Source organism: Oncorhynchus gorbuscha, linkage group LG23 (assembly GCF_021184085.1).
Source record: "Oncorhynchus gorbuscha isolate QuinsamMale2020 ecotype Even-year linkage group LG23, OgorEven_v1.0, whole genome shotgun sequence".
Lineage (NCBI taxonomy): Eukaryota > Metazoa > Chordata > Actinopteri > Salmoniformes > Salmonidae > Oncorhynchus > Oncorhynchus gorbuscha.
Window position 1 is genome coordinate 40,689,725 of NC_060195.1, and position 52,864 is coordinate 40,742,588.

At 43.5% G+C, this 52,864-nt stretch overlaps 1 protein-coding gene and 1 long non-coding RNA gene across 3 annotated transcripts; one reads left to right on the forward strand and one right to left on the reverse strand.

Annotated features, from left to right (window-relative positions):
• The first annotated feature begins 15,300 nt into the window (after positions 1-15,300).
• LOC124010994 lies at positions 15,301-16,117 on the forward strand. Its single transcript, XR_006834532.1, has 3 exons — positions 15,301-15,392; positions 15,624-15,841; positions 15,930-16,117. It is a non-coding gene; the product is annotated as an uncharacterized LOC124010994 (long non-coding RNA).
• A 4,812-nt stretch (positions 16,118-20,929) lies between these two features.
• pcdh12 (protocadherin 12) lies at positions 20,930-41,260 on the reverse strand. 2 transcript variants are annotated; one of them, XM_046324777.1, is made up of 5 exons: positions 37,854-41,260; positions 36,294-36,385; positions 31,512-31,660; positions 23,094-23,144; positions 20,930-22,817 (listed from the first exon to the last, which is right to left on the reverse strand). In XM_046324777.1, exons 1-5 carry the CDS (start codon positions 40,755-40,757, stop codon positions 22,408-22,410), a joined length of 3,606 nt encoding a protein of 1,201 aa, XP_046180733.1. In that variant the 5' UTR covers positions 40,758-41,260; the 3' UTR covers positions 20,930-22,407. The 2 variants fall into 2 exon arrangements, with proteins under 2 accessions (XP_046180733.1, XP_046180734.1); XM_046324778.1 differs by lacking the exon at positions 23,094-23,144.
• Positions 41,261-52,864: the final 11,604 nt, after the last annotated feature.

Consider the following 52,864-nt stretch of genomic DNA (forward strand, 5'->3'; position numbering starts at 1 on the left):
CACTCAACAGAGCCAGATCTAATCCACAGCTGTGTTGACGCCGGTAACAGGAACCTGTAATCAAGACTATTATTTTTCTTCCAATAAATGTGATTATACAGAGCCTATCCATTCCAGAAATTGGAGGAGAGAGATTACTTCATGGTCTACTTGGCAGAAATCAAATAGTAGCTGTGTGCGCATTGCCCTTTTAGTAAGCTGAAGAGGAAATGAACATCTTGATCTCTAGCCTGAGTTTGAAGTTTTTACCAACTGTAGGCTAAATCCCATGTGTGCTCAGAATACCACAGTCGACCTATAGATAGATAAAACACACACTGTCATCTGATGAAATATAACACTTTCCAGTTGTCTTCTATACTTCTATTCACATACCTTATATTACTTTATTTCCTCTGCAGATCTCTTATCCACAGTTTATTAGATAGAGTCCGGATTAGAAATGGCGATATAGCTCAAAATTAGATATAATGGAATGGGGGTGCTGTAATCTTGACAAAGATCTGTCTCCTGATAGCTGTGTTGGTTGTCCACTGTCAGCCGCAACCATCAGTATTCATTACAGCTTAATTAAAATGTCATTACAGAGCACTGTCACAGCTCGCCATGCCAATGTATGATTACTGTGGACACGCAGCTTTCCATCCACAGCATTGTGTTAATGACATGCATTTGCCTCAACACGACACACATCAAATTCTGTTAGATGTAAAAAGCTCAAATTTGGAAAGAAGCACACCGCTATGGCATAATTGCTACCATTTCATGCCAGACAGGCAACTACACAAGTCTTTCAGTGATTTAGCATCTTTTTGTAACGTTCCAGTTCTCCCATTCAAAGGCAAAGACTTTATAGCCAAGAAAATTACATGTTTTCTAGCCAAAATCATCATGGCTTTGATTATCCTTCCAAATGAGGCAACTACTGTATCTCCTGAGCTAAAAATAGAACCCTCGTTGTAAAACTGAAGTATGCATCATGAATTCTTCATGTAATGCTCAACTAGCAATACAGATTAGATAGAATATTGTCTTCTGGCTATAATTAGAATGAACCTATGACTATCAACATCTGCTTGTGGTAAACTGATATGATGAGATCAGATGATGACTGAATCACCACATCGTGTGAAACTAGGTGCTACAGTGGGATCTAATGCTTAAGTTACATAACTGTAAAATAACATGTAACACAAATATCAGTATGGCTAAGACAATTGATTGCTGGAAATGATCAATAGTAGTACACTGCTGTTCAACAAGGCAATCATCAAAGGCTCAAATAGCGATGGAACCAGGGATTTAATTTAAGATTTTAGGCACTGGCCAGCCGGGTTCAAATGTCAGGAGCAAATGTCTCCGAGCATTGTACTGGTTGGAATACTTACTTAGAAAAATACAAATAAAACAGCTTTCACCTCTCAGAAACATAGAGGGCTTTAAATATAAAATATTTGGGGAATACAAATAGTTTTGGCTGACTTTAGCCATACAAAAATAAAAAGTATATAAACTCAACAAAAAAAGAAACGTCCTCTCACTGTCAACTGCGTTTATTTTCAGTTTATGAGACATAAACTGAACAAGTTGCACAGACGTGACTAACAGAAATTGAATAATGTGTTCATGAACAATCTGGTGTGGCCACCAGCTGCATTAAGTACTGCAGTGCATCTCCTCCCCATGGACTGCACCAGATTTGCCAGTTCTTGCTGGGAGATGTTACCTCACTCTTTCACCAAGGCACCTGCAAGTTCCCGGATATTTCTGGGGGGAATGGCCCTAGCCCCTCACCCTCCGAGCCCAGTGCGCCTCCACAGCCCAGTACGTCCTGTGCCAGCTCCTCGCACTCACCGTGCGAAGTGTGTCATAGTCCCGGTACAATTGATGCCGGCTATATACGCCCTAGGTCTCCAGTGTGCCTTCATAGCCCAGTACGTCCTGTGCCAGCTCCTTGCACTTGCCGTGCGAAGTGTGTCATCGAACCGGTACCATTGATGCCGGTTATACGCACCCGGTCTCCAGTACGCCTCCAGAGCCCAGTACGTCCTGTACCAGCTCCTCACACCCACCCTGAAGTGCATGTCACCAGTCCGGTGCCACCTGTGCCGGCTCCACGCACTAGGCCTCCAGTGCGCCTCCCCAGTCCAGAGCTTCCCGGCGACGGTCCCCGGTCCGGAGATTCCGGCGAGGGTCCACGGTCCGGAGATTCCCGGCGAGGGTCCACGGTCCGGAACCTCCTGAGACGGTCCACGGTCCGGAACCTCCTGAGACGGTCCACGGTCCGGAACCTCCTGAGACGGTCCACGGTCCGGAACCTCCTGAGACGGTCCACGGTCCGGAACCTCCTGAGACGGTCCACGGTCCGGAACCTCCAGCTCCAGGGCAGGAGCCTCCCTCTGAGCTGGTGCCTAGTCCAGGCACGGCGTCCAGTCCAGCTCCAAGGCCGGAGACTTCCTCTGCACCGATGTCCAGGCCAGCGCCGGTGTCCAGTCCCGCTCCATGGCAGGAGCCTTCCTCGGCATCTAGGTCCAGTCCAGGCACAGTATTCAGCCTGGGTCCATGGCTGGAGCCACGAGATGAGCGGGTCCTTCGGCCCGCACCAGAGCCACCACCGACACTAATCACCCCCCATACCCTCCCCATTTGGTTTCAGGTTTTGTGGCCGGAGTCCGCACCTTGGGGGGGGGGGTACTGTCACGCCCTGACCATAGAAAGCCTTTGTTTCTCTATGGTATAGTAGGTCAGGGCGTGACTGGGGAGAATTCTAGTTTATATTTTCTATGTGGGGATCAAGTTTATTATTTTCTCTGTTGGTGATTTTGTATGATTCCCAATCAGAGGCATCTGGTAATCGTTATTTAAGTAGCATTTCTCTCACTTGTGTTTGTGGGATATTGTTTATGTGTAGTTGCATGTTAGCCCTCCATTGTCGTCACGTTTTTTTTTTTATTGTTCTGTTATATGGTTCACTTACTTTATATAAATAAAGATGTGGAACCCAGATCACGCTGCACATTGGTCCGAGTATGCTTCAAACGATCGTGACACGTTGTCTCCCTTTTTGTTACGGACTTTGAACCGGTTCGTGACACGTCTAAGGGCATTGCGTCGAGCCTAGGAACAGCCCTTAGCTGTGGTATAGGGACCATATACCACATCCCTCAGACATGATTGCTTAATAAATATAGCAGTAGTTTTGCAGAATACGAGAGGGTACTAAAAGAGCAAGCTTCACAACCTGCTAGTCTAGTGCATTCAGCATAATAAAAAAAGGGTGAGCCTTGTTCATTCATTAGACTACATTTTGAAGTCTGATGTAATGTTTGCTTGGTTTGTTTTTTACTTTGATTCAATCAAAGTTCCACCCTTCATCTCTACTTATCGACTGAAAGGCTGTCCCTATGTCAAATCAGATTTCATTTGTTACACACACATGGTTAGCAGATGATTAATGAAATGTTTGAATTTAAAAGGTATGTACTGTATGTAGCCTTGAAAGATGGTACAACTGCCTGACGAACAAGTAGGCTTTTAGCACAGTCTGTACAATACTGGAGCCTTTGCTAAAAGGAACAGATTGTTCGAAGGCGAATATAAGAACACAACTTCATGGTTGTGTTGGTTTGTAGTGCAACATATACAAAATATGACTTTGGGTTCATAGATTTTGAGATTTATACAGGCCAGATTTGTGCAATATACGACTGATTGTTGTCCTATGGACAGAGTCTCCCACCTCAGCTGTAGATCTCTGCAGTTCATCCAGAGTGATCATGGGCCTCTTGGCTGCATCTCTGATCAGTCTTCTCCTTGTATGAGCTGAAAGTTTAGAGGGACGGCCAGGTCTTGGTAGATTTGCAGTGGTCTGATACTCCTTCCATTTCAATATTATCGCTTGCACAGTGCTCCTTGGGATGTTTAAAGCTTGGGAAATCTTTTTGTATCCAAATCCGGCTTTAAAATTCTTCACAACAGTATCTCGAACCTGCCTGGTGTGTTCCTTGTTCTTCATGATGCTCTCTGCGCTTTTAACGGACCTCTGAGACTATCACAGGGCAGGTGCATTTATACGGAGACTTGATTACACACAGGTGGATTGTATTTATCATCATTAGTCATTTAGGTCAACTTTGGATCATTCAGAGATCCTCACTGAACTTCTGGAGAGAGTTTGCTGCACTGAAAGTAAAGGGGCTGAATAATTTTGCACGCCCAATGTTTCAGTTTTTGATTTGTTAAAAAAGTTTGAAATATCCAATAAATGTCGTTCCACTTCATGATTGTGTCCCACTTGTTGTTGATTCTTCACAAATAAATACAATTTTATATCTTTATGTTTAAGCCTGAAATGTGGCAAAAGGTCGCAAAGTTCAAGGGGGCCGAATAATTTCGCAAGGCACTGTATATATATTGATTGCAATTGTTCCCGAATGAGTGAGCGTTCATGTGTATAGGATTAGCATTTCAATTGTTATAATTATTAACTCTGTAGTGACTTCTTAGTCGACCCCCACTTCTCCTTTGTAAAACAAGCCGCCATGCCGTTTTAGCCCACTAGGGTACATCCTCCTATCATTACATTTACCTTTGTTTGTTTGTTTATGCATTTCTGTGAATTACTTAGTAATAAATAAATGATTTAAGACAATTGATGTATGGATGACTCATAGTGAAGACTGGGTTCGTGCAGATAACCAACAATTTACGACGTTTGGAATGAGACTAACGTGAGGTAGAGTAAATCATTCATTAATTCTAAGACTAATTGATCAGATAAAATATCTGAAAAGTTATTTTAGGAAATTATAACTTTGTAATCTGAATATTTTTCCTTGGTGCCCCGACTTCCTAGTTAATTAGTTACGTGATTAATCAGTTGATCGCATAGCAACTAATTACAGAGAATCTTTGATAAAAACTATCAGTCTTCAGTTAATGATAGTAAAGACACGACAGTACCGTCCATAAAACTCTCATTCGCCCCAAAGTCAATGAGCACCCTGAGAGACTTAAACTGGTCTCCCCACAGCAGTATCACTAAAAAAAAGGAGTACGGTTGATGGGAATTATAGGATTCCCAGTCTGGCTCACCAGAGTGCTTGTACCTACTAACGAAATAGGTCTTAACTTCTCTGGGATATGTGGGACGGTGGCGTCCTACCTCGCCAACAGCCAGTGAAATTGCAGGGCGCCAAATTCAAAACAACAGAAATTCCATAATTAAAATTCCTCGAACATACACGTATTTTACACCATTTTAAAGATAAACTTCTTGTAAATCCAGCCACAGTGTCCGATTTCAAATAGACTTTATGGCCAAAGCACACCAAACGATTACGTTAGGTCAGCATCTCGTCACAGAAAACCATACAACCATTTTCCAGCCAAGGAGAGGGCTCACAAAAATCAAAAATAGCGATTAAATGAATCACTAACCTTTGATGATCTTCATCAGATGGCACTCACAGGACTTCATGTTACACAATAAATGTGTGTTTTGTTCGATAAAGTGAATCTTTATGTCCAAAAACCTCATTTGAAATTGGTGTGTTATGATCAGAAATGCATTGTCTCAAACAAACATCCGGTGAAAGTGCAGAGAGCCACATCAAATTACAGAAATGCTCATAATAAACATTGATACAAGTGTTATGCATGGAAATATAGATACATTTCTCCTTAATGCAACCACTGTGTCAGATTTCAAAATGGCTTTACGGCGAAAGCACACCTTGTGATTATGTTAGGTCAGCGCTAGTCACAGAAAAACATCCAAACATTTTCAGAAGAAGGAGAGGTGTCAGAAAAGTCAGAAATAGCATTATAAATATTCACTTACATTTGATGATCTTGATCGGAATGCACGCTCAGGAATCCCAGTTCCACAATAAATGTTTGTTTTGTTTGATAAAGTCCATGATTTATGTCCAAATACCTCTTTTTTGTTCACGTGTTTAGCCCAGTAATCCAAATGCATAATGCGCGATCACTTGTTCAGATGAAATGTCAAAAAGGTTCTATTACAGTTCGTAGAAACATGTCAAACGATGTATAGAATCAATCTTTAGGATGTTTTTAACATGAATCTTTAATAATGTTCCAAACGCAGCTACCTCTCACGGGCTAAACGCGTGATTAATTCATGGCACTCTGCCAGACCTCTGGTTCAAACAGCTCTCTTTCTCTCCCTCTTCACAGTAGAAGCCTCAAATAAGGTTCTAAAGACTGTTGACATCTATTGGAAGCCTTGGGAAGTGCAATATGACCCCATAGACACTGTATATTTGATAGGCAATGACTTGAAAAACTGCAAACCTCAGATTTCCCACTTCCTGGTTGGATTTTTTCTCAGGTTTTTGCCTGCCATATGAGTTCTGTTATAGTCACAGACATCATTCAAACAGTTTTAGAAATATCAGAGTGTTTTCCATCCAAAGTATATGCATATTCTATATTTTGGGCCTGAGTAGCAGGCAGTTTACTCTGGGCACCTTTTTATCCAAGCTACTCAATACTGCCCCCCAGTCCCAAAGATGTTAACAGGGTAGGTGGCTATATAATGTCCCACAATCCCAAATGTTGAAACTTTGTCTATGTGAACACGTACCCTAGGCGATAATCTAGCTCTGCCCAGTTTCATAGGTTCTGGTGTATCTGACTCACCCGTCGCAGATGATTCTCGAGGGAACTCGGGTGGCTTTGGTTCTTCTCAGAAATACAGCCTTCGGGGACTTCCGGATTCTGCAGCGGATGAACGAGTGTGCCCAAGACCAGACCTCCTCTCACTCCTGCTTTCCCGTAGATGCCCATCAATCCTAAGAGTAAGGGCGATAATGGAATCGAGGTCAGCTGTAACTCCCGAGCTGCTAACTCGTCTTTTATTTCCTCTGAGAGTCCATGAAGGAAGGTATCAAATATGGACTACGGATTCCAGGCACTCTTGGTGGCCTACGTGTGAAAATCTACTGCGTAGTCTGCCACACTACAGGAGCCTTGACGTAACTCAAGTAGTTTTTGGGCCACCTCTCTCCCGGATACTAGAGAATCGAACACCTTCCTCACCTATGCCATGAAATCTTCCAGATTACGACAAATGGCAGATTGTTGCTCCCAAACTACCGTAGCCCAGGAGAGTGCCCTGTGCGACATTAGCGTAATAATATACGCTATCGTCGACCGGTCAGAATGGAATGAAGATTGCTGTAGCTCAAAAATAAGGGAGCATTGAGAATGAAAATCCCAGCAGGTTCCAGGATCCCCATAATATCTCTCTGGAGGAGGTATGCGGGATCTCGGGAGCCGGGGTAAGCTGTACAAACCCACCACTGATAGTAGACAGGTTACTGGGTGTTTGGGAGGCTGCCTATGAGCTAACTCACTGATTCGCTCCATGATAGCCTTGAACCCTTCCAAAATGTCCAGCAGTAGCTCCTCATGCCTCCCAATGGTGGCTTCCTGCAGGGAGACAACATGGCGGAGCTGGTCCAAGTCTGCTGGGTCTGTCATGGCCAGTTCGTACTATAAGGGCACAAGGCGAGACCCAGATGCAGATGGTTTGAGTCTTTGATATTTATTATTAATCCAAAAGGGGTAGGCAAGAGAATGGTCGTGGACAGGCAAAAGGTCAAAACCAGTTCAGAGTCCAGGAGGTATAGTGGGGCAGGCAGGCTCGAGGTACAGAGTCCAGAAAACAGGCAAGGGTCAAAACCGGGAGGACTAGCAGAAGAGAATAGAAAAGGCAGGATTATGGGGAAAACCACACTGGTTGACTTGGAACATACAAGATGAACTGGCACAGACAGAAAACACAGGTTTAAATACCCAGGGGATAATAGGGAAGATGGGTGACACCAGGAGGGGGGTGGAGACAAGCACAAGGACAGGTGAAACAAATCAGGGTGTGACAGTTTCAACTGTTCTGCTTTCAGCAAGGGAACCCGAACCTGTTCACCGGGCATGCTACCTTGTCCCGGACCTGCTGTTTTCGACTCTCTCTCTATCACACTTGTTGTCGCAACCTCTGAATGCTCGGCTATGAAAAGCCAACTGACATTTACTCCTGAGGTACTGACTTGTTGCACCCTCTACAACCAATGTGATTATTATTTGACCCTGCTGGTCATCTATGGAACTTTTAAACATCTTGAAGAACAATCTGGCCTTAAATGGCCATGTACTCTTATAATCTCCACTTGGCACAACCAGAAGAGGACTGGACAACCCTCAGAGCCTGGTTCCTCTCTAGGTTTCTTCCTAGGTTCCTGCCTTTCTAGGGAGTTTTTCCTAGCCACCGTGCTTCGACATCTGCATTGCTTGCTGTTTGTGGTTTTAGGCTGCGTTTCTGTATAGCACTTTGTGACATCTGTTGATGTAAAAAGGCTTTTATAAATACATTTGATTGATTAATTGATCAATGAATAGATTGACAACTCTTAAATGGAATGAAATAAACCAAAACTGGTTCCTCACAAGTGTAGCTTAGATTGGACACGTTGTTTGCAGACTGCACACTCCAACAATGAGAACAGTAAAATACTGTAAAAATACTATATTGAATGCAATAACACAAATTACCATAACCAAACAAACATTGTAGATGACAAATTATGGGAATTAATGGTAAATGTACCACTGGTGATACTGGTGTGCGATCCCAGCAGCCACCACTGAGGCAGGCATGAATAAGACAGGTGTCTCGTGCCATGAAAAAAAAATATCTGCCTTCCACACTCTTGGCGTTCTCTCAACCAGCTTCATGAGGTAGTCACTTGAAATGTATTTCAATTAACAGGTGTGCCTTGTTAAAAGTTCATTTGTTGAATTTCTTTCCTTCTTAATGCGTTTGAGCCAATCAGTTGTGTTGTGACAAGGTAGGGGTGGTATACAGAAGATTGCCCTATTTGGTAAAATACCAAGTCCATATTATGGCAAGAACAGCTCAAAGGTGTTGATTTTGTCATTGTCTTGGATGCTAAAAAGAGCTGTGCTGCCATGTTTATTGACCTGTCAAAAGGTGTTGATTATCAAGTTATCAAGAATAGGCCTGGGATATACAGCCTGTTTATAGTTTCAGAATTATCTTCTCGACAGAACTTAGGCCATCTTGACAGATGGGGTTAAATCTGAATTTCTTGAGATTCAAAAAGGTGTTCCTCAGGGTTCGATTATGGGTCCATTATTGTTCACCTTGTATATTAATGACATAGGAAACACTGTTAATACTTGTAACATTCATCTCAACGCAAATGACACAGTTTTGTTTTCCTGTGCCACCTCAGTGCAGCAGGCCATTCGTGAACTTAAGCATGACTTTTATTTCAATACAGAAATCACTTACAGATTTGAGTTGGAGTTGGAAAAACCAAGAATAAAAATGGAGCTGTGCTAAAGGCTTCAAAAGAAAACAATAACGGTAAATGGCTAGCTACCGTTTTAATCGGGAGCTCAATGGTAAAGCAAGTGTCAATCCAAGATACACGCACACTTTGTTTTCCAGGTGCTAAAGTCACCGACTTAATTGGAATTTGACCAGTAGTCAAAAAGCAGATTCCCGACCTGTTAACAGTTGTGTTGCACGTTGGTTCAAATTACATTATGGGAGTTAAATCTGTGAGACTCAAAAACAACTTCTTATTGCTTGGAAACAGCTCACAGCCCTGCGGGAATTCTCTTTTATTTTTTACATTTCACTAGGTAAGTCAGTTAAGAACAAATTCTCATTTACTATGACAGCCTACTGGGGAACAGTGGGTTAAGGGGCAGAATGACACATTTTTACCTTGTCAGCTTGGGAATTTGATCCAGCAGCCTTTTGGTTACTGGCTCACCACTCTAACCACTAGGCTACCTGCCAATATCTTAGGACCAATCCCATCTCCTCGCTGTTGTCATATGTGGTCTTTTCATCTATGGCTAATGCATCTTTCTAAAGACATGGGCACGTCATTTGTAGACAATAAAATGTAAGATAATATAGAAAATAGCCCTATTTGGTAAAAGACCAAGTTCATATTATGGCAAGAACAGCTCAAATAAGTAAAGAGAAACAACAGTCCATCATTACTGTAAGGCCTGAAGGTCAGTCAATACGGAACATTTCAAGAACTTTGAATGTTTCTTCAAGTGCAGTCGCCAAAACCATCAATCGCTATGATGAAACTGCCTCTCATGAGGACCGCCACAGGAAAGAAAAACCCAGAGTTACCATTGCTGCAGAGGACCAGTTCAGAGTTAACTGCACCTCAGATTGCAGGCCAAATAAATGCTTCACAGAGTTTAAGTAACAGACACATCTCAACATCAACTGTTCCAAGGCGTGAATCTGGCCTTCATGGTCGAATTGCTGCAAGCAAACCACTACTAAAGGGCTTTTTGGTTCCAACCTCTGTCTTTGTGAGACGCAGAGTAGGTGAACGGATGATCTCCGCATGTGTGGTTCCCATCATGAAGGTGTGATGGTGTGAGGGTGCTTTGCTTGTGACAATGTCAGTGATTTATTTAGAATTCAAGGCACCCTTAATCAGCATGGCTATCACAGCATTCTGCAGTGATACACCATCCCATCTGGTTTGCGCTTAGTTAGAATATTTGTTTTTCAATAGGACAATGACCCAAAAACACCTCCAGGCTGTGTAAGGGCTATTTGACCAAGAAGGAGAGTGATGGAGTGCTGCATCAGATGACCTGGCCTCTACAAACACCTGACCTCAACCCAATTGAGATGGTTGGGAATGAGTTGAACCGCAGAGTGAAAGAAAAGCAGCGAACAGGTGCTCAGCATATGTGGGAACTCCTTCAAGACTGTTGGAAAAGTATTCCTCGTGAAGTTGGATGAGAGAATGCCAAGTGTGTGCAAAGCTGTCATCAAGGCAAAGGGTGGCTACTTTGAAGACCCTAAAAAAATATTTTGATTTGTTTCACACTTTTTTGGTTACTGCATGATTCCATATGTGTTGTTTTGTAGTGTTGATGACTTCACTGTTATTCTACAATGTAGAAAATAGTAAAAATAAAGAAAACCCTTGAATGAGAAGGTGAGTCAAAACTTTTGACTGGTACTGTAAATCAACCACCTCCCCCCCCCCCCCAGTCCTGTCTGATCGGTGGTGCTGCATTAGAGATCAGAACCTTTGTTTGAATCCAACTTTGTAAAATAAGATTGTTACCTCAGTGTCTTGCCTGAGTCATTGGGCAGTTGGCCAACAAATTAAAACGAGTCCACTCATATTGCATGGAGAATTAATACATGTAGAATAATTCACTTGTGACAGGTAGTCTAAATCATAATTTTGTTATTTTATCAAATTAATCTAAATCTTAATGAGTGTGCTGGCACTGAAAAACCTGGATCCATCTGCAACCCATTGAGCTAATTGATTATTACAATTAACGAGTTGGATATGAACTGGCTATGAAAAAGCTTAGCATTTTCATATTGGAAGAATACCAAGAAAAACACAGTACAACTGGCCTTAATATATCCACACTTGACAAGGAAGGAGACTCGTAATAGAGTTGTCATCGTGAGAAAGAGGCACACGCACATATTCACATGCACACACTCGCTGCCTTCAAGTGGTTTCATTGGATGTTGGTCAGAGATGAAGGCGGTGGAAAGATATTTTATTTGATTTCTTATCTGAACATTATTCTGGGGACCTACTCAGTATGCGTGGGCTGCTGTCTTATGTTGCCATGGCAATGATTTTTCCACCCTCCTATTCTTGTCATCTGTGCAGGGGGCCACCATGTGGGAAATAATGGAATAGCCTAGAAACAGCACCATTCATAGTATCGGCTGCTACACAATACTATATGGTATATGACCATATTTGAACATCTGTCATCACCCTGCAACTCAATAATAGACTGCTCCTACCAAGGTTCACTACTGGTTACAAAAATGAACAACAAATACCCCATTTTCTGTTGACAAATCAGCCAACTCCCCTTTTCTGGGTTGCATTTCAATGTTTTTCTAAGGCTTTGATTAGGTGTCAAACTCATCCCAGAGGATAATTGGAACTGTCAGATGTGTGGGCCCTACACAAGAAAGGTACACTGTCAGTTTTCACAAGACGTGCCAGTCTCCTATCTGGCTTTATGGCCATGTTAGAAATAGTCCTGTGGAAATTTAGGCTGGGGGCTTTATCCAGGTCAGTGGAGACATAACTCTAACCTGAAAGAGTCGGAAAAGCCACAAGGCATTCTTGCTCTTCAACAAGGATGAAGCGATCTTCCTGAAATGGGGGCACATTTTATTCTGACCCTGGCTCAGTTGGTATAACATAAAACAATCTAAGTTATCTAGTGTGTTAGTGAGTGTAACTAAATAGTTCCTATTCCTGTGCTATCCAACTCAAGCAGTTTCTACTCTTTATAATTTTGTCTTAGTAAAAGCACAAATCATTTTTTTGCAATATTGAAAATCACTTCTGGAACCATCATAGGGCCCCTTTAAGAGCAACAGGTGCCAAACTACATTTCCCATGATACACTGTTCGTAACCTTAAACCCCAAATTTGTTGTGCCCTGACTGTCTACTGTGCATGTTTTTTTTTGTTAGGTGGAAATCACCTTTAGGCAGTTATTTATATCGGATGTTTCATGACACCGCTTAGAGTTCCCACATTGTGATTGAAATTTAAAGAAATGTAGCTAAGTTTGACACGATTTAACCAGGTCTGCGGCGTTAAATTGGCTAGTTAAATGTCAACGCACTGAAGCTTTGTAACGAATTTATTAGCTAGCAGTATCTAACATGCAACTAACTGTCTTTAATACATCCCGAAGGGTGTAGAACGCATATTTTGGGACTTTAATCAAACAAGATGAAGGAGCCAGAACTGTAACACAGTTTGCACTGGCATTAGACACCGATGTATGTTGCCTAGAAACCCGGCGTTAGGGGCAGAAGCTAGAGTTTGAATCAGGAAAGTTTACTCTCACGACCTCTACACGCCAGAATGTTGAATACGATTATATTTTGATGTACTTCACTGTGTGTGCGTGCTGTTGGTTCTTTTGGCTTTAGAAATGTGAGACAATATATCCACAAGAAATGATAATTACATAAAGTTGTCAATGCACTGTTAATGCAGTTAGATTTATATCCCCTGAAGCATACGCAGATCCATGTAATCACGAACTGGGCAAGTATGCATGTCTCCTGCAAGTCACTTTTAACTTGTGCGCAGAGGAATGCACAAACATTGCTTTGAAAATGTGATGTAATTATACTTTCCTGTGGATATATATTGTCTTACATTCCTACCGCCAAAAGGACCAACCACACTGACAACCGGTAAAGCGCATTCAAATATTATTTTATTCAACCTTCTGGCTTTTAGAGGTGGTGAGAGGAAACGTTCCTGATTCAAACACTAATTTCTGCCCAAAGTAGAATTCTCTGCAATTCAACGTTGTGTTCAGGCAACCTGTTCAGGCACCTGTTTTCTGCACACACACCACCACCACCAATATGCTCAGTACACTGACAAAGTAAGGAACACCACATTGCAAACGGACAGCATGCATGCAGTGTCCATTCTTTTATAAAGTATTGTCCTTTATTGTAACTACACTAACTTTGTTATGTCATAGATATGTCAAAGTTCCCAGTGGAGAGGATCATTAATGTCGGCATCATTGCTCACATTGACCATAGGAAGAGCACCTTGGCTGACAGGCTTCTCGAAATTACAGGTCTCGTGTGCATTACCATATCCATACTCATGGATCACACAGATACTCATGCATTTAGTTGTATTGTATGATATGGCTCACCTCATCGCTTGGTTTTGATAGGTGCCATAACCACCAGGAATACCCCCCATAGCTGCGGCAAATAGGGGTGCTGAAGCAACCTTGAAAAATCGACATAATAATAATTGAAACAAAACATTTACACAGCGTCAATAGGCGGTGTTTTATAAACAAACATGTACAGTAGTAGAAGGTGTCTGCATTCTGATGCGAATGTGCTTGTGGGTCTCTCTCTCCAGGGATGTATCCTATTGACCAGTCGGACTACAGCGCCCTCCGCAGTGCTGTGGAGAAACTGCAGTTTGATGTGCAGGACAGCAGTCTGGGCACCGGGAGCAGTACCAATTAAATTATCATCTAATCTCTCATCCACTACTCAAAGCTATGCAAGTGGTGAAGGGTTGACCTTGACAGGATACTTGTGTTCTTCATTCGTTTTTCTTTTTGAGGGACACCAATTTCAGCCGTGATCATGCACTCCTAAATCGTACTCGCTCTCTCCTCACTTTCTTTCCCTTGGTCTTTCTTTCCTTCCTTCCTTCCGCAGGCCTAGGCTTCCTGGGCCTGCTTCACAGAGTTGTTTCACCAGTGCTTGGAGAAGGAGTACAACTCCTCTGTCAAAGTGACAGCCTCCACCATGCCTACGAGGCAGTCCTGTCCTGTGCCAAGCTCATTGAGGTAATACACAGCACCACCCTCTACAGGGGGCTTCAAATTACATCTATTGCTGGGAAAAGTTTACGTGATGATTTCCCAGTAAAGTAAATGCACATATATACAGTGGGCTCCAAAATTACTGGCACCCCTGACTGGCAATCCACAAACAATACTTCAAAAAATATTCTAAATATAATTATAGAGATAACCTCAAAATACCAACACGTGAGAAGCACTGTACTTTATTAATGTTTCAATGGAACCAACCAAAATCATTTAATTATTTAATACAAAATAAATGTAACCAAAATCAAGGTTTTGTAATTATTGGCACTCCTCATTTAGTACTTAGTGCAACCACCTCTGGCGAGTATAATAGCATGGCATCTTTTCCTGTAATGTTTGACAAGGTTCAAAACCTTTTCCCTTTGTCATTATGGTGTATTGTGTGTAGATTGTAAAGGACATTTTTTATTTAATCCGTTTTAGAATAAGGCTAAAACGTAACAACATTTGGAGAAAGTCAGATCTGAATACTGTCATGTGAACCTAAAATATGGTAGCCCTTGTTTGGTAACAGTGATCAAAGTTTATAACTCTCCTATTGTGTTGTAGGAGCATGGGAAAGAGAAGATCTGCATAGTGAACCCAGTTCTCAGACAGGGCTGTAGTGACAGAGTACCTGGATCCCATGGTGATGGGGACCATCTTCGCCCCTGACAACTACACTGGGAAAATCATGAGTATCTGCTTGGTTGAATGATCACTGTGTAATCAAGACATTTAAGAAAAGGGGTTTGGATTTGTCACTTTGCAAAACCAGTTTAACAAATTGAGACATTGTATATTGTTAATTTTCTCAACAGTTGTGAGTATGAGGATACAGGGTACCGGGCAGCCAATGTGATCAAGATGGATATTCTGCTGAACAGGAAACCTGTGGAGGAACTCGCCCCTGTTGTTCACAAGTAAGACTTTGATAATTAGTACTCAGACAATGACTGAATCCTAACTCAAACTTTTTTTGCATATCTCCCATTTACATTATGGTATGATTCAACTCTTGAATTAGTGTCTGCTTCTCAAATTACTATTTGGCTCAATAGCTGAATATTTCAAGGGCCATTAATACTACAATCTATGATGAGTACCGTAATGATGTGACCCTTGGGTGTCTTCTGTTGTGTTTTCCTACATAGAGAGATTGGGCGTACAGTGCAGGCAATGCCATGTCCGAGCACCTGCATGACGCCAGAACCGGACTAATGTTTGAGATCACAGTACAAACAGCCATCGGTAGCAAAGGGAGACGAAAGTGAACATTTTCTTAATGACCCTGAAATAAGACTCATACGACCAAGTTGGTAGCTTTCGCTCTCTCTCGCAGGATTACGAGAAAAATGTGCATGCAAAATGTGTAAGGAAACTTTTGTTAATTCATTTAGAACGTGGGTGTGTACGATGTCTAGTATGGTAGCTGATCCTAGTCTCTTACCCTCTTTTAGCACAGAGATGATAACCAGAAAGATGACGCGCCTGAAGAACCAGGCAGAGTGTAAAAAGAAGATGCGGTATGTTGGCACGCGCAAGTCCCCAAAAGATGTCTTCCTCAGTGTTCTGAAGAGGAAAGACAAGTAGAATATCAGTATCCTTATTTATTGAAGCAAGTTTTTCTTCAACAAATAGACTTTAAAACAGCAAAATAACTTTTAAAATGTCCCATACATAACTTTAACCCCCAAAAAGTTATAATGTAGATCTCATTGCCAAGAAAAATATTTGACGACATGCACAGATTACTCCCTCAAACAGACTTTAAGTGCAAGGTGCAATACATCAATGAACGCTTGTAAATAATAAAACAAGATGTGTTATGTCATTTGTTCTGTTTCTCTCTCTCCCAGTGGATCCAGTGTGTCGGTTGAAGCAATTTGGCTGAATCTTAATTATACTTGTATTTCTTTGATTCCTCTCTCCTTCCCATCTCCTCAAAACGCATTGGTGGGAAATATCTTCTGCTCCATTGTGCTTTGAGAATGAGACGAGGGAGGGAGGGTTTGAGGAATCAAGGAAATACAATAGAGATGAACTCTTTGTGTACTGTTCTGTGCAGTTAGAGTTCTACTCCACTAGAGGGCCGGGCACCCATGGTTACACTTACAATCCCCTTCTCAAATCAAATTTCATTGGTAACATATATGGTTAGCAGATGTTAATGTGAGTGTAGCGAAATGCTTGTGCTTCTAGTTCTGACCGTGCAGTAATATCTAACAATTTCACAACTACCTCATACACAAGTGTAAAGGAATTAATAAGAATATGTACATAAATATATGGATGAGGGATGGCCGTGCGGCATAGGCAAGTTGCAATAGATGGTATAGAGTACAGTATATACATATGAGAAGAGTAATGTAGGGTATGTAAACATTATATAAAGTGCCATTGTTTAAAGTGACTAGTGATACATTTATTACATCCAATTTGTTATTATTAAATTTGCTAGAGATTTGAGTCACTATGTTGGCAGCAGCCACTCAATGTTAGTGATGGCTGTTTAACAGTCTGATGGCCTTGAGATTGAAAAACAGATTCGGTCTCTCGGTCCCAGCTTTGATGCACCTGTACTGACCTCGCCTTCTGGATGATAGCGGGGTGAACAGGCAGTGGCTCGGGTGGTTGTTGTCCTTGATGATCTTTTTGGCCTTCCTGTGACATCAGGTGGTGTCTGTGTCCTGGAGGGCAGGTAGTTTTCCCCCGGTGATGCGTTGTGCAGACCTCACTACCCTCTAGAGAGCCTTACGGTTGTGGGCGGAGCAGTTGCCGTACCAGGCGGTGATACAGCCCGACAGGATGCTCTCGATTGGGCATCTGTAAAAGTTTGTGAGTGTTTTTGCTGTCTGTGTGGGTGGACCATTTCAGTTTGTCCCCGATGTGTACGCCGAGGAACTTAAAACCTTCTCCACTATTGTCCCATCGATGTGGATAGGGGGGTGCTCCCTCTGCGGTTTCCTGAAGTCCACGATCATCTCCTTTGTTTTGTTGACATTGAGTGAGGTTATTTTCCTGACACCACACTCCGAGGGCCCTCACCTCCTCCCTGTAGGTAATCAAGCCTACCACTGTAGTGTCATCTGCAAACTTGATGATTGAGTTGGAGGCGTGCATAGCAGCGCAGTCATGGGTGAACAGGGAGTACAGGAGAGGGCTGAGAACACACCCTTGTGGGGCCCCAGTGTTGAGGATCAGCGGGGTGGAGATGTTGTTTCCTACCCTCACCACCTGGGAGCAGCCTGTCAGAAAGTCCAGGACCCACTTGCACAGGGTGGGGTCGAGACCCAGGGTCTCAAGCTTAATGACAAGTTTGGAGGGTACTATGGTGTTAAATGCAGCTTTGGTTTGAGGAGTGTTTGCTGCTTCTCATTAAGCATGCTATCATTTGCATGTTTTTAGACCAATAAAACGAACTCTACATGGCAAGTAGTAGATACATTTTCTTATTTGATCTTCTTCTGCAGGGAGGGTTATGTTACAAAAATAAAACCACTGAGATGTGAACTAGGGATCTTGTGCACAGTAACCCAAGAGTCAAGCACTCTGCCATCAAGTGGATCTGTAAGATGATTCGTGTTGCTTTTATTGTCACTGGTCACTGTAATTAATAACTTTAGTTATATATTTTTTTGTATATTACTAGTACCTGCTAAAGTTCTTAATATATATATAAATAAATAAATGCAACAAGTGTTGGTCCCATGATCTGAAATGAGATCCCAGAAATGTTCCATATGCACAAAAAGCTTATTTCTCTTCAATTTTGGGCACAAATTTGTTTACATCCCTGTTTGTGAACATCTCTCATTTGCCAAGATAATTAATCCACCTGACAGGTGTGGCATGTCAAGAAGCTGATGAAACAGCATGATCGTTACAAAGGTGCACCTTGTGCTGGGGACAAAAAGCCACACAAATGTGCAGTTTTGTCACACCACAGATGCCTCAAGTTTTGAAGGAGCGTGCAATTGGCATTCTGACTGCAGGAATATCCACCAGAGCTGTTGTCAGAATGTAATGTTAATTTCTCTACCATAAACTGCCTCTGTTGTCTTTAGAGAATTTGGCAGCATGTCCAACCGGCCTCACAACCGCATTTATAGCGTTGTGTGGGCAAGCGGTTGACTAATGTCAACAGAGTGCCCCATGGTGGCGGTGGGGTTATAGTTTGGGCAGGCATAAGCTACGGACAACAAACACACATACATTTTATCAATGGCAATTTGAACTTAGAGAAACCGTGACAATATCCTGAGGCCCATTGTCGTGCCATTCATCCACTGCCATCACCTCCTGTTTCAGCATGATAATGCACAGCACTAGCTCATACCAGATTCTGACTGGTTTTAAGTATCTCTGACCAACAGATGCATTATCTGTATTCACAGTAGTGAAATCCATAGATTAGGGCCTAATGAATTTATTTCAATGTACCGATTTCCTTTAAATGAACTGTAACTCAGTAAAATCTTTGAAATTGTTGCATGTTGAGTTTATATTTTGGATAGAAAAGAAAGTGGTGAGATTTGAACCAGGAATGTTGTGGGTCACAACACATTTTTAACACTCCAACCTACCACCCTGATAGTTTGTTTTATTTGACACCCACCTGTCAATGGACACTCTGCCCACTAAGTTTTCAAATCAACCAATCACATTTTGTCCTGTCCTCAAAACAGCTGGGTCCCGTTCGACTGATTCAACTTATTTAGACAGGTAAATGCAAGGGCTCCACTATTTGGGCCTCAGCTGAATTATTTGAGTGCATCATTTCCTTTAAGAAAATCACAGATTATTTATCCCTGGACAAGCAAGAAGAATCATCTGGTACTGGAGCACTTTGTCCAATTATGTCTAGTCAAGATTTGTTTCCAAGGAAGAGAGGAAGGAAGGATGCACTTTGAAGGAATTCCAACAAACCCTTGGTACCTGAAGAATGAATAAGGAAAGCTCCACTGAGCTACTGGCTAATCACAAGTCAATATAAAACATTTACATAGAAGTGGCGGCAGAGGGCGTGTTCTCACATTTCTCCTAGACGTGTTCTTGCGCTGTAGTCGCTCATTTTGCAACATTCAAAACAAAAGTCCAAATCCTTAACATAGTGTAATTTGTAGGAATAAATGACAATGGTGCCGTTTTAAAATGATAGTATTTTCCAAGACATTTTAATACAATGTACAAAGTGCTGCTGGTTTGATTTATGGCAACAACAAAAACTCCCTCTTCTGAGCAAGATTACAAATGACACCTTTTGTCAGAAAAATTCTAATTTATAACACTTTTACAGCCATTCAAATACCTGGAAGCCAAATCCTGGGTGTATAATGCCTTGTTCACACTGCAGGCCTATAATGCTCAAATCAGTTTTGGAATACTGACTGTCCAAATAGCAAGTTATAAGTGACCAAATAGGATGTATATGTGTTCAGATGGCATGCTGACATGACTAAGCTAGTTGTCATAGTAAAGACAGGTGTGTGCGTGCTGGTGTAGGCCGATTGGTGCAAGTGCTTCCTATCACTCAGAAGTTATGTAGCAAGCTAAGGTGACAATGCCTGCCAAGGATGTTTCCCAGGTGCTTTGAATGGTCAAAATCAGTGTGAGACCACTTAAGGCCTCAAAGGATAAGATGATCCAACTTTCAAAACGAGTCCTTTTTGTCCAGCCACAGCAGTCAACTTGCTAGCTAGGTAGCAGTTTAGCTTTCTAGCACATTCACTCATTTGTTTGTAAACATTTAACAAGCTAGTTAGCTACCACATTTTTCTTGACAAACTGTCAACAGAGTAGCTAGCAAGCAACAAGATATGCCAAATAACAGTCTAAAAACCACTTGAGGGCAAATAAATCAGATTTGACCGCATGGCCAGGAATACGTTTTGTATCGGACTTCTAACCACCTGAGAAAGTGGTTTGAAATGTGGCTTGAAATATCAGATTCCATGTGCTTTTTTAGCTGTTCAGACTGCAGGAAAAAGAACAGATGCGAATCGGTTATGCAAAAATATTGGATTTGAGTCACTTCAAGCTGCAAATGAGAACAAGGCTTTTACACATTTTGTTTTGTTACCGCCTTATTCCAAAATTGATTCAATTGTTTCTTCCCCCTCATCAATCTACACACAATACCCCATAAAGACAATGCAAAAACACGTTTTTAGAATTTTTGCTTATTTATAAAAAATAAATACAACTGAAACATCACATTCACATAAATATTCAAACACTTTACTCAGTACTTTGTTGAAGCACGTTTGGCAGCGACTACAGCCTTGAGTCTTCTTGGGTATGACGCTACAAGATTGGAACACCTGTATTTGGGGAGTTTCTCCCATTCTTCTCTCCTCTCAAGCTGTCAGGTTGGATGGGGAGCATTGCCACACAGCTATTTTCAGGTCTCTCCAGAGACGTTCGATCAGGTTCAAGTCCGGGCTCTCTGGCTGGGCCAGAGAGGACATTCAGAGACTTGTCCCAAAGCCAGTCCTGCATTGTCTTGGCTGTGTGTCCTGTTGGAAGGTGAACCTTCACCCCAGTCTGAGGTCCTAAGCGCTCTGGAGCAGGTTTTCATTAAGGATTTCTGTACTTTGCCTTTGTTCATCTTTGTCTAGATCCTGACTAGTCTCCCAGTCCCTGCCACTGAAAAACATCCCCACAGCATGATGCTGCCACCATCATGCTTCACCATGGGGATGGTGCCAGGTTTCCACCAGACGTGACGCTTGGCATTCAGGCCAAAGAGTTCAAACCTGGTTTCACCAGACCAGAGAATCGTGTTTCTCATGGTCTGAGAGTCTTTAGGTGTCGGCTGTCATGTACCAAGTCGGCTGACTCCAAGTCGGCTGTCATGAACCTTTTACTGAGTGGTGGTTTCCGTCTGGCCGCTCTTCCATAAACAAATAATAAATAGCAAAGGGTCTGAATACTTATGTAAATAAGGTATTTCTGATTTTTAAACATTTAAAACATTTGATTTGCAAACGTTTCTAAAAACCTGTTTTTCCTTTATGGGGTACGCATTATGGGGTACGTCGTGTAGATTGCTGGGGACTTTTTGTTGTTGTATTTTATCAATTTTAGAATAAGGCTGTAACATAAGAAAATGTGGAAAAAATCAAGGGGTCTGAACACTTTCCGAAGGTACTGTAAGTGTTTCCTACACAGACATAAACAAACATTTATACCTCTGTAAATAGTACATTTTTCAGTAGCTAAATAATTTACTTGAGTAAATACAAATAGTAATCAATAATGGAAACATTTCTCAAAATGGTGGTGAAGGAAGTGTCGGCAGACTAGGTCCATTGTGACAGACATTTCTCCTCAGGAACAGGACTTAATGTTGTTAGTGTTTTTGTCTTCAGAGAAGAGAGAGAGCCGTTTCCTTCTTGGGCTCTTTTGTTTAGGGCTGCTAAACTCAGCCATTCATACCATGGACAACGCTAACAACGGATAGCACCATGTTGTTGCTCCCACTGAGAAACACTTCTGACGAGAGACAGAAAGTGAATCTTTGTTGCATCAGAATGATACAGAGGAGTATGTGCCACATGAGGAAGACGGTTTCATTGTGTAACATTTATCCCAAGGTAAATGGACACTTTTCTATGTGGGGAGTACTGTATAGTACATTGTGCTTTTTTCCAGTACTGAATAAAGGCCTTTGGTTAACTCCTCTCCCTCTTCTGACCTTGTCCTGTTTCATACAGGGAAGCAGGCTGTCAGAGCTTAGGCATGTATTGGACATCTAATGGGGATATGTTAGGAGAAGGAAGAGAGTTGCTGTTGTAAGCTTGAGCAGTTCAGTCATTTCAGCAACATGTAAAAAAATGCATCAGTTTGTGGGGGGGGGGGGGGTCTTAGGCATCCAAACACACAAGAATCGATCAAGTAATGTTGAGGCAACTGTTCTCATACCAGGGGTTGGGCCTAAGGGTATTGAACCAGGGGGGACCTATTTTCGGGGTTCACAGAGTTCCTTTGTATGTTGGCGCCCCCTGCTGCAGCGGTATCTCCTTCCAGCCCCAGCGAGCGCCGGTAGGTGGCGGACAGTCTGTAGAGCACGTCTGGCGAGGGGCGGGGCTGGGAGTCGCCTTTCTGGGTCAGGAGCATATTAAACAAAGTGTTGACCTCTGAGATCAAGGCCCCGCCCAGTAAGCCATCCTCCGGCTTCTTACCGAAGGTGGAGAAGGAGGCAGAGTCAAGGGTGTCTGGGGAGCAATGGGTTTCAGGGGACGGTGGCCCATTGGGAACAAAAACATTCTCGTGGTAGTCGGCCGTTAGGGGGAGGGAGAGGCGGGACATCCACGCAGGGTCCTCTATGTCAGCAAAGACGTCATCTGATGAGAGGAGGAGAGAGATGAGAACATGTCAATACCGTTTTTAACAACATAGGACAAAGCAACAACTCTACAGTGATACAGTGGTGGATGTGACACAGGGAACATGTGGGTGTTCTTTGTTATAGTGATTGTTGTTGGTCAGTATGGTTGTTTATCCCTTTGAAAATGAATTTCTTCACGTGAAAACGTTAAATGAAATCTGAAGATGGGAGAATGATTATCTGGTATGTCGAAGAAGACAAATATAGACTAAGTTAATGAAAATAAGCTTACGGAGGTACAAGTCGAATCTTGCCGTTTCCTTCAGTTTCCTTGAGAAAAACACTATGTGGGACGACAACAGGATATATATCACAGGAGTATATTTAACCGGCATTTCCTGTCACCTCCTGGCTGTATCCGGAGTTATAAAGTAAAAGCTGATTTATGCTTGATCTGAGAATGCGGTGCAGAGGCGCCGTACAGAGGGTGTGACGTACAGAGGGTGTGACGTACAGAGGGTGTGACGTACAGAGGGTGTGACGCACAGAGGGTGTGACGCACAGAGGGTGTGACGCACAGAGGGTGTGACGCACAGAGGGTGTGACGCACAGAGGGTGTGACGCACAGAGGGTGTGACGTACAGAGGGTGTGACGTACAGAAGGTGTGACGTACAGAGGGTGTGACGCACAGAGGGTGTGACGCACAGAGGGTGTGACGTACAGAGGGTGTGACGTACAGAGGGTGTGACGTACAGAGGGTGTGACGTACAGAGGGTGTGACGTACAGAGGGTGTGACGTACAGAGGGTGTGACGTACAGAGGGTGTGACGTACAGAGGGTGTGACGTACAGAGGGTGTGACGTACAGAGGGTGTGACGTACAGAGGGTGTGACGCAAAAGGCCACATCAAGCTCCATACCGCATGCGCCGCCCCAATTTTTAACAATGCGGTGGTCTCTATATAACTCCGCATTGACATGATTGGATGACGTTAGGTGGGGGCGGTACATCTTGTATAAACACAAATTCACTTCCTTGACAAGCGCAAGAAGTATCAATTCCCTTACTTATGCAGAGGCAGCATTGCTGTAAATGCTGTATGGCCAATGCATATTGCGTGACCATACATCGGCATTAATGTGGTCAAGTGGTTTTACACACCAACCCTGTTTAGACAATCAAAGGACACATTGTGATCGGATCATCCTGCCCACTTCTGGTAGTCAGACACATATTGTGTCGTGATATCTTACAAGTGTAGACAGATATGGACAGAGAAAACATTTAAATCATTGGCAGGTGGCACCATTGACTGTTTAGATCAATATGTGTCTTAACAATAAATAAATATTATTATGAAATAATTTGCATAAAGGGGCCAGGAAATCTGGTCACAATGCAGCCACAGTGGACGGAAAACAGACATTTTAATTCCATGTGTAGACATATTTCTGAAAATGTGGGCACCAACAGAATGTAGACATGATCCGGACAAAGGACTCATGTTAGCGCCGGGTAAAAACGAGGCTGGAATGAGCACGTACACACTCAACAGGTAAAAATCAATTTAAAGCCATTCTCTACAGTTAAGCATTACAGGCATTCTATGTATATCTTTTTTTGTATGGGGATGTGCAAACCTGATTATCATGACCAACATATTGCTTTTGTTTTGTTTTGTTGATAAAGGGAAAACTTTAGTTATGGTATAACTGTATGGCAGGGGTAGACATTTAGATTCAGCCGCAGGACGAATCGGAGATGTCGGAGCTGATGGATAGGGGGCCGGAACATCATAATTATTTGTACAATGCAAATTGTACAACTAAGCCCAAAAAGAGATTATATTTGAAAATGACAATTTCATGAAATTAATGGCATGATTAAATGAATGACATGAAATTGTTTCAACTTATTCCTATCGTAGGTAAATAATCCAAGCAATACATCTCTCCATAATAGTGTAAAATTATAAATCTACTGTTGTCTTGCCACAGATTCCTCACATGAATACAATGCCAAAATAGATTCAACACCGTTTCTGGGTGGTCATTACAAAAGGTACAATTTGACTCCATGTTTTGTTTTTTACTTCATCATATAGTGGTCGGCAGGATTACATTTATAAATATTTTTAACGTAAAAAAAAAAAAAAAAAAAATTTCCCAACTATATTATCAATAAAAACCATTCCAATAAGGCATGACATAACATCCTGTTGAAACAAGGTTCTTATAGCTCTAATGTTGTTGAATGGACCAAAAGAAAAACTCATATTTCTTACTGATGAGTCAACAGGGTTAATCGTAGGTGTGTTCTGAGGGTCAGGGTCTTGACACGTTTCTGAACAATAAAGCAACACCTGAGGGGATGGCATCTAAAACAATTTGCAAACTCTTTAGATGTTACAGGGATCTTATGATAAGAATTTAAGAATAAGATGGAGATAGGAAAAGTCCCTCTGCATTTACAAGTTGGCTCACTAATAGGATATTATTTTGGGAACCAATATTTCAAACAAAAACAATGCATTCTGAAAATATTCAGATGTTAGATTTTTTCTAAAAATCATCAATCTACTTTGATTGAGCTCAGGTGCATCCTGTTTCCATTGATCATCCTTGAGATGTTTCTACAACTTGATTGGAGTCCACCTGTGGTAAATTCAATTGATTGGACATGATTTGGAAAGGCACACACCTATCTATAAGGTCCCACTGTTGACAGTGCATGTCAGAGCAAAAAAAACAACCCAAGAGGTCGAAGGAATTGTGTGTTATGCTCCGAGACAGGATTGTGTCGAGGCACAGATACGGAGAAGGTTAATAAAATATTTCTGCAGCATTGAAGATACCCAAGAATACAGTGGCCTCCATTTTTAAATGGAATAAGTTTGTAACCACCAAGACTTTTCTTAGAGCTGGCAGCCCGGCCAAACTGAGCATTCGGGGGAGAAGGTCCTTGGTCAGAGAGGTGACCAAGAACCCGATGGTCACTGACAGAGTTCAGGACTGAGTGAAGGATGAACAGAGCAAAATACAGAGAGATCCTTGATGATGAACCTGCTCCAGAGTGCTCAGGACCTCAGACTGGGGCGAATGTTCCCTTTCCAACAGGACAACAACCCTAAGCACACAGCCAAGACAATGCAGGAGTGGCGTCGGGACAAGTCTCTGAATGTCCTTGAGTGACCCAGGCAGAGTTCGGACTTGAACCTGATCGAGCATCTCTGGAAAGACCTGAAAATAGCTGTGCAGCGACGCTCCCCATCCAACCTGACAGAGCTTGAGAGGATCAGCAGAGAAGAATGGGATAAACTCCCAAAATACAGGTGTGCCAAGCTTGTAGCGTCATACCCAAGAAGACTCGAGGCTGTAATCACTGCCAAAGGTGCATCAACAAAGTACTGAGTAAAGGGTCTGAATACTTATGTAAATGTAATATTTCCGTTTTTTATAAATTTGCCAAAATGTCTAAACCTGGTTTTGCTTTGTCATTATGGGGTATTGTGTGTAGATTGATGAGGGAAAAAAAACAATTGAATACATTTTCAAATAAAGCTGTAACGTAACAAAATGTACAAAACGTCAAGGTTTCCGAATGCACTAAGTATTTTTTATACAATATCTCTATGGAGAACATTTATGGTTATAAATTAAGGACCATGACAATACATCTTTTACTGGAACTTTGTTTATATTATAACTGCAAACCAACATGAAATTATGGCCACCAAAAGTAGAGAAGACAACATGATTAATACCGTTCCACATAGAAGTGGGTCTTCTTTAGGAATTGTTTTCTCAAATTGATCTTAAAACTATGTAAAGTACAGAATTCAGCCCATTATACTCATCAGTGTTCATGACAACAGTTTCCCTAATGTAATGGGTACAGTTTCTCCACAGAAAGTTTAAAAGCATCTGGTCTCTCTTTTTGCTGATTTTACAGTCAAGATAAAGATAGAGCAGCATATTGTTAGTCTAGAGACACCTTCAGCCTTGGTTATTAGAACTCTTTCTTTGATAGAGAAGTCCCTCTGTAGCAATTGATTTAGCTTCTTGTGTTTTTTTTTAAATAAGAGGGTTAAAATTTTGTAAGCCTCTATACTTCTGATACTTAGTAAGGGTTATGCCTAAATATGTCAGTTCTTCTTTCACTGGAATATAATAATATGAGGGTGTCACACAATCTTTGACAGCCATGAGTTTACATGTATTAATGTTAAGACATAGACCAGATGCTTTGGAAAAGGATTAGATCACATTGATCGATATGGGAATCTGACTATTGTCTTTCAGAAAAAGTGGAGTATCGTCAGTCAGCCAGCTGGCTCATAATTTATTTACCAGCCATGGAAATACCTTGTACAGGACTATTATTTAAAGACTTTGTAATAAGGTGAGAGAGAGGATTTAGGCAAGGTTGTCCCATCTCAAATCTAGGTCAGGTGCCATGTTTCAGTTAGATAGAGCTGTTAACATTAGTATAGTGTCTTTTAATAGCCTCACAGAAAAAAAATCCCTAAAGCCAAATTCGAAGAGGAACCGATCCTCTGCTGTGTTAAATGCTCCTCGGTCCTAAACCCTTAGCCCTTGAATGACGTTTTACATCCAAATGTCCCTTGCCCAAGCGAGGGAGAGTGATCAGAGAGCAAACGTTGTTGATGGAAAAACAACCAACCTAAAGCTATTATATGTACCTAGTAAGCTAACCTAGCTAGCTAACCTAGCTAGCACTCCTGTCAAGTATCCCCAGAGATACTTGCCTGCGAACTTCAAAAAACAACATCTGCCCTTCAGACCAAGAGACTTTTCCCTCTTGGTCTTAAGACATTGGTTGCTTCCATGGGAGACCCGGGTTCATATCCTGCGTGTTACACTTGCCCTGTGGTCCTTTTCATCTAATCACAACCAGACCCGGGCACGCACACACTAACACGGTGGTTCCCAACTAGGGGTACTGGGACCCCTGGGGGTACTTGGCCTATCCACAGGGGGTACTTCAAAAGACTAATGAGTCCATAGGGATACTTTAGAGATACTCCGGGCAGAGTGAAATTCAGTTGGGGGTACGGTAACCAAAACAAAGTTGGGAACACAAACTTACAGAGCAGTCACTGAACAACCCCAGAACCTACCCCCACCACACACACACACATTCCCTCTCTCATGCACACACACACGCACTGTGACACACTTAAATCTCAATCCATAAACGAAACAAGTCCTTCTGAGTTAGTTATCCTCTGCTGTATTTGTTTGGAATGTTCAAAGGCTCTGCTGTGAGATATATTTGTTTTTGAATGGAAGACTGAGCTCCATATATGTGGGGGGGTTTGAACTACATGCAAAAGGTCATCAAATGAGGTCGCGCTGACTCAGTCGACCACCATCTTTCATGTCTGTCGTCTCCAGGACACCTCAGAAGAGAGCGTTGCTAGCAGGGCTAGCGTACATACAAAACACGGTCAGATACTAAAATGGGGGCAGGCTGGCCCTTTTTTACGGTCTGTTGCGTCTGCTTGACTTTCCCGGGGAGGCAGTGATCAATCAAACTCACAGCAAGCCACATCAGAGAGAGGTTAACTCACAAGCTAACTGCCTGTGTTCAATCACATCATGTTTTCTAAAATGCTGCTTCCTTTTCTGGCCCCTTCCTCTGCAATCGCCTCAGTCCCGTCCCCCCTTCTGCATCTCATTTTAGAAAACGGTATGGGATCGTGTTGTTTGGATCCTTTAGGCTGATTGATAGCAGTGAGTTATAGCGCCACAATTCTGCATTCCATGTGTAATGCCTATTAACTGTTCCTTTAGATGTATCAATGCACATCCACAGCCCAGCCGGTCAATTTATAACCTTAATCTCCTCTGGAAAAATGTGTCTTGAGAATATTACCCCATGCTACTAGCCAAGCATTTGGTTTCGTACAGAGGGGGTTAATAGTTAGCTAGCAAAGGAGAAGTAAAGTTAGCCTAGCTATCCTCCCTAACCATCTTAATGACTCGACCATTAGCTGGTTGTTGCCCATTTATAAATTATGTATTACATTTAAACTCCTCTCTCTTGTAATAATTGAATCTCTGCTACCTAGCAAGCTACATGCCAATGACTTGTTTAGCATAGCGACAACTTGGTCAAAACATGAGAATATAATTAACAACCAGTCTGATGGTTAGCAACGTCAGAACCGGCTTTTGCCCGGACTATATCGTCTGGTGGAAGGATGAAATAAAGCTAATTTACTAATTAAAATAAAGTTAATGAAAACATGTTGTCAACTGTTTTATAAAAGTAATAAGGCTGTCGAACCTGGGAATTGGTGTGTTATAACTCCCACCTAAGGGTTGTTTCCCAGCCCTTGGCTACGTCTCGTGTCTAAGAATTGCCCTCAGTCAGGAGTTATCATGCCTTATTAGTCAAATTTATCTCCCTCCATCCCCTCGCTCTCTCCCCCACCCCCCCGCTCTCTCACTCCCCCCTCGCTCTCTCTGTGTTTCTCCCATCCTCTTACTGTGTTTCTCCCATCCCCCTGGAAACCCCCTTACTCCACACCTCATTCCCCTTTCTCTTCACCTCATCCCCTTTCTCTTCACCCCGCACTCTACACCACATCCGCCTTTCTCTTCCCCTCATCCACCTTTGTCTACCCCTCATCCACCTTTGTCTACACCTCATCCCCATTTCTCTACACCTCATCCCCATTTCTCTACACCTCATCCCCATTTCTCTACACCTCATCCTCCTTTTCCTCATCCCCCTTACGCCACACCTCATTCCCCTTACTCCACCCCCTTACTCCACACCCCATCCCCATTTCACTCTACACCTCATCCCCCTTTCTCTTCATCCCCCACTCTACACCTCATCCTCCCTTCTCTTTGTCCCCCTTTCTCTACACCTCATCCTCCTTTCTCTTCATCCCCCTTTATCTTCACCTCATCTCCCTTTCTCTTCACCTCATCTCCCTATCTCCCTTCTCTTTATCTCTCGTGATCCATGGCTCCCCCCATTCCTAACTTAATTAGACTGGACCCACCAGCAGGGAAACCCTAAATCCTCAGAAAACAATTACCCTCTCACTGGAACCAAAGCAACCCCCTTAGACGCACCACACATGTTTGATGTGAAGAACACCCCTGCTGTGGTTGATTGACTACAACCACAACAAAACACCAGAAGATATTGAAGCAGTTTAAAGCATACTGCCAAGCGTTAGATCCACAGACCTGACTAAAGTCAGAGCTCAACTTTGATAAGTCCTAATGGTAAATATTGAAAAGAATCATCAGTTGACTGAAAACTGACAATTCAATTGGTGATACGTGATTCATCGTCTATCAGCTCTAAGACTGATTTTCGAGTGAACTGTCCCTTTAATAAGTGATATGGCTACCAAACAAAGGAATGCAGACTCAAGAAAATAGCAGAGCTCAAGGAGCGATAGACTGAGGCCGCATTCTGAAGAAGGGGTGCTGAAAACACACTGATCTACGCACACACACACACCTTTGCATTGTGTCGATCGGGACGAAAGACAGATGTGGAACATGATATCAGAGGTCAGATTCAAGGCTATCTGCTCAGATCACACTGACACACTGCCTCAGGGCAGAGTGGGTGGTGGTGACGGTGTGTGTGTGTGTGTGTGTGTGTGTGTGTGTGTGTGTGTGTGTGTGTGTGTGTGTGTGTGTGTGTGTGTGTGTGTGTGTGTGTGTGTGTGTGTGTGTGTGTGTGTGTGTGTGTGTGTGTGTGTGTGTGTGTGTGTGTGTGTGTGTGTTGGGGTTGTTCTATGCAGCTTAAAAGATGGGGCTCTCCAGGTGAAAAGAAAAAAAAATGTGTTGCCCAGGGAATCAGAAACACAGGCTGTTTGAATGTTTGAACAGCGTCATAGGTCCTCAAAGAGCATGAGCTTCTCACCGTTCATGAGTCTCACAAATCTAGTGAGTTACAATGCTAATGATGGACCCCTTTGGGCATGGGTGACTCAAGCATGACACACACACACAAACACACACGCAGGTCCTTGTAGCACCCCTGTGTGAGGTTACTGTGCCGGCATAGACTTTAAATGGCTCTCACTCAAGATCAACTGAAAGAAGTCTTATTAAGAGAGACTATGTGCCGTGTTTTGAAAAGAACGAAGACAGAGCCGACGTGACGATGACCTGAACAATTGGAAGGAACTCAATGCGTATGTTTACTGTGCACATACACTGAGTGTATCAAACATTATGAACACCTCTTCCTAATATTGAGTTGCAACCCCTTTTGCCCTCAGAAAAGCCTCAATTTGTCAAGGCATGGACTCGACAAGGTGTCGATATCCTTCCACAGGGATGCTGACCCATGTTGACTCCAATGCTTCCCACAGTTTGCTGGATTGCGTTTGGTCGGTGGAACATTCTTGATACACACGGTAAATCGTTGAGTGTGAAACTCTGTAGGGTTGCCGTTTCAGACACACTCAAACCGGTGCGCCTGGCATCTACTAACATACACAGTTTAAAGGAACTTAAATATGATGTCTTGCCAATTCGACCCATGTCTCAATTGTCTCAAGGCTGAAAAAGTGTTTCCTTTCTTAATGTTGACCATTAAAATATTTTCCCTTCAATCTATTGTTTTGTTGACTATAAAATAGTATAATTTCTCTTGTCAAAACAGCCAACCTGGTTAAATAAAGTTTCAATTTGAAAAAGTTCTTACCAGGGTTGTTGAGCAGGTTATTAAGCCCCTCCTCCAGTAGCGGGTCGACGGGGGAGTCTCGGCCCATGTCCCAGTCCATGTCTCCGGCCTCACTCTCACCATGACCGCTGTCCTTGGTGCTCTGCCAATCAGTGTCCTGAGCGTAAGACCTACAGGGAAGCAGAGGAAACAGACAGGGGAGCGTCAGGGACAGTGAGAGGGCATTTTAGAACCGACGTTTAGGAGTCATATTATCGACGGTCAGCCATCTTGTGGAACCTTCACTATGACTGTCATGTCATATTCAATTGTTCCCAAGAATCAAGCTGTTCTGGAATGTGTTGACCTGAGCTCAGTTTAATACTTGAATAGCTTCCAACCCAGGCTCAATGCTGAGGTGCATTGAGCCAGACAAAGGGTGTGGTGTGCTAAGTGGCATTTAACTGTGCTGAGATGCTCTAAGCCAAGCTATTAGGTCTTGTGCAACACTAATCTTTGTCTCCTACTTCATGTACTTCTGGGGGTTTTAAGGTTTGGTGATAAAATACCAGAGACTCCAGGTATAAACTGAAGACAGAACATGCTCCCTGTCAGAGACTTTATCAGAGCCAGTTAGAGACCAGACAGACCTGAGGCCTCTTTATCAAAGGTGCATACCCACACAAAAAGACTAAACCCCGAAAAGATTGGTATTTATCCATTTTGAACCCGACTGGAAAGTGTGCGTACCTCCACACACAGCTCAGACCATGCGTACACACAACTTCTAATTGTATTGCAAGCATATTGTTCTATTGAGATGTTTGAGGCACGGGAAATAATTAATAATAATGGTGATAAAAACATGAAAACGAAATGATAAAACAGACGCATTTACCACTGGTAAGGAGATTGCATAACAGCATGTAGGTTTTAATATGTTTCTTTCATTATTGTTCTCATTTTCTGACATTATTGGTTAGTTCCCGCTACTATACGATAAATATGGCCATTCATTCATTCAAAAGCCAGGAATGCTCTAAAGTAAACAGACCAGTAGCCTACTTCAAATATTTGACAGAAGGCCATGGGTAGTGTAGGATAATATACAGTATTTATGTGCAATAGGAGCGCGACATTGTAGCCTATTTAATCTCAGCGCCTATACCAAGTCAGAAGATTGTGTTTCTGTCATCTATCGATAAACAAAATATTCAACAACCGTTCGTCTTTTGCATATAAGTGTGGGCTCTAGCATTTAGTTTGAAATTGTTTGAATAAATAATCATCTGGCAGAATGCATTCTGTGTTTGGCACTCACTGTAGGTGGCTAGCGCCGAGACCCCTAGAGGACGTAGTTATTCCTGATGCCGTATTACCTCTAGGTATCGACACAGTCAGCCCAGCCAGTAATACACTAGTGTCCACCAAGGACCGGATTTTGTATAAAACATCCTCAATTCAGGCTGCACCGGTATCAGTTTCCTCCTTTGCTCGATTTAGCGTACCGTCTTAAAAACAATTTTCCACCACCATACTAGGGTGGCTAATGTTACTTTTTGATGTTGCGGTGCGCATTCAGCCAGGGGTAAACAGACTCACATGGTGTACAACATCCAGAAGTTGTCTGAAACTCTTAAAATGGTTGTGGAAAATTGTGTTTTATTAAGACAATATGCTTATTTCGCCCACCATATGTGTTATATGCTTATTTTTCCCCCACAAATGAGCCATTAAATCGAGTTAAGGAGGAAACTTTGTAGCGGGAATGGAAGATGTTTTATGTACAATCCGGTCCATGGGAGTCACCAGTGTATTGCCTGCTGAATACATCACAGTCGGACGGACGTAAGATGACAAACTATGTAAAAGGGATAATAGCGCCAGCTTGCGGCCGGTTAGGTTGTGTTTAGTTTGAAAGATTCCGTGCAAAATGTTTAAACATTCTGCCCACACATTTGCAATGGCTCTTTCATTTAGAAACGGTCATGTCGGAATTCCAATGTTTCCAAATCATACAACAAATGAAGGATTTTTTGTCAAAATAAAAGGTGAAAGAGGTCATTTTCCAGGTGGGATTTTAACGCTCATTCTCGTGAACAGAATTATACAATGGGTGGGTCTAATTCTGGATGCTGATTGGTTAAAACTGCATTCCATACAGTGTCCATTCCACAAATTACCACAGGCTAAAGCTATGAGGTTGAAATGCCTATTTACTCCATCTCACTGCGCAATCCACCGTCTCATCAGCCCAGCCAGGCAATTTATAAACTTGATCTCCACTGAGATGGAACAGAGTAAATAGGCATTCCACAGTCATAGCTTGTGGTAACTTGTGGAATAGACACCGGCTGGGATGCGGTTTTAACCAATCAGCATCCTGGATTAGACCCACCCATTGTATAACTGGGAGATAAACCAGGGGGGCCGACAACATCCCAGATAGTCGGCCATGACACAAAACATACACCCCACGTAGACAGATTCTTAATTCTTAATGAAACCCCTCACATCATACTGTGTATAGAATATAACATTGTGGTCAGTGGATGTGCTGGCTCCTGCTTTAGGGAAGGAGTCATGGCAGTGTGGTAGGCACTCAGTCCTGCGTAGACCTGCTCCCTGCCAGTGACTGACTGGCAGAGCACTTATGGTATGAGACACTCTTCCTGTTATTTGGCAGACACATATCTGAGCAGCATTTTCTAGCTATAGTACCACCCACTGGGCACAAACTGGTTGAATGTCCGGGAGTACCATCGGATGGGGCCACGGTGTCTCCCGACTCCTCCCGTCTCAGCCTCCAGTATTTAATGTGTCGGGGGGCTAGGGTCAGTCTGTTATATCTGGAGTATTTCTCCTGTCTTATCCGGTGTGAATTTAAGTCTCTCTCGACCTCGACCTGAGCCCTTGGACCATACCTGGCTTGATGGCTCCTTGCTGTCCCCAGTCCACCTGGCCGTGCTGCTGCTCCAGTTTCAACTGTTCTGCCTGCGGCTATTGGAACCCTGACCTGCTGTTTTCAACTCTCTAGAGACAGCAGGAGCAGTAGAGATACTCTGAATGATCTGCTATGAAAAGCCAACTGACATTTACTCCTGAGGTGCTGACCTGTTGCACCCTCGGCAACCACTGTGATTATTATTATTTGACCCTGCTGGTCATCTATGAACATTTGAAGATCTTGGCCATTTTCTGTTATAATCTCCACCTGGCACAGCCAGAAGAGGACTGGCCACCCCTCATAGCCTGGTTCCACTCTTTCTTCCTCAGTTCCAGCATTTCTAGGGAGCTTTTCCAAGCCACCGTGCTTCTACACCTGCATTGCTTGCTGTTTGGGGTTTTAGGCTGGGTTTCTGAACAACACTTTATGACATCGGTAAAAATAAACTCTATAAATACATTTGATTTGATTTTAAATCAATGTTATTTCGACAAATTTCAATGTGATGACGTTGAATCAACGTGGAAAACTGATTGGATTTTGTAAAAATCATCAACGTAAGATAATTGTGTATTTTATTCCACACAAATTTCTACCAAAATCCCTTATTTTATTTTTCCCACATTGACCTTGTGTTAGTTGACAACTCAACCAAATGTAAATCAGAACTAGACGTTGAACTGACGTCTGCGCCCATTGGGTAGGAAGATTTGAAACAATATTTATAGGGTGCTTGTATTTATTTTCTGTCTTCGGTCAAGTCTCCTTTGAAAAAAATGATTTAAAATCTCAGTGTGATCACTTGTACAAAAAAGGATAAATAACAAATACATATGTATGCAAATCTAAACTTTTTGACAAGTTACATTTCATGAAAAGATAATAATGTGAGTCAGATTGTAGCCTGTTGAATCATAAGGCATCAATACAATCTAAAACTAATGATGCATGTAGTGGTAATAGTGGTCAACAGTCAACTGGCTCGGAAACAGAGGGATAATGATGCATGTAGTGGTCCACAGCCAATTGGCTCTGAATCAAAGGAGGGATAATGATGCATGTAGTGGTCCACAGCCAATTGGCTCTGAATCAAAGGAGGGATAATGATGCATGTAGTGGTCCACAGCCAATTGGCTCGGAAACAAAGGAGGGATAATGATGCATGTAGTGGTCCACAGCCAATTGGCTCGGAAACAAAGGAGGGATAATGATGCATGTAGTGGTCCACAGCCAATTGGCTCTGAATCAAAGGAGGGATAATGATGCATGTAGTGGTCGTAGTGGTCCACAGCCAATTGGCTCGGAAACAAAGGAGGGATAATGATGCATGTAGTGGTCCACAGCCAATTGGCTCTGAATCAAAGGAGGGATAATGATGCATGTAGTGGTCGTAGTGGTCCACAGCCAATTGGCTCGGAAACAAAGGAGGGATAATGATGCATGTAGTGGTCGTAGTGGTCCACAGCCAATTGGCTCGGAAACAAAGGAGGGATAATGATGCATGTAGTGGTCCACAGCCAATTGGCTCTGAATCAAAGGAGGGATAATGATGCATGTAGTGGTCGTAGTGGTCCACAGCCAATTGGCTCTGAAACAAAGGAGGGATAACGATGCATGTAGTGGTCCACAGCCAATTGGCACTGAATCAAAGGAGGGATAATGATGCATGTAGTGGTCGTAGTGGTCCACAGCCAATTGGCTCTGAAACAAAGGAGGGATAATGATGCATGTAGTGGTCCACAGCCAATTGGCTCTGAATCAAAGGAGGGATAATGATGCATGTAGTGGTTGTAGTGGTCCACAGCCAACTGGCTCTGAAACAAAGGAGGGATAATGAAAAGAAAAAGGGAAAAAAAGACTAGAGGAAATGTGCTCACCTGCCAGCACGCTGGGAGAACTTATTGCCTCTGAAGTTTGGTCTTGGCTGCAGCTGGCCCTGGTGGAGCAGGGAGAGGAGCTGAGAAACCTGCTGTAAGGAGGCAGGAGATGATGAAAGGGGTAAGGAGACAGTGATCTTATAACACAGAAGTCAGAATAACAAACTAGGGTTTTGAGAAGGTGCTGTATTGAGGCTGTTGAGTGTATTGGGTGGAGGTGTCAATCGTCAAATGAATAAATATTATTTGTTCGGTGAGAATCTATTCAACCTGTCGCTCACTAACATTGGGGTGTTCATTTGGAGCAGTTTGTGCTGATATCTTTCCTGTGGATATGCTGCTAACTCTGGCCTCCACATTCAGAGAGGAAACAGCCTTTGTGAGGTGTGGGCTTGTGTGTGTGTGTGTGTGTGTGTGTGTGTGTGTGTGTGTGTGTGTGTGTGTGTGTGTGTGTGTGTGTGTGTGTGTGTGTGTGTGTGTGTGTGTGTGTGTGTGTGTGTGTGTGTGTGTGTGTGTGTGTGTGTGTGTGTGTGTGTGTGTGTGTGTGTGTGTGTGTGTGTGTGTGTGTGTGTGTGTGTCTCAGATGGTGGACAGGAAAGCGCTTTACGTGGAGGGCTATTATTCTCTGACCTGTTTCCTTCCAGGATGAACCTCTGAAATATGGTCATGTGGAGGGGGAGGGGGGGGGGGTCTGAAAACCTCCAGCTGGGGCGAGCAGGCGGAGATGAAGGAGAGGCGGGTCAAAACTCAGTCATCTTCCTGCGCTTATAATGGAATTTACGTGAGGCCTTAAAACACTGCCAGACTCTTTGTTCTAAGACTATTGGGAGTTGGCATCCCCGTCTGCGCCTATTCCCCCTCTGCGTCTATTCCCCCTCAATGACGATGTGTCGATTTGACTAGCACAGCACTTCTTGAGTAGACATTTACAGATGCTGCTTTTTTTTGTGAGATCAGCAATTTGGACCATTTGTCACTGACGACTCGCGGTGTTTAAATGTCAAAGCAGTATTCCCTTACTCTACAGACAGAGCTTACTTTGGCTGGGCTTCCCCCTTAGAGAATAAGAGTGGTCTACTGATTTTTCCTGGCATTTTACCTTCTCTATACGAGTGTGTTATGCGATATTGAGTAAAAAGGATTGGTGCGAACGCTTGAGGGGCATGGGAGTAGACAGGATTACAGTGGCTGACACATGAGCACCTGAATAAACGCAATGCTTTGGCTCCAGCATCATCTGTTAGTTGTCCCCTCAGGCTTCCTATGTAATCCATACACAAGAGGGGGGAAATTATCTGCTCTCAGGACCTTCAATTTAAATGCATCTCAATTCCTGTAGGTTACACTTAATTGTTTCAGTTAGAGCACGTGAAAAAATTGAGGCTTATTTATACTACGAAAGTCTGAGAAAAAAAAAAGGTTCTCTTTCTGTTATTTGTTAAATGGATATAGGGTATTTGACATGAGAATGATTAAAACCAATGTGATGCATTGCATAAGATATACCAAATGTGCATTCACGTTCACATTCAAGTAATTATAACTAAAAAGGTGTATTACCTGCACTTCGGGAGAGGCGGCAGACAACTCAATGGAGTTCTCTCCGAAGGCAGCCATGGAGAGACGGACCAGGTTCCTCAGCATCCTTCTGTGGTCTTCAGCGTCAAGTCCACTTCTGGTATCGTTGTTCTTGGGCCTTCTAAGTGTTGCCACCTGGGACGATGTTTCTGCCACTTCAACGTCGGGGCTAACCTGGATCTCAGAGTTCCCATGTCGCCTCAGGGTACTGGTCTGATACAGTGAGGAGGACGATGAAGGGTTTCTTGCCTTACGCAGGGTTCGGTAAGGAATGGCAGGGGTCCAAGGAAGAGTGCCGTCCAGCTCGATGCTCCCAGGTTTCCTGAGTGTTCTGGAATGGGAGACTGGTAGCGTTGATCCCCCCTCTGGGTAGGCCTGGGAGTGGACTATTGGGTTCATGGAGTTGGCAACGCTGTACTGCGTTTCAGTGTTTTGCTCTTCAACCACCAGGAGCATAGGGGAGAGGGGCTGTGCTTCATCTTCTGGAGGGTCCTCCCTTCGTCCCCTCAGGACTGGCACCAGCTGGATGTCTGTCTTCCTGATGTTTTTCTGCGGGCGGCGAGGGTGGCTCGTGTAGGTGGACTCGGCCGTCCTGCAGTTGTAGGAATGGTTGTCTCGTTTCGTGGGGCGACAGAAGGTTGTCACCAAGGCAACCGCCAGGAGAAGCAGGATGCAGCTGGCCCCAAGGCAGATGGCCACCATCATGGTGAAACTCAGCTGACCATGGTTACCAGGAGCTGAGTTCTTCAAATGGTCCCGCAAGTTGATGAAAGCCACCTCCAAGGTGGCCTTTGTCAATAGCCTTGGAGAACCCTTGTCCGATACAGCAATATCCACTTTGAAAGTTTTCCCAATGAGCTCTGTAGCATTGGTCGTGTTAACATACAGTTGTCCGGTGGTGTCATTGAGTCTGAATAGTCCTGTGGGGTTTCCATCTGTGATCATGTAGCTGAGTCTTCCATTCAGGCCAGAGTCTGGATCATTAGCCTTGATGGTAGTGGCCAGGAATCCCATAAATCCATTTTGGACAGAGCGACCAGTATGAGGATCGGTGGAGCCTTCTTCAGCACCATCCCCTAGTTGTGCCACTATCTCCCCCTTCTCGTTGACCGGGACACTCACAAAGGCTATGCCTTTCTTTGGCATCGGCTCCTTGATGACGGGGTAGTTGTCGTTGACATCCTGGATCTCGATGAGTACCGTGGCGGTGCTGGTGAGGGGTGGCTGCCCATGGTCTATGGCCTCCACAATGAAGGAGTATGTGGGCGACTCCTCATAGTCCAATGACTGCTGGGCGCTGACTACACCACTGGTGGGGTGGATGACGAAAGACGCAGTGGGAGGTCCCAGCTCATTGGACTCTCGGATGGAGAAGGACACCCTGCCGCTGAGCTCAATATCCACATCATTGGCCTCTACCTTGAGGACCTGGAGCCCCACGGTATTGTTCTCCTTGAAGGAAGCCCTGTAGTGGGACTTGGAGAACACAGGGGCATTGTCATTCTCATCCAACACATGGACAACTAGGTGTCTAACACATGACAGTGGAGGGTCACCGTAATCCTGGGCAAGTAACGTGAGATTATACTCCATGACCTTTTCCCGATCCAGGGTGCCATTGGTTACGATCATGTAATTGTCGCCATGGATTTTCTTGAGGCGGAAGTGGCCGGATCCATGTTGGATGTGGGCGTGCACATTCCCGTTGTCCCCGGAGTCTGCATCAGAGACCATCACCAGTGCAAGGAACGTGTCCTTTGGTGCACCTTCTAAAACAGTTGCCACTGGGGAATCAGGGGGTGTCCAAGTGACGTGGATCCTTGGTGCATTATCATTGACATCCCTTAGCTTGATGTGTAGTTTACAATGAGAGGGGATGGCGTTGGGCCCAAGATCACGCGCCTGGATGTCCACCTCATAAAAGTGTTTGGCTTCATAATCCAGTGGGCCTTTTAAAGTCACTACCCCACTCTGGGGGTGGATACTGAAAAGCTTATGCACCTCAGGTGGCGCATGCTTGCTTAGAGAGTACTCAACCTCCCCGTTGGCCCCTTGGTCAGGGTCCGTGGCCTTGAGGTTGATGACGCTAGTCCCACGAGCTGTATCCTCGGCTAGTTCCACAGTGGGGGTGCTATCCTCAAACATGGGGCTGTTGTCGTTAGAGTCCAAGACGTTGACCTGGACCAGAGTACTGCCCGACCTGGGAGGATTCCCCTTGTCCCAGGCCACCAGAGTCAGCTCGAAGGAGGAATGCACCTCCCTGTCCAGCTCCTTGATCACCACCAGCTCTGCCTGCTTTGGCCCATCCACAGCACTCCTTACATCCAGGGCAAAATGCTGGTTGACGGACAGCGAGTAGGTCTGCAGACCATTGGGGCCGGCGTCCGGGTCCACCGCTCGGTCAAGGGGGATCCGCATCCTCAATGTGGCCATCTCAGAGATTTCAATCTCCTGCTGGCTGCTGGGGAAAGTTGGGCTGTGGTCATTTAGGTCCATCACCTCCACCCGCACCCTCAGGAAGTGGATAACACCACCTTTCCTGTAGAGGACACTGAAGGCCAGCTCACACAGGTCCGAGCCTCGACACAGCTCCTCCCGGTCCAGCTGGCCTAGGGTGGCGACAGTTCCATCTCTTACTCCAATGGAGAAAGGCAGGGCTTGACCATGCTCCACGACCTGGAAATCCTCCAGTACCCCGGTCTCGCCTCTCTGACGCAGGTCATCGACCAGACGGCCAACCCTGGTGCCCACAGGCTGCTCCTCCCAGACTTGGTACATGACAGTTAATGGGGCCGGGTCTGAAGACTGGGCCCCAGAAATAAGCCACAGAACCAGCGGTAGAGCCAGCAGCATGACTGTGTGAGATGTTATTGTCCTGTCAAGCATTTAAAAGGGCATGGCTAACACCCACAAAAAAACTACTTATTTCCCCTTCTTCAATTTAAATAATGACTGGTGAAAAAACTAAACTATTGATAGAAAATATCCTTTTAAAATATCCTGATACAGTAGAAAAGTCAAATATTTTAGTTATAAACCGACAAAACATAAAATACATTTATCAATTAATCAAACAGCTCATCTACCCATATTCTTACACTTTTACCAAGCTCTGAGTATCAGCACAAAATATACCAACAATTACAGCTCAATCTAGCAATGAAACAATCCAATATTTTTCCTAACAAAACAGATTTGAATTAAAGACTAAATGAATGAAAAACAACCCTTACATCCCTTTTATACCAGCAACCTTAGAGCCCTTAAGTTTAGTCAGATAACTAAATTACAGAACCCTATAACTAGAGCTATTGCCTCCCTCTCTTACACACACTCACAGCTTACTGCATGAATCACAGACAGCTGCTGGCTCCCAGTGTCCCGCTTCATCAGCCTGTAGCTACAAAGTAAAGCAAGGAGAGCACTGGGGAAGTTTGGATCTGTGATGAAACATGCAGGATAGGACCCAGCCAATCAGAACAGGGGGGATGGAGCATATGCAAATCTAAACTCCCCACCCCAAAACAGAACAGTGGACCCTCAGGAAATCAAGCAGGAGTTGAAACAACATTGGAGTGCTTTTAAAGAAATGTGATCCTCCCTCCGCCTCTGCCTCCAGTCCTTCACTCCTTTTGCCTTGTTGCTTTTTTCCTGCAATCTTCAAAAATCCATCACAACCTTGCATTGTGGATCTGTAACTCAGTAGAAATCAGAGTGGGCTTGAAGCGTGGCCCCTATGGGACTTTGAACTGTAACCAGGCCTGCTCTCGACTCAGAGCTCCATGACGTAAGGTCTGGGCTCGCGACAGAAATCCTAAACGCTAGATAGCTCTTGCTGATAAATGTGTTGCAACCTCAAACTTGTCAGCCGTAAATGTCTTTTGGCTGGTAAAATGGTCCCTTTCTGGACTACTTTTCATTTTTTTGTTATAATATGTGTTTTTTGTTGGGTTTCTCAGCAGTAAGCTGCAAATGTTGTTTTCACACATAGCACAGTGAATAAAAAAATGTTGTGCTGCTATAAAAAGTAGAATCTATCCATACCGAAGGGCTCACAATAATGACATAAAACTGCAGTTCCAGATAACATAACCAGGGCAAACAATCCTGATAAACAACATCAGACCATTATACATCTTGACAATTATATGTACAGGATCTCCACGATAGGAACATTTAAAAATATATATATATTTTTTTTTTAAAGAGTGTGAAATGGCATAATCTTAGCTCTGCATGTATAAATAAGTTTAATGTGTGACGGGAAATTATCCAATAGCCTGAGCCTATAAAGACAACGTTTGTTATACTCTGTAACGTTTCAAACACACAAAACCTGACTAATCAACCTGATCAATCAATGTTTACATGTCCATAATTCTTCTGTTTGCATTAATATAATTCTTATTTTTCCATCTACTATTTGAGGACCTAAAATAAAGGAGCCGTAGGCTTATAAGCTACACCAGAAAGAATAGCATGCAAAGTTTCAAGCATAACACTTCCCCTTCAGCTCGGACATCAACAAACCCATTACTGCACGAGCCAATAAAAGCTTTTCACAGAGTGATAACTCTGGGAAAGATGATGCTAAAGATATCAGTCCCCGTAGTCCACTGTAACTTCTCAGAGACAGCGTCAAGGGCTTCGGTCACCATACCTCGTAAAAAGCCAAAAATGGGCGGCTGATTCCCCGTCTCTGTGTGGCCAGAGAGAGCAAAGGTCAGGCCAAAATACGAGTAGGCTCTCTCCCCTAAACAAACAGGGGATCCGTTTCACTCATAAAGCTAATCTCCATCAACCAATTATCCCCATTTGGAGAGCTGGGGGGGGTCCTTAACAGTTCTCCCTCTCTACCAGAGCATACACACACATGCACACTCACACACGGGCACACACGCAACCACACCACCATAACACCCACCTTCACAAATGTTAACTCCCAACAGTCTCAACCTTCACATCTGTGGGAGGGCGTGTGGTAATGATTATCAAATCTTCAGTGCTATTTGTTTTGTTGTTCTACAAAGCAAACCGTAAGAAACGGTCAAAACATAAGTCTTTAGAAGTTTTACAGGCCTCATGTGAAGTCAAGCAGTCAAGAGCACCTGGAAGTGAACTTCAAGCTGGACTCTTAGGATCAATTAAGTATTCAGAGAGTGGAGATCAGGGAGAGAGAAAGGTAGCAAGGTAGTGGTGTGTGTGTGTGTGTGTGTGTGTGTGTGTGTGTGTGTGTGTGTGTGTGTGTGTGTGTGTGTGTGTGTGTGTGTGTGTGTGTGTGTGTGTGTGTGTGTGTGTGTGTGTGTGTGTGTGTGTGTGTGTGTGTGTGTGTGTGTGTGTGTGTGTGTGTGTCAACCTTACCTACTTTGTGTTTGTGTGCATTCCACTTGTCATCCTCATCACTGCAGTGGAACAAGAGAAGCAAAGGAAAGCTTCTTACACAAACAGCCGAGAAGTGACCATCGGTGACCATTTTGTTAACACCTCCCTGAGGTTATGTAGTCTGATCCAAAGCTTTACTTTGCATTACAAACACACATACACATTCCAGAGAAGCTACTACATTTACATTTACATTTAAGTCATTTAGCAGACGCTCTTATCCAGAGCGACTTACAAATTGGTGCATTCACCTTATGACATCCAGTGGAACAGTCACTTTACAATAGTGCATCTAAATCTTAAAGGGGGGGGGTGAGAGGGATTACTTATCCTATCCTAGGTATTCCTTAAAGAGGTGGGGTTTCAGGTGTCTCCGGAAGGTGGTGATTGACTCCGCTGTCCTGGCGTCGTGAGGGAGTTTGTTCCACCATTGGGGGGCCAGAGCAGCGAACAGTTTTGACTGGGCTGAGCGGGAGCTGTACTTCCTCAGTGGTAGGGAGGCGAGCAGGCCAGAGGTGGATGAACGCAGTGCCCTTGTTTGGGTGTAGGGCCTGATCAGAGCCTGGAGGTACTGAGGTGCCGTTCCCCTCACAGCTCCGTAGGCAAGCACCATGGTCTTGTAGCGGATGCGAGCTTCAACTGGAAGCCAGTGGAGAGAACGGAGGAGCGGGGTGACGTGAGAGAACTTGGGAAGGTTGAACACCAGACGGGCTGCGGTGTTCTGGATGAGTTGAAGGGGTTTAATGGCACAGGCAGGGAGCCCAGCCAACAGCGAGTTGCAGTAATCCAGACGGGAGATGACAAGTGCCTGGATTAGGACCTGCGCCGCTTCCTGTGTGAGGCAGGGTCGTACTCTGCGGATGTTGTAGAGCATGAACCTACAGGAACGGGCCACCGCCTTGATGTTGGTTGAGAACGACAGGGTGTTGTCCAGGATCACGCCAAGGTTCTTGGCGCTCTGGGAGGAGGACACAATGGAGTTGTCAACCGTGATGGCGAGATCATGGAACGGGCAGTCCTTCCCCAGGAGGAAGAGCAGCTCCGTCTTGCCGAGGTTCAGCTTGAGGTGGTGATCCGTCATCCACACTGATATGTCTGCCAGACATGCAGAGATGCGATTCGCCACCTACTAATACACTTCTTTAGAATAACGCTCAAATCGCCTTTTTGGCACTCAGATAATTCCTCTGTCTCTAGTCCAGGGTTCTCCAACAGGTCGATCGTGGGCTACCAGAACCTCGCAGCACACCCCCTGAGTAGCTCGCAAAACAATTCTGAAAAGGGCATGTATTTTTTACGCGTTCCACCTCAAAACAAATCTCAGAAGTATCAGACACCTACTATCCAATCACATCCACACTGACATTATCCCACCCCCGGGTTAGCCACAATTGGCTTAAAAAGCCAAATGTAACAATATCTGCCAATTAATTTCCAGCAATATTGCCCCTGTACAGTATGTGTGATGCAAACATTTTTAAAAACCTTTATTTAATTAGGCAAGTCCGTTAAGAAAAAAAAACAAATCTCATTTATAATGGACGGCCTTCCCCCGGCCAAACCCGGACAACGCTGGACCAATTGTGCGCTGCCCTATGGGACTCCCAATCACGGCCGGATGTTATTCAGCCTGGATTCGAACCAGGGACTGTAGCAACACCTCTTGCACTGAGAACATGTCATCTCCCTGAGGAGGATGAGCCGGCCAATCAGCGGCCGAGTTGCATGAATATTTTTTATGACGCATCATTTTACGACACAACATCATTCTGTGGTTGGAGTACGCCGACACCATTCCAACACAGGTAAGCTGCTTTTTACCAATCTTAATTACAATTTTTGGTAAGAAAAACTATTTCACTCATATTGTAAGTGATTATAGTTCAAATTTAAAAGACACATGGAAGCACTGTGCTGTTACTTTAAGCATTGACATGGACCCAGAACATTCAATTCCATTATTTCTGTATGAATACTTGTAATTAACGACAGGATGAAGTTAGTAAAAAAAACTGAACATGAATGGGATTCAGGAAAATACCAAGACAGTACCCATTTGAAAGCTAGGAACAAATTAAGGAGTAGCTCGTGACATGTTCCATAATCTATAAAAGTACAAATGTCGGAGACTCCTGCGATAGTTACTACATACAAATACATAGGAGCTAAGGAAAAGGAAGAAAACTTTTACAGACAAAAACACAAGCCTCAGGGAGTGTAACATAGTAAGGCCATAGGGAGATTTGGCTGTGGCTTTAGTTGTGCTCTCCTGTTCCATATAGCTGATAAGCAGAGCATGCAATAGAGACGACAGATCAGAGAGGATCTGATGGGCCATTGCTCACTTATCTCCCTGTCCGCCCCACTCCTTCCCCTCCGAAGTTGTTCTATGTTTGTAGGCTGGCATCTGACAATACTTGTGGGGGAGACTTCCTTTGTGCTGGTAGTAGTCGTCTGGTTGCCACATTTCTTGTGTGCGAGACTGTGGAGCATTTCTTCCACCTTTCCCTCACTCAAACATATACTTCCCTCTCTATCCCCCACCTCTCACTTTGGAGACCCTCGACAGAGAACAACACATACAAAACAGACACAGGTGACGACCGGGGTTTAGGTATCTAAACATCCTTGTGAAGCGAAAACAATAGGTAGTGATACTTGGAAAAACAGGAAAGTGAGTCAACGAGGCGGCAGAGAGACATTGTGGTTCCAGGGAGAAACCAGCTATTTGACTTGTTGTTGGAAGCGAGTAAACAAGAGAGCAAGGCCAAGTGCAATTTCACTGCCTCTGTCTAGTCTAGTAGCTGCTGGAGTCTATACCAGACCATAGTGATTACACACACCCACACGTGTGCGCACATGCATAGGGCGATTCCACGCCAGCAAAGCGAACGGTGAAGAGCTTCAAAAAATAGCAGATTGAAGGGAAATGAAAGCCAGCAATTTAGGTAAATAGGGATATCATATTTCCTGCAGCTGTGTGTGAACACACACCCACACTACCCCAGTTGATTGGGAGAACACTTGCCAGACCATGTGTTACACCTCTCTGACCTCCAAAGGTGGAGTGGTTCCTGCCTTTCACTGGGTGAGTCACACAGGGTGACGACCACGGCGTGCACACACAAACTGGACTGCAAACATACTGTACACGCATGTGCATACACTTGCATGCCAACACCCGATCTTGAGAAAGACGAAGTTCACGTTTCCAATTCAACACGTTTTGTACACGGACAACATTTACCACCAGTATTGTGTATTTGTAGATGGAGACACAGTACCACTGGAACATTAGAGGTTACTCTGATACAGCAATGAGGTCACAAAATCACCACATCCCACAGAAAGCTGGGAAACTAGTGGGTGGTCACGCGGTGTGTGTGAACGAAGATAGAGCAGAATCTCTGACTTCCAGTCATTGGTCGAATCTAGCCTGCACTCCAAACCAGCAGTGGTGTTCAGTAGGAACGAAGTGGGAGGAAAACATTTTGATACACACACTATAAATAAAGAGAAATTCCTCTGGTTACCGCTTTGTCCATCATGTTGACAATATGTACTACATTGTTGGTTAAGGGCTTGTAAGGAAGCATTTCACTGGAAGGTCTACTGTTGTATTCGGCGCATGTGACATAACATTTGATTCGACTATATTGCATGAATTCACACTCGTCCATTCAGAGTGCAGTCAGCAACCCAGCCTTTCCTACCTTTCCTAGGCCCCATGACAATAGGACCAGGACCTCTTCTAAACATCCACGTAGATTAGTTATGCACATGTGGAAAAGGATGCGCCACTCATTTGCTATTCAGCACCATCAGAAAGTACTCACAACCTTCACCTTCTCCCGCATTGTGTTGCGTTACAGCCTGAATGGATTTAATAGAGTTTTTTTTCACTGGCCTACAAACAATACACCATAATGTTAAAATTGTAATTTTGGAAGAATTAATCATGAGTCAATAAGTATTCAACCCCTTTGTTATTGCAAGCCTACGTAAGTTCAGGAGCAAACATTTGCTTCCCAAGTCACTCAATAAGTTGCAAGGATTCACTCTGTGTGCAATAGTGTTTAACATGATTTTTGAATGACTACAGAACCTCATCTCTGTACCCCCACACATACAATTATCTGTAAGGTCCTTCAAGCAGTGCATTTCAAACACAGACTCAACCACAAAGACCAGGGAGGTTTTCCAATGCCTCGCAAATAAGATAACCTATTGGTAGATGGGTAAAAAAAATATATACACTGAGTATCCCTTTGAGCATGGTGAAGTTATTAATTACACTTTGAAAGGTGTATCAATACATGCACTACAAAGATACAGGCGTCCTTCCGAACTCAGTTGCCGAAGTGGAAGGAAAACGCTCAGGGATTTCCCCATGAGGCCAATGGTGACTAAAACATTTACGGAGTTCAATGGCTGTGATAGGAGAAAACTGAGGATGGATCAACAACATTGTAGTTACTCCACAATTACTAACCTAAATGATAGTGTGAAAAAAGGTAAACCTGTACAGATTAAAACATATTCAAAACATGCATCCTGCTGTTTGCAATAAGACACTAAAGTAATAATTACAAAAACTTTGCAAAGCAAATAACTTTGTGTCCTAAATACAAAGTGTTGTGTTTGGTGCAAATACAATACATTACTGAGTACCACTCCCTGTTATGGGTATGCTTGTAATAGATAAGGACTAGGCAGTTTTTCAGGATAAAAAATAAACTAAAACACAGGCAAAATCCTAAAATAAAACATGGTTCAATATGCTTACCATCAAAATCTGGGTGATGAATTCACCTTTCAGCAGAACAATAACCTCAAACAAGGCCAAATCTTACCAAGAACATAGTGCATGTTTGAGTGGCCAAGTTTGAAAATCTATGGCAAGACCTGAAAATGGTTGTCAAGCAACGATCAACAACCAATTTGACAGAGCTTGTAGAATTTATAAAAGAATCATGGAGAAAGGTTGCACAAACCAGGAGTGCAAAGCTCCTAGAGAGAGTCCCAGAAAGACTCGCAGCTTTATCGCCGTCAAAGGTGATTCTAACATGTATCGACTCGGGGGTTGAATTCTTATCAAATGAAGATATTAGTATTTTCATCTCCATAATTTTTTAAAAACAAATGTTAGAATTTTTCTTCCACTGACATTGGAGTATTTAGTCTAGATCGTTGACAAAACATTTCTGATGGCAAACTCAGATGTAAGGACAACAAACGCACTCAATCTGGCCACACATTCAGTTTGTTCTGCATTCATATAAGGTAGTGGCAGTACACTTTTTCCACTTCAATTTATTTTATTTAACCAGGCAAGTCAGTTAAGAATAAATTCTTATTTACAATGACAGCCTAGTGGGTAAACTGCCTTGTTCAGGGGCAGAACGGCAGACTTTTACGTTGTCAGCTCGGGGATTCAATCCAGCAACCTTTCGGTTACTGGCCCAACAATCTAACCACTCGGCTACCTGCCGCCCCCACATGACACAACAGCCTGTTTAACCACGATCCCGAAAACATTCTTCCTTGAAAAAGACATCAATACCTCGCCCACCCCACCCTCGCTTGACCAATCCCCAAGCTATGCTCCGCTACCTAAACATCCTTCTTAGGGATACTTCCACCCTGAGCATTAAGCTATTGGAAAGCTAGCCTATACACAACAACAACAGGCGATGACACCGGCCCGTTTACACCCAAACACTCAGCGGTCTGAACTCACTAATTCTCTGACTATTGTCCCACTGACATTGTTAGAACTTGGCACTTTTTGTTGACATAGCTCTTCCCCCTTGAGACCCACTCTACCCCTTCGTCCTCCCCCGTTCAACCCCCTCTCTCCTCACTGCCTCCTAGCATCCTTGAACCAGCTTCCTGCCAGAGGAAGTAGCTAAATCCCATCTGGTGGTCAGTGCCAGAAACATGACTTCCTGCAGCCGGGATGGTGGTCTTGGAACACCAATGTCAAGTGTAGACGGTGGGGGAGAGAATGTTGTGCCAGTGCACTAATAAAGATGGCAGGGGCGTCGAAAGGTTTTCTGTAGATGGGCGACTAACCTGTCATTTCATACAGCAAGAGTGTGTTTTTTAAATCAGACCATTACTACTGTTCTTGCTGGCTTTTATTACTTAGTGCAGCACAGATAATTTCCAATCTTACATTGACAAAATAGTCGAGTGACCGCTCTAACAATGGAAATGCATATCCTCAAAGGTGGAAGGTAGGCGGCGAGATCGGGTGGGAACATTCTAGTCAATGAGAGGGCAGATACGCGTGTGAATAACTGCCAACTCTGATATAAAAGAGTTTTTCAACGTTGACGAAATGCCACGTGCGTCCACTTATATCCGTACATTCGCAACCTAAACGTTACAAAATGTATATTCAATCAATTAAGCCTCACCTAACGATCAAATGTTTTGTTGACCAAATCTGACACGCTCTCATAGACCTCCATACAAAAACTCCCCCACTTGGTCTGCTTATCGCTGCATTCTAGCATGAACAGATTGACGGGAGTGGACCCTCTTGCGTCGCTGTCTCCGCTCTGTCCAAACCCATGGGGTTCACGACACTACAGAACTTAGAGAATAAAGGCACTAAATGTCTGTATGTACTGTATGTATCATGGGCACTCTTTGGAGCCAACACCAACTCGTCCAACCTGCCCTAGGCCCAGCATGTCAAATCCTAACAAAACGCTCAAAACTGGACACAGCTGTTACCCCCTTCACTTTTAGCACTCGTAACTGCTCTACCCAGGCCTTCCAGCAGCATGAAACGGAGTGGTGACAACACACTGAACAAGGCTGTGCCAAACGACAGTTCCCCACACACAGTCTGTGATATTGTAACACCAGCCTGAACAATCACCCATCGCAGCCCTTGGGAACATCAGCAAAACCTGTGTAGCTTCATTCACCTTTGTTATGGTTCAATTGTTTTCCTTGCCGACTGTGGCGTTTGCCTTCAACGGAAGTGTTCTTATTTGTGCGACGACAGAGGATGGAATCTGATATAACAGAACATGTCATAACACAACTGAAGGGGTCATAGGAAGAGGAAGGAAAAGGTTGTGCTCGACTTTTCTTTTACCTTCGTTTCCCCTGGTAACTCGATTGTGAACACATTCCCACTCATAAGGACTTGTCATCAAAAATCAGTGGGAAACCTTCACAATATGGTCTTGTTGGCCTAATCTAAATGGAAGTTATCAAGAAGTACAGAAACACGAAAGCATGAGTCTATATCATAAGCTAACAAGAAAAAGCTACACCACACTGCCACATAAGGGTCCCATTGTTGTCCGCGTTCCTTTCTGATAAGGAGGAAGTGATTAGGATCTTAACATAGAGTACCCCCCCTCCATCATCTGCTACTGTGGAACTCCGTCATAGGGCCTAACTTTATATTGAGACACACAGGCTTACGTGTGGTGAAATCAGGTCGGCCTATTGCTTTCAATGAGTCATACAGTGATGTCAAGGGAAACTTGGGTAAGCCATTCATTGATGTCAACGGGGGACTTGGGCGAGTCAGTTGCGCACGCCATGTCTCAATTTAAGACTTCAGCCATCGAGAGTAAACACTTTACCCACTGTCTTTTCACCTGGGGGGGTCAACACTTCCCCTCTGGCTTCCAAGTGGTGATTTAGACAACAACCAGGCCAGAGAAACAGTTAACATTAGACTCTGATCCGGTTGGCTTCTAGCCCCGACGCAACGACAGGAATGTTTACCCTGACAGAGAATGGCTGACTTCCCCTGAGCAGGATACGCCATCATGCGGTATGGAGATGGAGACTGACCAATCCAAAAAACAGACTCATTTTGGTCTGACTAACACACAAGTGAGAAAGGTAGGGAAACGAGAAACCTTCAGATTTTCTCTACCAATAGGTTTTGAAAGGGAAGCAATGAATCAAGGGGAAGGCCACGAGCACGGGAAGACAATTAGGAGCACGTCACAACTCTGTGTCCTACTGTATCTGTGCAGCATACATAAGGTAATTTCTGCAACAAGTATCGTTGTTGCAATTTGTTCATGGGATGTGAATGCATGTGTAGAGTGCCATAGGGGTCAAGTGACAGGAGAGAAAGTTGTTATAGTGGTTTTACCTTGATGGGAGTGTCTAGTGAGGGGACATAAGGTCACTAGGCCAGAGGAGGCTACATGAGGATTCACAATGACAGGAAGCTACAATTATCCCCCCCCCCCCCCCCCCCGATCACTGCTACTTCTACACACAAACTAAACGTCCTTGCTTGTCCAAGTTACAATCTGTTCAATTGAACGGTTTCTCTCTTAATGCATAATGCACTGACACTTCGGGAAAGAGTGTGGCACTGGCACATAGCATGTCCCATTATTTGAAAATGGCTTCCTCTTGCATGTCCTCTCCATTGTTCAAAAAGTGAATCCTTGGTTTCAATTCAGGTTTGAGCATTCCACAGACAACCTATTTCTTTTAGCATCGCGGTTGATTCGATAATATTAGCTAAATATAAGACCGTTCAAACCGATGCATTCTTCACATGCCTGCAAATTGTCTCTCAATGGAGTACTTACATTCCACTTAGGATGAGAGAATGGGTTCTGTTATCTTCCAACTGAAAGCAAACGTTTATAACTGACAAAATGAGCATAAAGCTGCAGTGTAAATGATGGCGTCAGCATTTCATGAAAAATGTATCATTGAAATATATATATATATTTGTATAAATGTAATGACTTAAAAGATAAATGTCCAAGTCTCTACCAAAACGGATTATTTCTTTGTCAGTCAACCTCGAGTTTTATCTGGATTTTATAAGCAATTCCTTCACTAAGAGCAGTTGAGGGCATATCAAGACCCGATCGCAGTAAACTCTGGATGAGCTGAATGTTCACAGGACTTCAGAGGAGGAAGCGCCACAGATTTTCTCCATGCTGGCACAAGCTACAAACGTTTCCTCTCTTTTTCTTCTCTCTGATTTAATATCTTTCTGCAGACGCATCCCAGTTGTTTGAGGGGGAATGGGATTACCGGTCTTTTGGGGATGCAATGTAGGACTCCCCCGGTCCAAAAAGTTGGGCCCGGACGGAGCTGATGACAATTAGTCCGGAACCAGATTGTTTAAAAAAAATTATTCCCCCCTCAAGGGGGACACAAACCCGATTGGACCCGAGTGACCAAAGATTGTTAATCAGCGAAGTTGCTCTTCTGGTTAACTAATATGTCTTTATATATATATATATGTTGGCTAGGCCTATAATTCAATAAATTCACCTTATTAGCGTAAAATAAATATGCTATAAGGCTATGCAGAGCCATGGTCGGGTCCACCTGGGTCTATAAGCTGTAGTTACATAGACCGGAGACCCGATTGAACCTTGAAAGCTGCCCGTTATGGTTGTGCAAAATTCCAAACAGGGTATCAATAGGGTTAGTGTGATGTACATACAGTATCAATGAGAAATGAATTATGCTTCTAAACATCAATACAATACTTGTAAATTAGATCATGATGTTTAGAATGTGTGTGTCAGCTGTGGAACACAGTGTGGAAAAGCTTCATTTCAGACAGGAAGTCCATTGGCACAGATGTCTTT

Bases quoted from the DNA above. Each gene is read 5' to 3' on its own strand.
- pcdh12 (XM_046324777.1), bottom strand. From the start codon at position 40,757: ATGCTTGACAGGACAATAACATCTCACACAGTCATGCTGCTGGCTCTA. The intron at 36,386-37,853 runs GTAATACACCTT...GCCTCCTTACAG, and splicing joins CCGCCTCTCCCGAAGTGCAG to CAGGTTTCTCAGCTCCTCTC. The intron at 22,818-23,093 runs GTAAGCTTATTT...TCCTCTCATCAG, and splicing joins AAGATTCGACTTGTACCTCC to ATGACGTCTTTGCTGACATA.